General features: G+C 34.2%; 3 protein-coding genes and 1 long non-coding RNA gene across 4 annotated transcripts; 1 reads left to right on the forward strand and 3 right to left on the reverse strand.

The window, feature by feature from the left end:
* Positions 1-13,119: 13,119 nt before the first annotated feature.
* Positions 13,120-17,368, reverse strand: LOC129312818 (uncharacterized). Its single transcript, XM_054955590.1, has 4 exons — positions 16,663-17,368; positions 15,951-16,022; positions 14,102-14,345; positions 13,120-13,627 (listed from the first exon to the last, which is right to left on the reverse strand). Exons 1-4 carry the CDS (start codon positions 17,366-17,368, stop codon positions 13,120-13,122), a joined length of 1,530 nt encoding a protein of 509 aa, XP_054811565.1.
* Positions 17,369-29,969: 12,601 nt separating this feature from the next.
* LOC129313420 (uncharacterized) lies at positions 29,970-35,916 on the forward strand. Its single transcript, XR_008594017.1, has 4 exons — positions 29,970-30,479; positions 31,198-33,577; positions 33,860-33,982; positions 35,768-35,916. It is a non-coding gene; the product is annotated as an uncharacterized LOC129313420 (long non-coding RNA).
* An 18,906-nt stretch (positions 35,917-54,822) lies between these two features.
* Positions 54,823-58,097, reverse strand: LOC129310933 (putative disease resistance RPP13-like protein 1). Its single transcript, XM_054952832.1, has 2 exons — positions 56,025-58,097; positions 54,823-55,294 (listed from the first exon to the last, which is right to left on the reverse strand). The coding sequence occupies exon 1, from the start codon at positions 58,088-58,090 to the stop codon at positions 56,120-56,122; it is 1,971 nt and encodes a 656-aa protein (XP_054808807.1). The 5' UTR covers positions 58,091-58,097; the 3' UTR covers positions 54,823-55,294; positions 56,025-56,119.
* A 7-nt stretch (positions 58,098-58,104) lies between these two features.
* LOC129312886 (putative disease resistance protein RGA3) lies at positions 58,105-59,025 on the reverse strand. The gene has a single exon (XM_054955698.1). The coding sequence runs from the start codon at positions 59,023-59,025 to the stop codon at positions 58,105-58,107; it is 921 nt and encodes a 306-aa protein (XP_054811673.1).
* Positions 59,026-69,570: the final 10,545 nt, after the last annotated feature.

The following is a 69,570-nucleotide window of genomic DNA, read 5'->3' on the forward strand; positions in this document are numbered from 1 at the left end:
TTTTTTTTTTTTTTGGTTAACATATGAATATGTTAATATGTGTTTCATGAATATGTTTATGTGGCTGGAGGCATGGTTGAGATGAATATGTCATTATATGTGGGAGAAAGAAATAGGAAGAATATAATTCTAAATATGAATAGTGGGTTTAAGGACAAATAAGGATTGAGGACTTTAAATATGTTCTAGATTACATATTGGGTTCACGAAATGTCAGTTAGAAACATATGAAATGGAGTTTTTATGAAGAAAGTTATTTATTCTTCTGGTCTAGGTAATAGCATAGCCAAAGGAAAATGGGGAGATATTTAAAAAGTACATATTATTAATTTAGGAGTTATCAGGTAAGTGGATAACGTCCCAGTCAATTTATATATTGAAAAATTTCTTTATCAAGATATTGTTGTAACCCATTTATAGTTATTACATATTTGTCTTGCCATTAGCTCCTTTGTTAATTTGCTTTACCTCTTAGAGTCATGACTTATACTTTTTAAATTGACAGAAATGCTTTTACAAATTTCAGTAGTCTATCATTTAGTAAAGCCAACTATGAAAATTAGTGAACAATTTATAAAATATTAATTATGAATTTTCATATTTAGAAGGATTGATGTTTTACATGTTTCATGCGAGTTTGATACTGAGAAGAGATATTATGTTTTGCAAGTAATAATTTTCTCGCATGTTTGAAAGTGGATTTAAAAGAAACTTTATACAGAACATTGGTTGCTAACGGCAATTCCATTAGCCCTTAACGTGTCATAGTATATTTAACTAGCAGGGTGCTTATAGGAGGTTCTAGCCCCGTGCGATAGCTAACGCACGTGCAACAGAGGGATGGTTATTTGTGAGCATCGTACTCACATTTGTTTTGTGGCTTCAAGCTGCGTTTGGTTAAATTATCCTCATGGACTGTGTGTCTATGTTTATTTCGTGGCTTTGGCTGCGTTGGTTACTTACCCTCGTGGACTGTGTGTTCATGTTTGTCTTTGTGGTATAAGCCTCATTTGATTATTTACTCTCATGGACTGTATGTCCACGTTTGTTAATTGTTCTGATGAGTTCCTATAATTATAAATTAGATTATTTGGTGATTTTACATCTCATTATTATTATTATTATTATCATTTAGTAATTTACTTATGATTATTTATTTTGTTTATTTGCTTTCTTGAAATCAAATGACAATAATATTTAATTTAATAATTTAATAGTTCAAAATTTTATTTAAAGTTATATATAGCTATTTTATTTTGAAGTTTACTAAATTTTTATGAAAATCATGGTTTCTTTAAACTTACATAATTGTTTCAAACTTTCCTTTTATTTATATTCAATTATTTATTATTAGGACGTTATTCACTAGAAATATTTTTGGTCTCAGATAATATAACCGATGATCTACCTTTTGCTAATCTATAAGGAACTCCTTGTTGAATTGAGAAGAAGACCTTTCAAGTATATCTTTCTTGTGCTGTAAATGGTTAATTAGTTGTTATATTTGAAATTGTAATTAGGTATGCTCCACACTAATTATAGATAAGATTATGAATTGTAGTATATTTGTCTATCTATTGCGAAGGAGCAAAGCTCCACATTTCTGATTTGGACATATGTTGTTGTTGTAGAGACTTCAGGAAGTCCTATTTAGAGTGGAGATTGGTGAAATTTTTTCAAAAGTTTACTAATCTTTTGTTTACATAAAAGTGTCACAATTATCTTCCATCATATTTCAAATAAATTAAAATACTAGATTAAAGTTCCTTTGATTAAGGCTTAAGGAATATATATTTGTGTATATATTCCGTGCCGGTCACGTCTAACTTTTAAGGGCATGGCAACATCTCAATAGATAAATCTCAATCTGTAATACTCGTTTGATTGGTTGGTTATCCATTTTTATTATTGTTCTTATTATGCATTAATTAAATATTAATCTCTTTTTCAATTATTTGCCTTTCTGAAATAACAAAGTTAACTATTTTCCTTTAGGTTTCACTCTAGAAATACTCCAAGAATTATTACTATATCAATCTTGTATACTTACAAGAGCAATCACTTAGAATATTCCAAGATTTTATTACTATATCAATTATGTGCATTTATAGGAGAGTAAACTTCCATGAAAAAATGACAGTTAAGGACCTTATAAGGACATTAATCCTAATTAGGGACCTGAAAAATAAAAATCGCAATTAAGTATCGTTGGGATAAAAAAATAATCAGAATTGTCAAAAATGCCCCTAAGCTCAAAACAAAGGTACCCACGCATGAGAGAGCTTTATTCGTGCTCTGTTTCGGCGTCTTCATCAGTTGCTTCTTCTCCTCGTGGCTCGGCCGTCTCCTTTGTCATTGATTGAGTTCTCCATATCAGCTCAAGGAGTGTGCAATTGTTGGTGAGAGGTCCTCTATTGTTGCTCCTTTTTTTGGTTTGGTGTGTATGCTCTGTGGTCGGTGCCCCATCTTTTCTTCTTCCAGGGTTGGTGCCTCCCTCCCTCCCTCCCTCCCTTCGTCTGTTCTTCGATGGGGGCAAGATTGATTCTGTGTTTTTTATTGATTGTACATTTTTTTCCTAGTGTCATTCCAATAAGGCATTTGCAATAGTGTTCGAACTGCAATAGTGTTCATTTATGATCCCAAAATGGCTCTATATTTCTTTATATTTTTGTGATATTCAAACCTGATTGTTGCTATATTCTATGATTTTTCCATGAATTTGAGAAAAAAGAGTGAGAAGCCTTTTGTTCATCAAGGCATCATGGTTTTTTTATATTTTAAAATGAATTTATTTTCCTCTGTTCTTTTGCTGGCCGAGCACATATGCTGGCAATGAACTAGAGATTTGTAACATTAGTTTACTTGGTTCTTCTTAGTTGCTCTTTTGTTGGTCGAGCTAGTATCTTGGTTCCTCTTATTTGTGCTCTATGTCCGTCTTATTGCATCACTTGGTTCCTCTTGTTTTGCTGTAAATTTTTTAATAATGTTTTGAGCTCAGATACTGCATGTTGAGCTCAAATATTCTGTTTATGCAATAGAAGTTGTAACTCTTTGTTGATGAAGTATGATGAGCTAGGATTTACAATTACCTACTTATGATATTTGTTTATGCAACTCTTTACCAAGCTTAAACATTCTTTTGATCCTTGAGTTGCTCTGACCTGAATTAATTTATTTTTACAACAATTATTGATGTTGAATTGATGGATGATATAATTAAGATTCATATATTTCAGCCAGTCCTTTTGGGATCCCATTTGAAATAAATGTTGTTTTGGTGATGTCAACTAAGCTATGGTTTATTTAAATTCTTTGTACTATTTATGGAGGTAGAGGTTAGGGAGGCTGTGACTATGACTTTCCCTGACCCTCCCCTATTCTATAGAGAAAATTTAGATTTCATGTTTGGTAAATTCAATAGTGTTATTATGTGTATTCATTAGTGACGTTAGATACATTCAACAGTAGTTTGTTTTTTACCCTCATTGTTTGTGTGCAGGATAATGGCTAAAACAAAAGGAAATCCTTTAAGGCAAAAAAGTTGTTTTGGCTTACGTAAGTTTAAAGAGGCATATCATGGCAAGTATACAACCCAGGGAAATGATTTGAAAAAACTCAACGTAGAAGTATCTGCAGTATAGAAAAGGTTGTCATCAGAAGAACAAGATCACTATAAGCATCTGGCTAAGGAGGAAAATGCTGGTGTAAAAGCTTACGAGGTACATTGTTTTTAACCTCAAGCATGAAAAATGTGATGAATACAAGTAATGGTGCTAACTTGTTTTTCTTGGACAGATTCCATTTGAGACAAGGTGTTCTTCAACAAAGATGAAGGAAGTTTTTGATTATATCAAAAAGCAAAAATCTTTGAGAGATAGGGTTAATAGAATAGGATTTGGTAAGATTTTAAATATTAAATGTCACAAGTTGCCTAGAGATTTATACGACGAAGTGATGAAGCCATTTGATCCTCCTACATCATCCTTTTTCATTAGAGGTCAAAGGGAAGTCATCAATGGCAAAGCGGTTCATGCCTTACTTAGCTTGCCTAATGATAGGGAGATGGTTGATATGAATAGGGATAAGAATAAATTAAAGTCCTTAAATAAGGACTTTAAAAAAGGTATCCTATAATGTAATAAAGGACATGATACTCTCGGGGAAAGAAAATGATAAATTTGAGTTTCTCTTCATTCTCTATTGGTTAGGAAATTTTCTTTTTCCAAGTTTGAGTTCCAAAATAAGTGATAAACTATCGAAGGTCATGTCCAGATTAAATTTGGGGACGTTATGATTAGTCATCCTTTATACTATCTAAGCTTGGAAAGGAGGTAGTTGAATATAAAGCATGAGAGAAGAAGGATGGGCACAAAAAAACTGTTGGAGGATGCTTATTTCTTCTTGCAGTATGTAGATGAATTAAGATATAATTTGTTATAAGTTAATTATTTTGCAAAATTCTGTGGGTTATATGATATAGATGTAAATATGCAAATTTTTTACTTTCAAATGTTTCCATTGGAGCCAATTAAGGTGTCATCGCAAGAAGATGCTCTGGAACATTGGACAGAGGAGAGAGTAACAGCACGAGTTCAACTTGAAAAGGCAAGTGATCATGGCATTTTGTATCACCCTTTTCAAGGACATGACAGCTTCTCAATAGAGCTTCCAGAAATGAATTTTATGATTCAGTAAGGGAAAAATGGTGGTTGTTAATTAGCAAAGTTATTTTTATGTAATTTAAACATATGATATTTTATATGGTGCAGGACATAAAAGAGGTATATAGAGATGTTGTGACCTTTACACGTGGAATTGCATAAAGACTCCTCAAGCTCCAAGGTAAAAGAAGAGGAGAGGAAGTTGTTCAAAAGCATGATGGTAAAGAGGAAGAGGAGGAAGAGTTAGAACATGACGACAAAGAAGAGGAAGGAGAAGAGACAAGAGATGAAAAATGAAGAGGAGGGAGAATCTGGAGAAGATGAGAAGGAGGAAGAGGAAGGACAAGCAGAAAGAGATGAAACTGAAGAGGAAGGGCGACCTAGAGAAGATGAAAAAAAGAAGAGGAAGGACAAGCAGAAGGAGATAAAAAGAAAAGGAGGGAGAATTGGGTGCACAAGAAGAAGAAGTAGAAAAGCCAATTAGAGAACAAGATTCTAAGGGTGAAATGACACTAAGAAGATCACAACGACAAATAGTTAGTACTATTCGTTCACCCTTTTTAGATGATAGAGGGAAGGGAAAAAAGAGGACGTGAAAAAAGAGGACAATGTACAGAGAAAGAAGTTTACCAATACTGTACAAAGTCTATTCCACCCAATAAGGGACATGAGTATGATATTCAACCTTACTAGTTGATATGTTCATAATCGATTGGTTGATATAATTTTGTTTTCTCTAATAGAAAAATTGTGGAGATTGAGCAGTATTATTTAACAAGATATAAATGCAAGTGTCTAGGTCCTAGACAATGGATCCATAGTTCGGTGAGCAAGTGTGCTAGTTAAAATAGATCAAGTTATAGTAAAATTTTAATGTAACTATTATTTTTTATATAGGTTGTTACATTAATTGGAAGACTTTTGGTCAATGAGCAAAAGGAAAAGGATCAAGTTGTGCGACGACACATTTTTGATCTAGATTTTACAGTTTGTCTTACAGTTTAATTCTTTTATTTTATTAGGTGCTTACAAGTTGTAAGTGTTATATTTTTCATTTCAGGGAACCATAATTCACTAATAAAAAAGATAGGACTTGGATAGCCATTTGAAGGATTTTATGCTAACTAACATCGGGTATAATATAAGAGATTGCGATTTCATTTGTTCCCTATAGTGTTTGCATTGCACTGGTTTTACTATATTGTGGAGCCAAAAACAGCCACAATGTACATGTTGGACTAGATGTTACCATCTGATAAAGAATCAAAGAAGAAAAAGAAGAATATAAAGAAAGCGAAGGAAGCTCTGTTACCCAAAGAGAAGGAAAAAATGACATATTTTATGATATGCCTTTTCCCATATAATGATATATAAAATTTATTGGTGAAAGCTTCTCATTCACCTTGTTATTATTCTTAAAAAAATAGGTTTGTAGAAATATTAATGAAATTGAAACCTGAACTTCTTGATGACAATTATGACCTAAAGTTGAAAGTGGTGCCTATGGAATAGCAACCGACGACATAAGTAAAAAAGCTAAAATTGTGTACATGTAATTAAGTGTATATTTCCCAACTACGTGCTAACAAATTTTATATTTTTTGTAGATCTGATTATGGAATGTATGTCATCTTTTTCCTCAGACAGTGAAATAATAGGGCACGAGAGGAATGGGGCAGCCTTACTATGCCTTCTTTAATAATTATAGGAACAAATGTTAAAGTTAAGATATAATTTCTCTATGTGACAATTTTGTGTCTTGTGAGTTGACTTTATCTGATTGTGTAGGAATAATTGAGTGAAATGAGGAGTGAGGTATTGTATTGGCTGGTAACTCATCCATATAACAAAGTGGGCTCTCAAGTCATGACGTCCATTTCGAATACTGGGTATGCAGGATCCAAAAGATTGAAAGCATAGTGTAGACATTTGTGATATGTAAATTACACCTTTATGTAATTAAGTATTTTTCTGTGGCTTCTTGTATATGATACAGCAATTAATTTAAAAAACCTTTAGCTACATGTACAAGAAATTTGACAAATTGTTCTTGATTTTTATTGACTCACGTTACTTTCAAAATCGACGTTTGGTTTTTTCACAACATATGTTTTAGAATTTCCAAGTGAGGTTGGTGGAACACAAATTGTGCCTAGTGGCTTATCCTTACACAATGAATTCCCAATTCACGTTAGGCTCTTTCAAAACATACATTCAGCTTTTTCCTAAGTTAGGTTAGGATATTCATAAGAGACTTTGCTGGAACCTAGCTTATGCCACGTTAGTTTTCATCAAATAATAAATTCTCAAGTCACATTAGAAACTTTGACAATATATGTTACTCACTTTCCCAACTTATGTTACCAAATTCTCAAGTGAGGTTGTTGGAACAAAACTTGTGCCAAATGGCTTATCCTTATGCAGTGAATTCCTAAGTCATGTTAGGCTCTTTCAAAACATACGTACACCTTTTTCCCAAGTTAGGTTAGGACATTCCTAAGTGACATTGTTAGAAACCCAACTTGTGGCAAGACTTATCCTTAAACAATGAATTCCTAAGTCACTTTAGGCACGTTTACAACATATGTTAGTTAGTTTCCAAGGTAGGTTAGGGAATTCCCAAATGAGATTTTTAGACCCTAATCTGTGGCAAGACTTACCCTTAAAAAAAGAGTTCCCAAGTCATATTAGGATATTTCACATTATACGTTAGCTACTTTTCTAACTTAGGTTAGAGAATTCTCAGGTAAGGTTACCAGATCCCGATTTCTGATAGGTATCTTTTAATAAACAATGATACCCAAGTGGGGTTATTCATTTCACAACATATGGTAGGGATTTCTCTTGCTTTGGATATGAAATTCTCAACTAATGTTATTGGATCCCATTATCTAACAACTCTCTTAAATATCTGAAATACTATGAAAAAAATTTAATCCCAAGTGAGGTTCTATGTTGTCAGTAGTTACATTAGCAATATCCCTATGCCACATTGGTGAATTTAGCAGTCTTATGTCATGACAGCATTTTCACTTGCATAAATTTAGACTTGAAATTTTTGTCAGCATTATATTACACTGATTTTAATACATGTACACCATATTTACATCCTTTTTACACAAAAAAATCTCATCTACTTAAATAGTACCTATGCAATTTGCTTACCAAAAAACAATGTAGACTGCAATTCTATTTACATAACCTGTCACCTCCATAAGTACAAAAAACATATGAGGTTGGTGTCTGTACAAAAGGTCATTCAATAGCAAAATCCACAAAATAAATAAAAATCATATGCATTTTAATTTCAAACTAACTAATATGCATATGGTTTTCACCCCCTTTCAATCCCTACATTGGGATTCTTAATCTATTCTTGGTATGTCCAGCTTGATTACATCTTAAGCAATGATACACTTTTATTTTGAAACTCTGACTCTTTTCACTTGGTAGGTGGTCACCTTGGGGGATGTGTAGTCAGTGGTGGTTCCAAAAAGGTATTCATTTCATAATTTTCATAATGTAGCTCGATCAACTGAGGCATGTCAATGGTTTCCACTGAAATCATTGTGGAGCTGTAAATTTTTTCTTGTGCATGGATAGTGTAGCATTCTTCAACATATGAATACACATTACCATGAACTAATTTTATTACTGCACATGCATATGCATAAGGAATTCCTATCATTTGCCATTCTTGACAGGAACATTCTCGTAATGTTAGATTCACTCTCAAGTCATTGTTTCCTACCTTCACTAGTATCATATTCACACTATAATGTTTAGCCACCATAATTTCAACTCTCAATACATTCTCCTTCAACTTCACTTCAACACGTGGTTTAACTCTGTTTGACCAATTCGCCATTTCTATCTTGCTATTGTATAGCTTCCTCACTAATTTTGCTCAATGCTCATTTATCAATGCACATATATGATGTTTTCTCTCTTTTACTAGCCAAGTATTGAAAGATTCAACATGGCTTGTTGTTATGTTGTCCCATCTTTTGTATGAAAATCTTTCTAAGGGCCAACGATCTATATCTCTATTTGTTTCTAAACGTCTTGCCAACTGTAGGGAGAAAACCATCAAATGACCCATAACAACATGAAATTCTATTTCCAACCTTGCATATGCAATATTATCTAACAACTTAAGTGTGTCTTCCTTGCTTATCCTATCAATCCTTCATATGCCTCTATTAATTTTTGTAAATTCAAAACTGTAATTTTCTTTGACATGATGATAACAAAAAGCATGTCGATTGCCATCAAATATTGCACGCATTACACCAATAATAGCATTATGCCTGTTTGACACTATAGTCAATTGAACTTGGTGTGTGATCTCTCTCACGTTTTCAAAAAACCAAGCCTAATTATCATATATTTCTCCACCCACTATTGCATAAGCCAAAGTAAATAAGTCATTATTTGCATCAATTGTAAAAGTTTATCAAATTTTAGTCGCCTTGGGTTATCAAATTTTACTAGAGTGTAGAAGTGAGCATTCTAGGTCATTTCCCTAGAGAGCAAAGCATACAAATCATTATTCAAATGCCACAAATTAATCTGAATTTTTGAAGTGACTAAACTAACTCTATAATGCAATAATAAATGTTTGTAAAATTTTGTTTTGGTTGTAATGAAATGAATGATGATTATGGTGAGCCCAAGTCAGATTTTCTAACATTAATCATTGATTTCCAGAATTATAACATCATAAACCTTCTTGATTAACCTAAAATGAGACACTTAGAAACCTCTAAGTGTGGTGCACCATTAGACTCAATGGACACTAATGAATCTAGGTCAAGTGAACTTAGAAATTAACACTATATTCAGCCTTGCTCTACACAAGTTTCAGACTAAAACTAGTGGAAGAAAAATAGCTTAAGTCAAATTCATATAACCAATATGGATCTAACTCAAGTCTACATAAGAACTTGAACAAGAATCAGCAAGAACTTATGAAATAACCTTAGAACATCAAGGTAAATCATAAATTCCAGAACTGAAAATAGCATAAAAATCTAAATTCAACATTCATATTCTCATCAAATCTGAATTAAAATCACAAATTCCTTAACTAAATATAGGTTTAGAATCGAATCTTTAAAGAATCAAAATAAGAACATGAAATCAAGAAAATAAACACAACAATTACAAATCTGGAAATCTCATAATGTCAAGTCATCTTTCTTGGAGCTCTAAATGATCAGCCTCTCATGCTCTTCCTCTTCACTTGAATCAGACCTTGAGAAGCCTCCATGAATGTATGAAGATGAAGATGAAATCTGGAGATAAATGTGTGTTGGAGGAAATTTGGAGGAGAAGAAGAAAATGGATGAAAATTTGAAGGAGAATGAAGGCAGAATTCAATGTGAATGAAGGAAAAAGGAGAAGAAATGATTTGGACAGTGAGAGGATGAGAAAATGGTGTGATCTGGACAAGAAGATGAGAGAACTGAATCTGGAAGATTGGAGAGTGAATATGAACGAAAATTGAGAGAGAATATGGCTGAAGTGAGAGAGTGGGATCTGAATTATGAAGCTCTAATCTGAAAATTTAGCTTATGTATGTGTGAATAATGTGAAGATGATGAAACCAAAGTGAGTAATGATAAAAACAAGGAAAATCCAGATCTGAAGTTGGTTAATTTCCAGCTAGAAAATGGAATTAATTGGCTAAAATTCAAATTGAAACTGGTGCCTCATAACTGAATGAATGAGTATGGGAAATGTGACTTGATGCATAGATAAAAATATAATTCCCCTTAGCTTGCTTCAGTTCCCCGTGAGTTTCATGCATTTCAGACTAAATCATGCCTAAATTGCTCTTTGATTGCCTCATGATGATGTCAGCTATTGCTTCCCATTTCTCATGATGATGTCATGCAATGAATTCTTGGATCAGGTCTATACCTCACGCACATGTGCTCATGACTTGCCCATTATTTATTTAATTTCCTCAATGAATTTCTAAAATTAGGATTGCCAACTCAACATTAATTAAATATGAAAATTGACACCATTCAGCCTTTCATGTGCTTTTGACCTCTCCAAAATTGTTGACCAAGTCTTTGCTTCTTGATTCCAAGATTGCCCTCACACAAATCTGAAAATAAAAACATAATACTACATAAATTCTAAAAAGAAAAATTAAAAAGGAAGAAAATGATAATTTAGGCCCAAAAATCCAATCAAGCATCTTAAAGTCTCAACCCATACACCAAATAGTATTATTAGGGTCTATGTAGTCAATGTGTGAAACATAGCTAAAAACCAGGAAACAAACCCTAATATGCACTATTTGGTGCCAAAAACTAAGTGTATAACATGTAAAATATGAAGTAGATCAATTCCCCCACACTTGAATTTTGCTCTCCAGGTAAAACTCTCTCAAAACCTAGACAAGTAAACAACACAAAAATACAAGCTCTTAAGAGTAAATCCAATTTTCAAAGTCAATGCACTATCTCAAGAACTAAATCAATGTTGCAATCTTTAGAGAAAAACCTTAATACATCACAAGTAAACCATCTACAAAAAAGTAATCTCAAAGAGAAAACCTCACCGGATTAGTGTTTCACTCAAGCACTCGGTGTATAAAGGTACAAATATCACTCAAGTTCTTTGGCAAGTCATCCTACCATAGGCTTGTGATCCCTCTATCTCTCCATTACTAAGATACAAGGGTTCTCAAGAATCATATGGACTTTCAAAGGATGTAATGTGCTCAATGAATGGTACACTTAGACTTACATGTGAAAGGGGTAGGGTTTGGCTCAAGAAACTTGTCTTGGCCACAATGTAGGTATGCTCAATATACAAGACTACTCAAACCAAACCAAATAGATAACATAATAAGGATCATGGATGGAATGAATAATGGGCCAAGAATGAGATGAAATGAGAATCTACAAATAGAAACAAGTGAATCAAATAGCAAATCCAAGGAAACTTGCTTATTCAAACTCTTTCTTTTGCTTTTCTTTGATCCACTTTGGATCTCTTTTTCTCAAATATATTTCTTTCTATAATCTTTTTCTTCTTTCTTTTCTATCACTTCTTTCTTTCTTTTGTTTTTTTTCTCTTGCTGTTCTTCTTAATTTCATTTTTTTTTATTTCTCTTTTTTTTTCCAAGTATAGCTTCCAACATTTGGGGACAACTCAAAAATGTTCCTTAATCATAAGAATGGAATGGTATGGCCAATGTGAATGAATGAAATAGATCCCAATAGATGTATCTACTAGTTAAACTAAAAATAGTCAATGCACATTGAAACATACTAAATGAGAATACATGCAATCTATCTAAAATAGGGTCAAGTGTTTAACAATGACAAAACAAAAGAAGGCTCTATTTAGCTAAGCGAGAGATAATCAAGTAATCAAGGGTTAGCTAAAAGGCCTTGGGCACTTTAATGATGGCCATAATCACTTTCCCTACAACCAATGCACAAGTGTAGCCTTAAGTAAGAGAGAAAACAAGTTCTAGAGGATTAACAAAACCAAAGAACATAGAACTCTCAATGGTTGAAGGTCCCTTCCATATGGTTTATTCTTGCCTCTCTAAATCAATTACACTTAACCAAATGGTTTATTGCTTCAAAATAGATTTAAACTAAAGAAAACAACATCTCAAGAGTTCAAACTCAAATGCAAAAACTAAGATCATCTTCAAAACTCAAGATTGCTCACAAAACAAATTTTTTTCAAAAAACACACTTCCCCCCACACTTAAACAATGCATTATCCCTAATGCATGCAAAACACATAATGGGAAGAATTAAATCAAATTTGTACAGCATGTAAAAGTGTTGGAAAAAGTTCATTTCATTATTTTTTTTTCGAAAACCCTAAACTAAACAGCAAAGGGAAATAAAGGAAAACAAAGAAACAACAAAAACTAACATAACAATGGAAAAGGAATTTCATTTTTTTTCTAAACTTAATGAATCAGGTTGCATCTCCCCTCACACTTGAAATCAAAATGATATTCACAAACACAAACACAAGCAAAGAATGGTGTACCATATGTGTGCATATGTGACAGCAAGCATATCCCAATTAGAGCTTCACTTGTGTGCTTTGTGAATCAATCAAATCAATCAAAAAGAAATAAGAAGGAGAGATACAACCTTTGAAGACTCATGGAGGATCTTTGAATCTCATTTCAGCAAGTAATGTGGAAGATTCACCCTCATGAAATTTCTTGCATAAGTGGCCATTTGCCTTGAATGTTAAGCTACTTTGAGGATCTTTGAGGGTGATAGTGCCATAGTCAAAAATTTCCTCCACAATGTAAGGGCCCTCCTATTTGGATTAAAGTTTGCCACCAATGAGCTTGAGCCTTATCTTGAACTTAAGCACTTTATCTCCCACTTGAAAATGCTTCCTCAAAATACATTTATCATGAATGAATTTTGCTCTTTCCATGTACAATTTACAGCTCTCATACGCTTCCAATCTCAAACTCCTTCAATTCTTGAAGTTGGAGCTTCCTTGAGGCAGCTACACCCTCCTCACCAAATACACAAGCCTTCACAGCCCAATAGGCTTTGTGCTCAATCTCCACCAGGAGGTGACATTGCTTACCATAGACTAACCTAAATAGAGACATCCTAATGGGTGTCTTGAAGGTGGTCCGGTATACCCAAAGAGCCTCCTCAAGTCTTGAGCTCCAATCCTTCCTATTTGGTCTCACAATCTTTTGAAGGATATACTTGATCTCCTTGTTCGAACACTCGGCTAACCCATTTGTTTGAGGATGATATGGGGTTGCCACCTTGTGTAGAACACCATATTTTTGAAGTAAAGAGGAGATAGTCTTGTTGCAAAAGTATGTCCCTTGGTCTGTGATGATTGCTCTTGGGATGCCAAACCTGTAAAATACATGAGACAAAAGAAACTTTGCCACAACTTTAGCATCATTAGTTCTAGTGGGGATAGCCTCAACCCACCTAGAAATAAAATTAACACAGAATAATATATATTCACAACCATTGGAAGAGGGAAAAGGACCCATGAAATCCATACCCCAAACATCAAAGATCTCACAAAATATAATGGGCACCTGTGGCATTTCATGTCTCTTTCCCAAACTCCTAAAATGTTGACATGCATGACATGCTTTGCAAAATTGATGTGCATCTTTAAAAAGATATGGCCAATATAAACCACAATCTCAGACCTTCTGCCCGGTCCTCCTAACCCCAAAATGATCACCACATGCATAAGTATGACACATCCTCAACACATCATCAATCTCAACATCAGGAACACATCTCCTAATGACACCATCACCATACAATCTCTAAAGAGTAGGTGAATCCCAAACATAATATCTACTTTCCTTAGCAAGCTTCTCCCTAGCATGTCTAGTAATCCCATTTGGAAACACATTATGCACTAATAAATTGACAAAATCAGAATACCAAACAACATTATGGGAAGAAATAGCACATAATGATTTATCTCTAAACTCATCACAAGGGAAATCAAAAGAGGAATTCACCATAATGGAGTCATAAGGCAATTGACTCAAGTGATCCGCCACATGATTTGCTGCTCCACTCCTATCAATGATCTCCAAATTGAACTCTTGAAGTAGAAGCATCCATCTAAGCAAACATGACTTGGTGTCCTTCTTCTTTAAAAGGTACTTCAAGGCCACATGATCTGTAAAACAACAACCTTGGAATGCAATAAGTAAGATCAAAACTTGTCAAGAGCAAATACTAATGCATACAATTCTTTTTTGGTTGTAGTGTAATTGCATTGTGCTTTGTCTAAAGTCCTAGATGCATATGCAATAACATAAGGTAGCTTGTTTTCCCTTTGTCCCAACATAGCCCTAACAGCAAAATTAGAGGCATCACATGAAATCTCAAATGGAATCAACCAATTAGGACTCCTCAAAATAGGAGAGGAAACAAGCTTAGCCTTCAAAGCATTAAATGCATCTCTACAACTTGGAGAGAACTCAAATTTGACATCTTTTTGAAGTAATTGAGACAAGGGATGTGCAATCTTTGAAAAATCTTTAATAAATCTTCTATAAAAAACCCACATGGCCAGGGAAAGATCTCAAGTCCTTGACATTAGTTGGATAGGGCAGAGATGAAATCACTTCAATTTTGGCCCTATCCACCTCAATGCCACGGCTTGAAACTAAGTGGCCCAAGACAATCCCTTACTCAACTATAAAATGGCACTTTTCAAAGTTCAAAATCAAGTTCTTCTCCACACATCTAGCAAGGACTTTATCAAGATTTCTCAAGCAAAGAAGAATAAGAATTCCCATAAATTGTGAAATCATCCATGAACACTTCTATGCAATTTTCAATAAAATCACTAAAAATACCAAACATGTATCTTTGGAAGGTCCCTGGAGCATTACATAATCCAAAAGGCATTCTTCTATATGCAAAGGTACCAAATGGGCAAGTGAAAGTGGTTTTGTGTTGATCAACCGGATCAATGCAAATCTGAAAATAACCATTATATCTATCAAGAAAGTAATAATGAGATTTCCCCTTTAATCTTTCTAACATTTGATCAATAAATAGGAGAGGGAATGGTCTTTCTTGGTTGCCTCATTCAACCTCCTATAATCAATACATACCCTCTAACTATTTTGTATCCTAATAGGAATCAATTCATCATGTTCATTCTTTACCACAGTAATTCCACTCTTCTTGGGCACAACTTGCACTGGAGACACCCATTCACTATCACTAATAGGATAGATTATACCTACACTCAAGAGTTTGGTAACCTCCTTCTTTACCACATCAAGTATGAGAGGATTCAACCTCCTTTATGGTTGCCTTATTGCCTTGGAATTTTCCTCCAACATGATCCTATGTGTGCAAGTTTGAGGGCTAATTCCAGGAATGTCTCCAAGTGTCCACCCAATAGCTTCAATGTTCTTCCTCACTACATCACACAACAAAGACTCTTCTATAGGGGTCAGTGAAGAAGAAACAATAATAGGAAGTTGATTACCATTTCTTAAGTAAAAATACTTAAGATGTGAAGGAAGTGGCTTCAACTCCAGATTGGGTAGCTCAATGATGCTTGGAGGGATCTTTTGCACTTAAATTTGCCTTACTAGATCCATCTCTTTAAGTGGCACATCCAAGCTTCTCACAGCTGCTGTATGTAAAATTTTGTCCAGATTGACTTGCTTGGTTCCAACTTTGTGCCTAACATCCACATCTGATTGGCTTGCTCAAGAATTAATTCCAGGTTTGGCTAGATCTAATTCTAGACTTTCAGTACCAATTTGCATGCCCCTTGGATCATTAACAGCCCTAAAATCACTTTGTTCATGCTTTTCAAGTGTCCTTAAACCTGAAATATCACAAGTAAAACACTCCTCCAACCTTAGAGAATGATTAGGCATAAAAGGATCAAAGCTGTCAAAAATTCCAGAATTAAATTCACTAGAAGAAATCAAATGATGTGATGAAATATGACATGTGGAAGATGAACTAGGGCTATTATTAGATACAATTTTACTCTCATCACTTGATTTAATTACTAAATTAATAGAATTTCCAGAATTGATACTCAAATCATCAAACTCATCTAATGTAAGCAAATCACTCAAGGAAGCATATGTTTAGTCATGTGAGGAACTAGCCAACACAAGTGCTTCAAATGGAGTGCAAGTAGATGAGTGAGGCATATCAAGTATGCTGCCATTCAAATGCTCATGCTTAAGTGAATGCAATTCATCTTGATTTTTCAAATTAAACAAAATTAACACTATGTTATTTCAATTCACACAAATAGAGTCATAAGTGCATGAACAAGTAAAACTAGGCAAAGAGGCAACATCATCCAAGCTAGGAGGCATAGAAACCTCATCAATGATTCCATCAAGTGTATCATCAATGCAATCCACAAAAATAATCAACATAAGAGTTTTTCAAGCTATCAAATATGTTAAATTCAATCTTGCTGTCTAAAAACTCCATGGTAAGTTTACCTTCCTTCATGTTCAATATAGTACTTGATGTCATCATAAAAGGTCTCCCAAGGATGAGTGTGCCTTGGCCTCCTTCTTGCATATCCAACACATAAAAATCTACTGGAAAAACCAAATCCTTGACCTTTACTAAGATGTCTTCCAAGAATCCCTTAGGCTTCCTTGTGCTCTGGTCGGCTAGTTGCAAGATGACACTACAATCTTGAAGACCACTAAGATTAAGGGAAGAATAAATGTGAGTGGGCATCACATTGAGGGCTGCCCCTAGGTCAATCAAGGCTTCTTGAACAAACATATTCCCTATTTGACAAGGAATGGTACATGCCCCCGGATCTCTATACTTTAGAGGGAGTTGTGGCTTGAAGACAGAATTAATATTAAGACTCATTTGAACTGCAACTAATGGTTTGAATCCCTTTTTATTATTGCACAACTCCTTCAAAAACTTTGCACACTTAGGCATGCTTTTTATCATCTCAAGAAATGGTATGTTCACTTCCACCTTCTTTAACATATCAAACACATCATGCCTATCTTCTTCTTGCCCTTTCTTAGCAAATCTAGTCAAGGCCTTAGGGAATGGCATATCCCTTGAAATAGGGTTCCCAATTTGATATTCTTTTGGAGGCTCTCTTCTTCCCAACACCTCTTTCTCCTTAGGCTTGCTTGAATCATTCTCATTTGCCTTAGAATATAGATGAACCATGGCTGTTCCAGCACTGTCTTAGCCTTGATTTGAGATCAATTTCACTTCTTTTCTTAAGCATTCAGGGCTGATCTTGCCCCATTTACATCCTCAACTACAATCTCTTCAATAGAGTCATCCTCATCATCAATTACTTGAGGACTTAGAGAAGTAGGAGGCGTGTTCTTGAGGCTATGTAAGGTACTTAGATGCATATTTAGCTTGCTGTCATAGCAAGTAAAATCACGTGGATCAGCAAGAGAAAGTGGTCTTCCTTCACAAATTTGAGAATTCCTTAAAATAACCTCACTAGGCTTGCTGCCACTATGGTTTGAGGCACTTGGAATGGCTTCAAGAACTCTTCCACTCTTCAACTCAATTATACTAAGGCTCTTTGGATTGATGACAGGTTGAGTTGGGAGCTTTCCACTTCCTTGAGCTTGGCTAATGCTATTTGAATTCCCAAATTGTTGTATCACTAAATCAGTGCTTTATTATTTTGATTCAAGATTATCTAGCCTTTTAAGCATCATGTCCATTTTCAATTCTATCCTAGACACATAAGAATCAAACTTTTGGCCCATAGAAAACATAGCATCATCTATCCTCTCAAGGTAGGAATACATTTGTTTATCACCTCCACCATCTTGAATAGGGATCACTTGAGAATTCTTTGCTTGCACAACCTCTTGATTACCTTTGTAGCTGAAGTTAGGGTACTGCCTCCAACTTGGGTTATATGTGCTCCCATAGTTAGCCTCAAAATTGTTCCTTGCCCCTTAATTATGTTGATAATTGTAGGGCCTTTGTTGTTAAGACACAGCCCCAATATCTTGAGCATGCATGTAATTAGAGGTCATATGCATTGTGGAATTACATATACCACAAATAGGAGCCATTAGAGCATTGTACATAGAAGCAATCTGAGCTTGTGGAGGATTAGAGATAGACATCTTGAAAAAATCCAATTGAGAGTAGATATCCTCCAATTGGGAATTAGCAATAGAAGATTGGCCCACTTAGTGAATACCCCTTGCATCTCTTGAGCTATATTGTTGGTTATTATTTGCAAGCTTTTCCAACAAGGTCCATGTATCATCCGGTGAAAGATCTAATAGAGAGCCATTTGCAGCAGCATCTATAGTCTCTCTATCATGAATTTGCAAACCCGCATGGAAATAATCAATGAGGAACTCCTTGCCCACATTTAGGTATGGACACTTTGCAAGCAACTAAAGAAACCTCATCCAATGCTCATAAAGAGATTCTTGAAGGTGTTGTTAAATCCCCATGATTTGCTTCCTTAGTTGAGAATACTTGGTTGCTGGAAAATATTTTTCAAGGAAGCAATTTCACATCTCCACCCAAGAATTGATGGTCCTTGTGGCAAGAGTATTAAACCATGTGATTGCTTTGTCCTCAAGAGTAAAATAGAAGACCTTGAGCATCAAATTCTCTAAGTTTACTGTGGGAGGTTTCATGGTTGAACAAACCCTCTTAAGTATTTGAAGATGCCTATTAGGATCCTCACCTGCAAGGCCATGGAATTTTGGCAAAGCATTAATCAATGAAGGTTTGATTTCATACTCATTTTGTTCTTGTAAATTTAAAAACAAGCCACTAGGTCTAAATGTGTCAGTGGGTGCTACCATCTCTCTAATACTCCTCCTAGTAGGTATTTCATGTTCATTACCATGCAATCTATTAGCCATACTGTCCAAAATCACAGAATTATCAACTATGGTGTTTGGAAGAGAAGAAGATGCTAAGAACTCTAAGTATTGATCTTTAAATTCAATATAATTTTTACTAAGTTCTTTGCAAGTCCTACAAGACATATAAAGCTCAGAACACCACAAAAATAGCACTAGACCAAAGAAAAATCAAAAATTTGAAAATAGGCAAAAATTCTAAAAACTGGCAGAATTGAAACACACTGAGGCAATATTATTGTAAAAATTTTTTGAACGTGCAAAAAACAAAATTAGCAAAAACTCAAAACTAAAAATTTAAAGCTAAAACACTGAATTAAATGCAAGAATTTTTATAAACAAAATTTCCAAATAGGGAAAGAGATATGCTCATCCAAAGTTAGCCCTGTCTGCCTGGAGTGTCACTGGGAGTCAGCAGTGGACCCTATGTGCTTGTTCAGTGCACAACTCTCTGGTCCCGAATCAAATTGAGCTGAAATTTTTACCTGAAACTTTTAACACACAGAAGGTTATACAGTCTAATTTTCAAGAAAACATTCGTAGTCAATTCTTCCCAGTATTTTTTTGAATTAGGGTCTGCAGCACTGGAATTTCTAGTGAACCTTGTTTCAGTCAAGCAAAAATTCAACCAACTTAATGGCCAAATTAGCAATCATGTTCAACATAAAAAAATGTTTCTAAGATAACCAGGAACACAATGAAAAAGAATCAGCTTAAAAAGATATGTCTAGCAAAAATTATACTTGTCCAAATTTCGTGCAAAATTTCTGGACAGAGCAAATTCTCACAGCTTGCTGGCACTTGAGCTAACCTTGATAGATTTAGCTTGCACGTCTAGAATCAATACTATGGTGACTATATCCAGTAGCAAACAGACCAACAAGTGATCAAATGCTCAGAAAACACAAATCAGCCACCACAACACAAATTCCAGAATTAAGTCAAAATGTAAAACAAATTTAAATAGCAATTGAAACCATAATTTGTATGGCTAGTTGCTCCCCAGCAACTGCGCCAATTAATGAACCCTTTAGTCACCTTGGGTTATCAAATTTTACTAGAATGTAGAAGTGAGCATTCTAGGTTATTTTCCTGGAGAGCAAAGCATACAAATCATTGTTCAAATGCCACAAATTAATATGAATTTTTCAAGTAACTAAACTAACTCTATAATGCAACAATAAATGTTTGTAAAATTTTGTTTTGGTTGTTATGAAATGAATGATGATTATGGTGAGCCCAAGTCAGATTTCCTAACATTAATCATTGATTTCCAGAATTATAACATCATAAACCTTCTTGATTAACCTAAAATGAGACACTTAGAAACCTCTAAGTGTGATGCACCATTTGACTCAATGGACACTAATGAATCTAGGTCAAGTAAACTTAGAAATTAACACTATATTCAGCCTTGTTCTACACAAGTTTCAGACCAAAACTAGTGGAAGAAAAATAGCTTAAGTCAAATTCATATAACTAATATGAATCTAACTCAAGTCTACATAAGAACTTGAACAAGAATCAGCAAGAACTTATGAAATAACCTTAGAACATCAAGGTAAATCATAAATTCCAGAACTGAAAATAGCATAAAAATCTAAATTCAACAATCATATTCTTATCAAATCTGAATTAGAATCACAAATTCCTTAACTAAACATAGGTTTAGAATCGAATCTTCAAAGAATCAAAATAAGAACATGAAATCAAGAAAATAAACACAACAATTACAAATCTGGAAATCTCATAATGTCAAGTCATCTTTCTTGGAGCTCTAAATGATCAGCCTCTCATGCTCTTCCTCTTCACTTGAATCAGACCTTGAGAAGCTCTATGAATGTATGAAGATGAAGATGAAATCTGGAGATAAATGTGTGTTGGATGAAATCTGGAGGAGAAGAAGAAAATGGACAAAAATTTGGAGGAGAATGAAGGCAGAATTCAATGTGAATGAAGGAAAAAGGAGAAGAAATGATTTGGACAGTGAGAGGATGAGAAAATGACGTGATCTGGACAAGAAGATGTGAGAACTGAATCTGGAAGATTGGAGAGTGAATATGAACGAAAATTGAGAGAGAATATGGCTAAAGTGAGAGAGTGGGATTTGAATTATGAAGCTCCAGTCTAAAAATTTAGCTTATGTATGTGTGAATAATGTGAAGATGATGAAACCAAAGTGAGTAGTGATAAAAACAAGGAAAATCCAGATCTAAAGTTGGTTAATTTCCAACTGGAAAATGGAATTAATTGGCTAAAATTCAAACTGAAACTAGTGCCTCATAACTGAATGAATGAGTATGGGAAATGTGACTTGATGCATGGATAAAAATTTAATTCCCCTTAGCTTGCTTCAGTTCCACGTGAGTTTCATGCATTTCAGACTAAATCATGCCTAAATTGCTCTTTGATTGCCTCATGATGATGTCAGCTATTGCTTCCCATTTCTCATGATGATGTCATGCAATGAATTCTTGGATCAGGTCTCACGCACATGTGCTCATGACTTGCCCATTATTTATTTAATTTCCTCAATAAATTTATGAAATTAGGCTTGCCAACTCAACATTAATTAAATCTGAAGATGACACCATTCAGCCCTTCATATGCTCTTGACCTCTCTAAAATTGTTGACCAAGTCTTTGCTCCTTGATTTCAAGATTGCCCTCACATAAATCTGAAAATAAAAACACAATACTACATAAATTCTAAAAAGAAAAATTAAAAAGGAAGAAAATGAGAATTTAGGCCCAAAAATCCAATCAAGCGTCTTAAAGTCTCAAACCATCCACCAAATAACATTATTAGGGTCTATATAGTCAATGTGTGAAACATAGCTAAAATTCGAGAAACAAACCCTAATATGCACTATTTGGTGTCAAAAACCAAGTGTATAACATGTAAAATATGAAGTAGATCAGTTGTCTTCCCAAGAGCATAAGCTGATATCTTCCATTTACAACCATTAACATTGTATTTGATAATCATCTTCTTAGGGCTTTTTGTTACAAATATGTAACCAAACCTATGAGTGAGGCTGTATTTATATAGTACTTTTCTAAATACAATTGCATCATCAAATGCCTGGCCAATACCCATAAATAAATCCTTCCATTTTACCGAATTAACCTCAGGCAGTGGTGCAAGAGCATTTTATGTTGAACATGGCAAAGAGGGTAATATACTTTCAAGCTCTTGCCTACAGGGAGATCCTGACAGTGACCATGGTAACAAATCCTCCATCCTACATTCATAATTACTCACAAGTCAATATAAATGGTGATTAAATTAATTAAACACACAAATAACTAAGAACAACAACTTACTCCATCGAATTATCCATTACTCTATGTATTTCATTATCATTTGTCTCAACATATACATGTGTTGAGTTATCGTTATACTTTATTAAATGTTGTACTCCCTCATCGTCTAATAGATCTATGTATGTGTTTTCACTAAACTTCACTATAAATTTCAAGTCAGTTGCACTACTTTCAACTCCTATCACTGATAACACCATCCTCAACAGCCCTTCATGATTTATGCCTTTTCTAATCAATTTAAAAATTAATCTCCTACCTTCATAGGTCATCTTTCTTTATGAATTTTTTACAAAATATCCATCAACATGAAGATAATAAAATACTTCTTTTGCTGAAGTACTTGCCATATGGGAAATAAACCTGGAACAACTACAAGTAACATACAAATTTAGTACTTCACAACTATCCATTCCATAATCTCAACCTTAACTACATAAATTCAGCATTCATGTTACGTTTTTCAACATTCACGCACTTTTCAACATAGATTAGAAAAATTCAGCATCCATGTTACATCTTTCTTGGTTTTCACTCCTCAACTTTTTCAACTGTGTCATTCTCGAAAATCATTTCTTGCACATGTCTATATATATAGTCTATTAATCATTAAGAAGATTACTTTTTTCTCTAGGTATAAAACAAAGAGAAATGGTGCAAGATAGCATTTGTAAAGACTAAAACATTCTTTGTGTGCATGCATGACAGAGGACGTGTGTAAAAGAAGAAAACAAAGCAATGGAAGAGAAATGGAAGAAGATGTAGATTTCTCTTGCGTGCATGGCAGAGGACAAAACATAAAAGAAGCAATGCATATAATTACCTATTAGAAGATGATTATGCACTCCACTATTTTTTCCCTAACATTTTCAATGAACGAGAGCACATCCCATCAGAATTTTTCCTGTTGAAAAACAAGAAAACAGAGCACACAAGATGAGCTTCTTTCCTATTGCCTTTCAGTGTTTAGTGAGGGGGCAGTTTTGTAAACTTAGGTTTGTTTTTTATCCCATGGTCTTTAATTGGGATTTCTATTTTTCAAGGTTCGTAATTGAAATTAATGTCCTTAGGGGGTCCTTAATTGTCATTCTCCCAACTTCCATTGCCGAATAATGATTGATAAATTAGGATTTTGCAAATAACCAGCTAGAATAAAGGTGTATATGTGTATCTATGTAAGTGAAGATCAGTTTAGGATTAGGATTGCCTCTTTTAAGGATTAAATATACAATGTTTCTGATTATATTCAATGTACACAATCTTTTTCCTTTTCATATGTTGAGTGCTAGTGGATGCCTTAAGAATTATGAGTAATTATGGAATAAAATAATTAAGAAGATTTATTTACAAAAAAATATGTTTTGGCCAAAAATATATGTAAATATTTTATTAAGATCCTGTATTTAAGAGAGGAAAACCATTATTAAAAAATTATTTCAGCGATAAAGTAATGAAATCAGAAAGAAAATAATTAGATAACAAGAAATTCTAAAAATGGAAATATAAGCAAAGCAATAGCAGAAAGGGTACATTTTATAGAGGAGTAACTATAGTGGTTTTCTAATTCACTTTCATTTATATACGTGTAAAAGACTTTGAGATTGTTCGCCAATCATAAAGATTAACACATCCTTATCCAGAAAAAAAAAAAAAAAAGACTAACGCATGGATTTACATTGTATCTATACAAACATAATGATATTCATTAACCAAAGTCAAGGATTCATCGATGCATGTCATTCGGTATACACAAATAATTTGTAGTTAGAGTTTTTTTTTTTTGCAATGTATATAAATTAATAGTATTTATTAATTAATAATATTTATTAAGTTTGTGTATTGAATGCTTTAGATGTAAAAGAATGGAGTGAGACAATAATAATAGGATATAAATGAATATTATTGCTCTTGTTTGTGTATATTTTAGAGAACAAAGGAGCATGTAAATAATACAACTCTAATGTGCAAGATTTAAATTTCTACCTTTTAAAAATCCATTTTATTTTTTAAATTTTTTGGTTAAATCTCTTTCAATATATGCCATTCCCAAACTACTCATAATTCCGCATACATTGGCATTTGCATACACTCATCAACACAAGGAAAGGGTGAATTAGATACATTATATATTTGAAAATTTAAATGCTATTCTATAATTAATAATTAATCATTAGAAAAGACCTATACCTCAACTTATTCTCTCTCTCTCTCTCTCTCTCTCTCTCTCTCGCCCACACAAAAAGACATACAATCACCCATTCACACACTTGCACGTGCAGAGGCACACATTTCTTGTACAAGTTTATTTACATGTTATTGATAAAATTCTATGGAGAAAAAGATAGTATTAAATCAATTGTATGTGCGGCAAAGGGCCGGGTCCCCTTTTATTTCTCTCTTATTGTAAGAGAGAGCTTGTTGTTTGTCTTGCGTGTTGTGTCGGTGGATCTAGGTTACTCTCCGCTATGCTCTCAGCATGAGAGGGTTTGAGGTAGGCGCGTGCGTTTTCCAGCAATTGAGAGTGTTTGGATGGTGATGGATCATCTCTTCGATTTGCAATCTAATGGTGAATCACTCAGATCTGGCTTCCCTGAGTTGCGGTGGAGGTATATTTTACTTGAACTCATCAAACATTGTAATTTTATTTAGATCTAGCATGAAAGTATTCGTGGTTGATGAGTTCAAGGTGTGGATTTTGCAAGCTCGTGATTCGATCTCTATGGTGACGATGGTTGTGATCTAAGTTTCCTCTTTGAAATTTTGTTGGTTTGCTCTAAGTTACTTTGGGTGATGATCGGTTTTTGGCATTAGGTTTTATCGATTGGCTTACAACAATTGACTAGAAACCAGCATTTAGGGGCCAAAAAAAGAAAAATTTTCACCGGTGTGGTGGGCTAAATTAATTTCAACAATCTTTATAAACAAAATAAGAATTTTTTTTTTCCTTAAAGAAGTTAGTTTTTTGCTTAAAGTTTTTCTGATTTTGTTAGCAATGGTTTTGTCTTGTTTGTCCACTAATCTTCTTGTTTGCTTAGTGTTTTATCTTCATTTATGGTTGGCTTGATTTAAGAAAAAAACCTATTGACTGTGTTGGTATTTGTTTTCACACTCATTGTTAACCATGAAGTCTGACAAAGCATACAAAGAAGACGAAGATAAAGAGGATAAAAATACCATTCAGCATCATGGCGTGTGTTGATCTATGCCTATCAAATCAACGATATACCAAAGGTACATTTATGTGTATTTTAATTTAATTTTATATATATATATATATATATGTGATCTTATAAATGATTCAACCTTTATAACATCTCTTGATGCTAATTTGCAAATAATTCTGGATGATATGATATTTCATTGATCATGTAAGCTAATTAGATAAATCATTTCCATGCTACAAGCACTTACAACGAATATTGTGGTTATATTAATCTGACTATTCTTTAACAAAATAAATTTATAAAATTAGATAAACATCCCTTTTGTGGAAGACCAAAGCGGCAATGGACTAAGACAAGCAAAAGAGGTTCAAGCAAACAATCCAATTAATTTCCTCTCTTTGTCAATTTCATGATATTATTTAATAAACAATAATGGTCTTTTTAATTTAATAGAAATAAATTGGGCCTTGTAAGTTCTAAGTGGAATGACTAATTTTGTAGGCGGAACCAAAACTTGGAGAAGTCTATGCTTGCTTTGCTCGATCTGTCAAGTTAATGGGTTATAAGAAACTATATGTTAGCATTTTACATTAATCATATACTAAGACTCTTCACTTACACTAAAATAACTTAAGCTGGTTGGGAAGGACTCACTACACACTTATATACAACAACAACAACAACAACAACAAGCCTTTATCCCACTAGGTGGGGTCGGCTACATGGATTGCAAGACGCCATTGTGCTCTATCATTTATTAAGCTTTTAGAAATATTATTAATTAAGAGATCACGTTCAACAACTTCCAAGAGTGTTCTCTTAGGCCTTCTTCTACCTCTCTTAATCGGACTCAAAGTTATATGTTCCACTCTTCTCACTGGTGCCTCCCTTGGTCTTCTTTGTACATGTCCAAACCATCTCAACCGATTTTCTACCATTTTTTCCTCAATAGGTGCCACCCTCACTTTTTCACGTACGTGCTCATTTCGAATTTTATCTTTACGTGTATGTCCGCACATCCATCGTAACATTCTCATCTCTGCTACTCCAACTTTATGCTCTTGCTGTCCCATTAGAGCCCAGCATTCACTACTATATAACATTACCAGTCTGATAGCAGTACGATAAAACTTTCCTTTAAGTTTATTAGGCACCTTACGGTCACAAATAACTCCTTTAGCTTTTCTCCAATTAAACCACCCAGCTTGAATTCTATGTGAAATATCTCCACTGATTTCGCCATCATTTTGAATAATGGCTCCCAAATATCTAAACTTTTCCACTTGAGGTATAATTTGATCTCCCAATTTCACTTCCAAATTATTTTCGAATAGTCCTTTACCAAATTTACAATATAAATATTCTGTCTTACTTCTACTCAGACGAAAACCTTTCGACTCCAATGTCCTCCTCCATAACTCAAGTTTACAATTAACCTCTTCTCTTGTCTCTGCTATAAGAACTATATCATCCGCGAAGAGCATCACTACACACTTATATAGTTGTAATTAATTATCTTATTACTCAATGATCACACATCTAATACTTTAGACTTTCGAGTTAGTCATACTTCTCAAATATGTTCTTATCACTAAAATGTGTGTTTTGTAGGTTTATTCAATCTTATCCAAGGGTTCCTGATGCAGCCTAACCCAAAACATTAAATCACCTCTATTACTAGCAAACATGGAGTTCTGACGAGGTAACAAAATCATGTCCATTCATATACGATTTCAAGCCAGAACATGCATCCACGGGTGCTTTTGATGGCTAGTCATGCAGTCATGACTAGCACCATGTTTCTAGTCTATTACAAACCTGCAAGTCTACGGTTTTGACGTTTGTGACAATGTAAGCTAATTGCTGAGATCGTGATGCCTAATATAATTTATGTTGGCGTTGAGGATGGAGATAATTTAGATGTTGTCATGAGCACAAAATCAAAGAAAAAAGCCTATTCTAAAATACTAGCTTGTTGGGTTAAAGAGCCCCTCATATTAATCCCACTCCACTTTTGAGACTCGTCAATATAAGACTCATGGTAAATTTTTTATTCAATTCTCATAATCGCTTGTTAATCCTTTCTTACCAAATCAACGACATACCAAAGGTATATCAATGGTTATTTGACATCATATATTCATTTTCAATTTTATACATGTGTGTGTGTTCTTCAAATTGTAATATGTTCACACGCATGCAATGCCTTTTTTCATTAGTCTTTACATATTTGTTCAAGTATAGCGTTAAGTAATATTGTTAAGTAATTTTTGTTTCTTTGAACTTTTTCTAATGGTTAAAATGTCTACTACTACTGCTGCTACTGCTAATACTAATACTAATACTAATACTAATATTAATACTAATACTATTACTATTACTATTATTATTATTATTATTATTATTATTATTATTATTATTAGATGTTCAGTGACGAGAGGTGGAGACGAATTTGAAATGCGTTAATGTAATTAAGTTATTTTACATTTTGATTCTCATATGTCTCACTGACTTCTCTACAAAATAATCATGTGTAAATCCATTTGTATTTCCATCTCACATGGGATTATCAAGTTTTGTTCCTCAAAGTTATGCATGGTTTTCGAAAATGGCATATCATTTAAACAAGAAGTACAAATAGGTTTTTTGTGAGATTATTTTCTTTCTTTTTAAATCATAATAATGACACCATCATATTGGTATGTTGATTATTTAGTAGATTGACGTAAATGATCAGCATAGAAAGGCATTTTTATGCAAGTTATCGTAAATAATATACTATAACGATTAAAAGACTATATTATTTTATCAGTAGAGACGTGAAGATAATCCAATAATGAGCTCAATGAAGGAGCCATAAAAAATCTAAATGACCAAAATATCTATAGAAGAATGATAACAAAGTGTGTTGTTGAAAATCAAGACTTTTGCATCTTGTGATTATATTTTAGTGACAAGCTCCCACAAAAGCTTGTATTTGTAATAAAAAATCTGAAGTATGTGATTTTAAAAATTGGAGGTAGGTCAAGTAGTAGACTAAACCAAGATAAATGAATGTGTCCACTCTTTTTACTCAAACTTATTTCTTACTCACAAATTTGTGCATAAATTGTTCTACACTTTGCTTCCTCTTTTTAGTTGGAAACAGATTTTGAGAAAATTTTAATAACACCTAATTCCCCCTCTCTTAGATGCCAGTTTGATTCTATAGATTTTTCTAAAAAAAAAATCTTTTTCACTATATGTCATTCCATAACTACTCTTAATTCCTTATATAATTGTGTCAGCAAACACTCAGCTTAAGGAAATGGGAAATTAGATACCGGGTTAGGTTTGTATACATGTATCTTTGTACATGGAGATTAGTTTACGGTTATGTGTGCCTGTTCCAAGGAAGAAAAACTGATTTATTTTTCCAATATACAATGTATCTGTTTATATACAATGTATATCTGAAAATTTAAACTATCTGCTACTATAATTAATAATCATTATCAAAAGTCATAAACCTAAACTTATTCTCTCTGTCGTTGGATCTCGATTACTCTCTCCCCTATGTTATCCACGTTAGATGTGAGCAAACTCAAACTCAAACTGAAAATCAAATTGAATTTTGTTATTTGACTTTATCTATTTGGTTTTTTGTTTTGATTCATTGTTTTTTTTTAAAACATATGTCAGTTGATCGATTCAATTTAATTAGTAAGATTTAAAATTGAATTGACCAAACCATCCAAATTATCATGTATATATAATTTATTAATTTATAAATAATATTTAGTTTATTAATTACTTTATTTTATTTCATTCTTTTAATTTTATACTTAAATAAAATTAAATAAATATAATTTGATAAGTTGAAACCAAACCCCTCATTAAAATCTACTATCACTTTGCATACCCAATTTTATATATAAGCTTTGTCTATTTTAGTAGAAAAAATAACAAAATTAGCACAAGTCCAAGCAACCCAACATGAAGCCCAAAATCGAATTAACCGACTGTGAATTGTTAAATTTTAATTTACTCTTTGTTCGGTTCAATTTGGTTCGTATTTTTAGCATTGTTTGATTGATCGATTTTATATATTTTGGCACCAAACCAAAGCAACCAATGTGTAGTGACCCAAAATTTAATTGATATTAAAGTTTATAATAAGATATTTCAAATGTATTTTTATTAATTTTGTAACAAATATAATAAGGAAGATGGTGCTCTTGTTTGGTGGCTACCTTTAGTTTTGGGTTCGAATCCTCAAGGAAGAGTTGTGTTTTATTTTGTCTTAACTTATGAGAAATTACAAAAATGCCCTCCACTTGACCATCAGATATTTTCTTCCCTCTTCTTTTCCAATTAGTCTCGCATTTTATCCAAGGGAGAGGCAGAGAATATATTTCAAGAAGCTTCAAGTCTGGTTCACCATCTTCCTCTGTTTGCTGTCATCAATATCGAAGTGGGTGTGCCGGTGGTTGCTGTTTGTTCCCTCTGTCCAACATCGATCCTCATCTTCCCTCTGTCCACCGCGTCTCCCCATCTATTGTTCGTCTGCTATGATAGTTGCTGTCAGATCTCCTTCGAGCAGCAACGTTGCCCTGTTCCTGGGTGGTCTGGAGACGTCACCGTTTTGGTGGCCATGGGATGCTCTACTCTTTCCTTTTCTTCTCATGCTTCGTGCGATTTCTTCTCCTTCTTGCTCGCTCTCCACCTCTGTCTGTCTTCCTCGGTACCTGCTCTAACTTCAGCGTTCATGTTCGGGTTACGGATGGGTGAGAAACACAGTTGCCGGAGCCATTGGCAGTGCTGTCTCGAGCTTCGACTGGTGCTGTTGATCCGGTTTCTTTCCTTTATTGTGAGCTGCATTCAGTTTTGCCTCTCCCCTGCTCAACCATCTTAATCATCTCCTTCTCATTGCTCTGTGCCATGGAGATCTAAGGTCAATAACTTCAAATCTTTCTCATTTCTTTTTCTTTTTCTTGTGCTGAATCTCTATTCATGTTAGTAGTGACAATAGTTTTTGATTCCCTTTTCTTGTTCAGTTGTTGGCTGTACCGTTGAAGATGATTTGAGTTTATTTTCTTGAGTTAAATTCATTTCTTTATATTAGAGGAATGGAGATTGGGAGATTGATTGATTAAAATTACTTATTGTAAAATTTTGGAGGTTGGAAAGGAAGAAGGAGTAGTTTGGTTGAGTTTAAAAAAATTTACGCATAGAAAGTGCTTGACAAAATGATTGTTAGGAAAGTGAAATTGAAGAGGATGAGATTAGTATTAGTTATATAATTAATGCCCATAAGTGTTGGATGAAATGCCTACTAGGAGGACTTTGCTGATTCCTATTTTTGAAATTTCATTGATCCTGAATTTTAATAGGGATGTTGTCATCATGAAATTAATTGTGATTATTTGAATTCTTGAAAATGGAGAGTTTGTTGAAAAAAAATATTTAATTGGATGCTAGAGGTTTTATGAATGGATTGGAAATGATGTATACTTGGTGACTTGATAAAATGTTAATGATGAAAAAAAAATGTGTAAGGCTTCAGTTCTAAAGTTTCAAATTTAGTAGAGTTTAATTTTGTTAAGGATGATGTTAAAAAGGAACTATTGTATTGTTTGAAGGTTTAATAAAAGTCTTAATATGATATATAGGGTATTTGAAAAATGAGTTTGATTGAAGTTGCAAGAGGTGAAATTTGATCTCTTGAGAATTTCAGGTAAGTAGATATCATCCCAACTAATTTATCAATTAATTTTTCTTATTAAAATTTATTTTGTTACTTTGATTATTTTAATAATAATTATGTTGATTAGTGCATACTTGGTTAATTAAATTTTCTCATTTTTAAGTTTTAAGACGGTGGTGAAAAATGATTCATCATAGCATATGAATGTTTTACCTTTTATGAGATATCTTTTCAGGATTAATGAAATTCCTTTTCATTAGCATTGGCAATTTGTGATTATTTAATAAATGCAAGCATGAACATTGGATATGAAATTTAATTCTGGCAAGTTTTAATGGTTAAAAGTATTTATGCGAGTTTGATTTTGAGAATGAAAATTGTATTTTAAAAGTGATGATTTTCTCGCATATTTGAAAATGATTTAAAAAAAATTTTATACAAAACACTGGTTGCTAACGGCAGTTCCGTTAGCCCTTGGTGCGCCATGGTACACCTAGCTAGCAGGGTGTTTATAGGAAGTGCTAGCCCCGTGCGATGGCTAACGCACGTGGAATGGAGGGATGATTATTCGTGAGCATTGTACTCACATTTGTTTCATGGCTTCAAGTTGCGTTTGGTTAGCATTACCCTTATGGATTGTGTATTCACGTTTGTTTTGTGGCTTCAAGCTACGTTTGGTTACACACTTTCGTGGACTGTGTGTCCACGTTTGCTTTCGTGGCACAAGCCATGTTTGGTTAGTTTTCTTCGTGGACTTTGTGTCTACGTTTGTTAATTATTCTAATAAGTCCCTATAATTATGAATCCAATCATTTGATGATTTCATGTTCTATTGGTTTTTATTTAGTAGTTTATTTATAAATATTTATTTCATTTATGTGCTTTCTTGAAATCAAGTGATATTATCATTTACTATGATAGTTCAATAATTTGAGATTTTATTTGAAATTTATAGAGCTATTTTATTATGAAGTTTATTAAATTTTTATGAAAATTTTGTCTATTTAACTTACATAACTATTTCAAACTTTTTATTTTATTTATGTTCTATTGTTTATTGTTGGGACGTTATTCACTGAAAAATTATTTGTGTCTCATATGCCTTAGTTGACGTTGATCTTGCTACCGACCTTGAGTACTTATAGACAGGTGGAGGGTTGATTGAAATTTTCTTTTGATGTAATTATTACTGTTTATGTATCTTATTTTTATTTTATTTTTTGAAAAGTACAGTTAGGTGCTCCACATAAGCTATAATTAGGACTTTTATTTATTTTATATATATGCTGTCTGTCGACTGGAAGGAGCTAAGCTCCTGATTTATTTGACTTTTTGACTGCATCAATGTATTGTATAAATTTGGGAGATCACATTTACAAGAAGAGGTTTTGTTAAAATTTCTACGAACATGTTGAAAATTGGTTATAATTATTAGTGTCAAAGGTGTTATAATTTCAAAATAAATCTGATTTCATTTTAGAAATAGAATGAACTTACGATTTAAGGCTTACGGGGAGGTGTGAAACGATTCACCTCTTGTGCCGGTCACTCTCCAAATTTGGAGCATAACACGATGCTCACCCCTACTCCACATGGTTGTCGTTTGAGGAAGGCGTGTGTGTTGTTGGGTCAATGTGTGTGTGGATGGTGATGGATCATCTCTTCGATTGGCAACTGAAGGAGAATCACTCATATCTGGAATTCCTGAGTTATGATGGAGGTGCATTTTGCTCAAACTCATCAAATATTGCAATTTTATCTAGATCTGGTATGAAATGCTTCTGGTTGATCAATTATGCAAGCTTGTGATTTGATCTCTATGGTAAGGATGGTTGGGATCTCAAAAGCCTCGTCATTGACATTTTGGTGGTGTCATTTTGCTCTCTATGTTAAGTCATTTTGTGTTATGATTGGTTTTTGGCATACGTTTTCCTGATTTGGCTTACAAGGATGGATCTAAGAGCTAGCCTTTAGGGGCGAACAAATGAAAATTTTCCTCAAAATATGGGCTAAAATTAATTTTAACAATGTTTACAAACAAAATAAGAATGTTTTTCTCTTAGAGTTGTTGGTTATTTGCTTAGTGTTTTTCTAATTTGGTTAGGAAAGGTTTTGCCTTGTTTGTGCATGATTGTTTGTGTTTGTTTAGTATGTTCTCTTCAATTATTGTTGGCTTGATTTAAAGAGAAATTAATAGACTGTTTGGGTATTTGTTTTCTGTCATTATTATTAACCATGAAGTCTGGCAAAGCATACCATGATGATGGGGAGAGAAAGAAAATAAAAATTCATTCAATGTCATGGCCCGGGTTTATCTATGCCTATCGAATCAATCATATACCAAGGTATACTTTACTGAGTATTTCAATTCGATATATATATATTTATATATTTAATCACATGGTCAAACCTTTATAACATCTTGATTCTTATATGCAAAGAATTATGGTTGATATAACATATATTTCTTTGAAACATTATCATGTAAGTTTATTAGATAAATCATCTCTATGCAACCACATACCCCAAATCAAGATCATTTGATATTATTTTGTGGTCACATTAATCTGATTATTCTTTAACAAATAAGTTTATAAAATCTGATAAATTTACCTCTTGTATTGAAGACCAAATTAAAGATGCAATATGTTGAGAGAAGAACAAAAGGTTCAAGCTAATTAATCATCCAATTGATTTCAAGCTTTGTAAAGTTCATGCTCCTGCCTCATGTGTCTCAATGACACTATACGGTAAGATCCTTGAGTACCAAGCATTGACATTGTTTTAGAGCATTTTTTTATCAAGTTCAAGAAATAAAAATACTTACAAACATATATTTTTTATAAATTTAAACAAAGGGTCTTCCATATATAACCATTTTCACATCAACCACTATAACTATTTTATAATCTTTCTAACTTTGAACTCTATCCTTTGAATTAGTTCTCTTTTGTTGATTGATTATGATCATATAAAATTTTCTTTTTAAGCTGTGAAATCATGTCAAAAGAAAGTTGACATTACAATTGTGATTGATTATAACCAATGGTCAATACCATAGTTCAAGCAGAAATATTTTGAATTGAATAAAAATGTGGCAATTGTATTTATGGAATTTAACATTTCTCCATGACCATTATGTGGATTAATTGTTTCTTGTGTCTTGTAAAAGCTCATATTGTATGTTCTTTGACTTTTAAAATCCATAACCCTTCAGCTTTTGACCTTCATTTTGACATGTAATTGAGTCAATGTTGTAGAATTGTGCAAGCTAATTAAGAGGCAAAGTTAATGTTTCTTTAATGTTATGAAGAATAAGTTCAAACACTTCAACATTATGCTTTGCAACTGCAGAAATTATTGCTTGAACTGAAAATGAAGAAAGTGAAGTATACATGGGAACTATGAGAGTAAACTTGATTTTAGATGATGATCCTCTAAGAGAAAGTTCTCTTTCAAAGAAATTCATGAAATTCATTGTTTCTAAATCTCCTTGAAAAAAGTTAAGCTTGTGAGTGATTGTCAATATGTGTTCCCATTTTTTGGACAATGTTCGTATCATGGGAAGAAATGAAACAATATGCGAAAGGACATTATCATATGTGTCATTCAAGCTTATACGCCTACCATCAATGCCTTTCTTATTATTTTATAGGTAAGAATTTTTTAGCTCTAAGTAGGAGTACTTGTCACTTCATCTCATGCAATTGCCACCATATTTTTGTGTTTTACAAGCCTAGTTTTTGCTTTAAACATCATCCATTATTATGTATTTATTTTTATTGGAATACATGTTAGTGTAACTTATAATAGGAGCAATCTTAAAGGAGTAACTGTGGAAATACATGTCACTTGTCATGAAACATAAAGGCCTGAGAAAGATAGAAATAGCTTGTCATTCATGTTTGCTATATATATTCTTGTAGTTATGACTATTCCACATTATACGGTCGTTTTCTGTGAACCACACGTTTTGGTCTCCATCTTATCAAAAGCTAATATTATTTAAACTTTATGAATGGACAGAGGAGCATAAATTAGAATATTTTGAGGCTCATGACAATGTTTGCTAAGATCATGAAACCTAATAAAGTTAATGTTGAAGTTGAGGATGGGAGACAAAAAAGTTATTATATAAGCACAAATTCAAAAGAAAAGCATATTTTAAAAGACTAGCCCATTAGTTGGAAGATTTTCTTATACTTATAAACTCTATTACAATTGTGAAGATCCCCGATATAAAACTTGTGACAAATGCTTTATTGAATCTTCATTATTGCCTGTTAATTTTTGCTCACCAAAGTTAATGATATACAATGGTTATTTGACATAATATATCCATTTTCTTGTGTGCATGTGTACATACATACATACATATATATTCAAATCGTGTAATATCTTCAAACGAATGCAATGGCCTTTTTATTAGACTTTACATATAAATTCAAGCAAAGGATTGAGCAATATAGGTTTAATGTTAAGTACTTTTTGTTTCTTTAGACTTTTCTAATGGTTAAAATGTCTATTATTGCCAGATGTTCCATGAGGTAGGAAGGTGGAGATGAATTCAAGAGCGTTAATGTAATTAAATTCTTTTACGTTTGAATTCTCATATGTCTAACTTTGACTTCCGTACAAAATAATCTGTAAATTTATGTATATCTCCATCTCATATGGAATTGTCAAGTTTTGTCCCTCAAAGTTGTGCATAAGTTTCGAAAAATAGAATATTATTAAAAACAAAAGGTATAAATATAAATAGGTGTGTTGTGAGATTATTTTCTTTCCTTTTAAATAATAATAATGACATCATTCAATTGGTTAGGTTGTTAATTATTTAGTGCATTGACAATGTGACATAAATAATCCACATAGAAAGAAATTTTCATGTCATGGTAACTATATAAATAGCATGCAAACAATTAAACGATTATATTATATTAACTGTAATGGTGTGAAGATAATCCATTAATGAGCTCAATGAAGGAGCCATAAAAAATCACTCGTGACCAAAATATCTATGTAATCTATTTTGTCAAGTTGTGTTTAAACATTGAGAAATTATAGTTTGATATTAACAATTTGTCATCTATTTTGGAGTTTTAGAAGTAAATTGTAGTTTAAATTTTGAAAAGTTGTTATTTAAATATTAAAAAGTTGTAATTCAAAATTTGACAAGTGGTTCTTTCACTAGTATTTTAACATTGACTACTTATTATATGACCGGGCAATTTCTTGATGTTTATTTTTTTATAAGTTGAGACCAATCTGATTTAATTTAATAGAAATAAATAAAAAATATTTTGTCTATGAGAATTTTTGTTATATTTATATTTGTCTCACTTGTCTTTTTTGCCTTATTATACATGTGGCTGTTATATAATATGTCTGTGGGTTGTTCGATGAACTAATAGATAAAGAACTAATTTAGACTTAGAGAGATAGATGCAAATAACCAACTTAGAGATAATTTTGGATATGTGATGACTTAAATTGTAGCTTAATGAATTATTTAAGGCCTCAATAAGTTTTGAGGAGCTAATTCAACCTTAGATAAATACACTCTCATGTACTAAAAAAATGATAATTAAGATACTTTAGAAATAGTTGTCACTATAAGTAAGGGAGAATAACATAATTAATTTAGAGTAAGCCATCCCAATAAGTGAATCTCAATCTCTAAAACTCATTTGATTGGTTGGTTATCCATTTTTATTATTGTTCTTTGTCATGTGTTAATTAAATATTAATCTCTTTTTCAATTATTTGCTTTTCTAAAATAGCAAAGTTAACTATTTTCCTTTGGGTTTGACTCTAGAATACTCTAAGAATTATTACTATATCGATCTTGTATACACACAGGAGCAATCACTTAGAATACTCCAGGATCTTATTACTGCATTGATCATGTGCATTTACGGTAGAGATCACTTCCATTGCCGAATAATGATTCATAAATTAGGATTTTGCAAATAACCAGCAAGAATAAAGGTGTATATATGTATCTTTGTAAGTGAAGATCAGTTTTGCATTAGGATTGCCTCTTTTAAGGATGATTTTTAATCATAGAAAAACAAATTTAATGTTTAAATATACAATGTTTCTGATTATATTCAATGGAGTGCAAGCGGATGCCTTAAGAATTATGAGTCATGACGGAATAAAATAAGTAAGAAGATTTATTTGCAAAAAAATATGTTTTGGCCCCAAATATATGAAAATCTTTCATTAAGATTCTGTATTTAAGAGAGGAAAACCTTTATTAAAAAATATTTTAGTGATAAAGTAATGAAATGAGAAAGAAAATAATTAGATAACAAGAAATTCTAAGACTAATGGAAATATAAGCAAAGCAATAGCAGAATGGGTAAATTTTAGAGAGGAGTAACAAAGTACGCTAGAGTGGCTTTCTAATTCACTTTCATTCATATAGGTGTAAAAGACTTTGATATTGTTCGTCAATCATAAATGATTAACACATCCTTATCCAAAAAAAAAAAAAAGGACTAAGACATGGATTTACACTATATCCATACAAACATAATGATATTCATTAAGCAAAATCAAGGATTCATCCATGCATTTGGTATACACAAATAAGTTTTAGTTAGAGTTTTGTTTTATTGCAATGTATATAAATTAATAATATTTATTAAGTTTGTATATTGAATGCCTTAGATGTAAAAGAATGGAGCGAGACAATAATAATAGGATAGAAATGAATATTATTGTTCTTGTTTGTGTATATTTAGAGAACAAAGGATCATATAAATAATACAATTCTAATGTGTGCAAGATTTAAATTTATTTACCTTTTAAAAATCCATTTTATTTTTAAATATTTTGGTTAAATCTTTTGCATGATGTGCCATTCCTAACTACTCATAATTCCGCATACATTGGCAATAGCAGACGCTCATCAACATAAGGAAAGGGGGAATTAGATACATTATATATTTGAAAATTTAAATGCTACTCCATAATTAATAATTAATCAGTAGAAAAAGACCTATACCTAAACTTATTCTCTCCCCCTCTCTCACACCCACAGACAAAGACATACAATCACTCATTCACACACTCGCACGTGCAGGGGCACACATTTCTCGTAGCACTTTATTTACATGTTATTAATAAAATTCTCTTGAGAAAAAGATTGTAATCAATTGTATGTGTGGCAAAGGGCCGGTCCCCTTTTATTTCTCTCTTATTGTAAGAGAGAGCTTGTTGTTCGTCGTGCATTTTTTGTCGATGGATCTAGGTTACTCTCTGCCCTATGCTCTCAGCGTGAGAGGATTTGAGGTAGGCGCATGTGTTTTCCAGCTAATGAGAGTGTTGGGATAGTGATGGATCATCTCTTCGATTTGCAATCTAATGGTGAATCAGTCAGATCTGGCTTCCTTGAGTTGCGGTGGAGGTATGTTTCACTTAAACTCATCAAACATTGTAATTTTATTTAGATCTAGCATGAAACTATTCGTTGTTGGTGAGTTGAAGGCGTGGATTTTGCATGCTCGTGATTCGATCTCTATGGCGACTATGGTTGTGATCTAAGTTTATTCTTTGAAATTTTGGGGGTGTGCTTTTGCTCTTTTCTTTAATTTACTTTGGGTGATGATCGGTTTTTGGCATTAGGTTTTACCGATTGGCTTACAACAATTGACTAGAAATCAGCATTTAGGGGCCAAAAAATGAAAGATTTTCACCAGTGTGGTGGGCTAAATTAATTTCAACAATCTTTATAAACAAAATAAGAATTTTTTTTCCCCTTCAAGTTGTTAGTTTTTTTGCTTAAAGTTTTTCTGATTTTGTTAGCAGTGGTTTTTGTCTTGTTTGTGCATTAATCTTCTTGTTTGCTTAGTGTTTTATCTTCATTTATGTTTGGCTTGATTTAAGAAAAAAACCTATTGACTGTGTTGGTATTTGTTTTCACACTCATTGTTAACCATGAAGTCTGACAAAGCATACAATGAAGATGAAGATAAAGAGGATAAAAATATCATTCAGCATCATGGCGTGTGTTGATCTATGCCTATCAAATCAACGATATACCAAAGGTACATTTATGTGTATTTTAATTTAATTATATATATATATATATATATATGATCATATGTATATGGTTCAACCTTTATAATATCTCTTGATGCTAATTTGCAAATAATTCTGGATGATATGATATTTCATTGATCATGTACGCTAATTAGATAAATCATTTCCATGCTACAAGCACTTACAACAAATATTGTGGCTATATTAATCTGACTATTCTTTAACAAAATAAATTTATAAAATTAGATAAACATCTCTTTTGTGGAAGACCAAAGCGGCAATGGACTAAGACAAGCAAAAGAGGTTCAAGCAAACAATCCAATTAATTTCCTAGCTTTGTCAAGTTCATGATATTATTTAATAAACAGTAATGGTTTTTTTTAATTTAATAGAAATAAGTTGGACCTTGTAAGTTCTAAGTGGAATGACTAATTTTTGTTGGCGGAACCAAAACTTGGTGAAGCCTACTGTCACGGGGCTAGTCTTTCGACCCATGCGGCACTTAGACAACCTTCACTGGAAGTTGCTAAGTAAGCCTAACTCGTATGAAAGGAGGATGCTTGGCTAAGAAGAGGAAAGGGAAAGCTTGAAGGCAAAGGAGAGTAGAGAGAATTTGGAGCATGTGAGAGTTCTATAGCTTTGAGAACTCAAGGATGATTTACAAATGAGGAGGGGTGAGGTATTTATAGGCCTCCCCTTAGATCTAGAATGTTCCCACCTCCTTAATGGACGGTGGAGATTAAATCTATCCTACGGATACAATTGATTCTCTAGAATTCTCTTAAGAAATATCTAGATATTTAAATGGAAGAATCTAGAGACAATATTAAAATATTGAGGCTAGAGTTGTGTAGGCTTTTCTAGAATGTTCTTGCACTCTCTACCACTCTTAAGGTTAGCTGGGAGCCTTCTGGAGGGTTCTGGAGCATTCCGGACCTTGTGAAAAATGGCGAAATGTGACATTCTCCCCCACTTGATTTCGCGACGCCCTCGTCGCGCCTTCCTCCTTGTAGCGTTGGATTTGGTCCGTGAACTGCCACAAGAGGTCTTCATGTTCCCAACTAACTTCAAAGTCTGGTTGACCCTTCCACTTGATTAAGTACTCAGTGTAGTTGGGAACTCCTCTCTTCCTGATCACCCTGTCTGTAAGGATTTCTTCTATCTCCTTGTCATACTCGGTGACGACCGTTATTGGTGCTCTCTTAGAGATACCTCGAGATGGATCTTCTTTATCTCTATAATATTTCTTCAAGAGACTAACATGGACGACAGGATGAATCTTAAGCTTGGGAGGGACTTGTACCTGGTACGCAACCTTTCCCACACGTTTGATGATAGGGAAAGGGCCTTTATATCTCCTGGCCAAGCCTTTGTGGACTTTGTGTAGTGACTTGAATTGATTCGGCAATAACTTAACCATGACCAAGTCACCTACTTGAAATTCAATGAGGTGCCGCTTCTTGTCGGCCCACTTCTTCATTTTTCGGGAAGCTTTATCAAGGCATGCACGAGTAATGTCGGCTTCTTCTTGCCATTCCTTGGTAAACTTATAGGCAGCTGGATTGTCTCCCTTGTATGGTGTGGCAAGTGCGTTGGGGGTTAGAGGTTGTTGTTCGGTAACTATCTCAAAAGGGCTCTTACCTGTCAACTCACTTCGCTGCAAGTTGTAAGAGAATTGGGCCACATCGAGCAACTTAGCCCAATCTCGTTGATGAGCGCTCACATAGTGTCGAAGGTAGAGCTCTAACAAAGCATTGATTCGCTCTGTTTGTCCATCGCTCTGAGGATGAAAGCTTGTTGAGAAATTCAAATCTGTCCCCAAGAGCTTGAAAAGTTCTCTCCAGAATTTCCTGGTGAATCGGGGGTCTCGATCACTGATGATGTTGTGAGGGATCCCCCATAGCTTCACGACATGCTTGAAAAACAAGCGTGCCGCTTCATCAACCTTGCAATCTGCTGAGGCTAGAATAAAGGTGGCATATTTGCTGAATCTATCAACCACCACCATGATACTCCCACATCCTTCAGACTTAGGGAGAGAAACTATGAAGTCCATGGAGACACTCTCCCATGGTCTCTCAGCCACCGGTAAAGGTTCAAGTAGACCAGCAGGATGTTGTTGTTCAACCTTATCTTGCTGGCACACTAAGCAAGTTCTCACATATGCTTCGATATCGTCTTGCATGTGTGGCCAATAGAAATGATTTTGTATGAGAGCAAGTATTCTGGTCATACCTGGATGTCCGGCCCACATGGAATCATGACACTCTTTTAGGACATCCCTTCGAAGGTTGCCCCATTTTGGCACATAGACTCGGTTCCCAATGGTGTACAGTATTCCATCATTCACCTAAAATCTTCGAGTCTTGCCTTCGATAGCAAGCTTTACTAAGTCAGTTGCGGATGAGTCTTGAGACATACCTTCCTTGATTCATTCAAGGAAGTCATTTTGGGGCATGCTTGCTGAGAGAGTGGCTAACTCGGCTTTCCTGCTTAAGGCATCCGCCACCACATTTGCTTTGCCTAGCTTGTACTCCAACTGATAATCAAACTCAGCAAGAAAATCTTGCCAGCGAGCTTGCTTCGGGCTGAGCTTCTTTTGTGTTTGGAAGTAGCTCGTAGCAACATTGTCTGTCATAATAGTGAACTTGCTCCCAAGTAAGTAATGACGCCAGGTTCGTAGACAATGGATGATGGCAGACATCTCTTTCTCTTGCACCGTGTTGTGCTTCTTCGTGTCATTGAGCTTGCGGCTCTCGTACACAATAGGGTGTCTTTCTTGCATTAACATGCCCCCTATTGCAAAGTCTGAGGCATCGGTATGTACCTCAAATGGCTTGGAGTAGTCGGGCAAGGACATAACAGGCTCTTGCGCGACCATCTGCTTCAGCTTGTTGAAGGCATCCTGGCAATCTTGTGACCAATGCCAAGATTTGTTCTTCTTGAGTAAATCTGTTAATGGAGCAGTGATAGTTGAATACTCCTTGATGAACCGCCGATAGTAGTTCACCAGACCAAGGAATGATCTTAACTCTGGGACCTTGGTAGGAGGTTGCCATTCTTGGATGGCTCGAACCTTAGTTGGGTCCATTATGAGCTTTCCATCCTTGATCTTGTGCCCCAAGAAGTCCACCTCTTGTTTGGCAAAAGAACATTTTTCCAGCTTAATGTAAAGTTCATGATCAAAGAGTACCTGGAAGACTTTCTTCAAGTGTTGAGCATGCTCTTCAAGAGTGTTGCTATATACTACGATGTCATCCAAGTATATTACCACGAACTGGTCCAAGTAAGGGTGGAACAACTTGTTCATGAGCGTGCAGAACGTTGCCGGGGCGTTCGTCAATCCAAAGGGCATGACAAGAAACTCGAATGCTCTATATCTCATCACGCAGGTTGTCTTCGGCTCATCACCTGCGGCGATACGTACTTGATAGTACCCAGATCGAAGATCAAGCTTAGAGAAGTACCAGACCTTTCCAAGTTGATCAAACAAGTCAACAATTAAAGGTATCGGGTACTTATTCTTGATAGTAATCTTGTTCAAGGCCCTGTAGTCGATGCACATTCGTAACGATCCATCCTTCTTCTTCTGAAAGAGGACTGGAGCACCATATAGGGCCTTAGATGGTTGAATATATCCTGAATCAAGGAGATCTTGCAGTTGTCTCCTTAACTCTTCAAGTTCTGGAGGTGACATGCGGTAAGGTGCCAAGGCAAGTGGTTTGGCACCAGGCTCCAACTCGATCTGATGGTCTACCTCTCTTCTAGGGGGTAGTTTATTAGGCAACTCGTCAGGCATGACGTGCTTGTACTCCTGTAGCACCTCTTGGATGCAAGGTGGCAAGGTTTCCCGTGGCTTGGTTGGGCCATCTTCTTCCTCAGCCAATGAACGTATAGTGGCAATATACCCTTCTGAGTTCTTGAGACCCCTCTTGAATTGCAAGGCAGAAATCATGGGGTTGGGTTTCTCTAAGCGTTTTAAGGGGATTACCTGGATCATGTTAGAGTCAATGACCACCATAGACTTGGCTTCGGGAATAGGGAAGGCATGTGCTTTGCAAAAGAAAGCAAGTCCCAATACAACTTTGAAATCATCCATAGGGACAACAGTAAAGTCTAACGTACCTTGCCAGTCCCCGATCTTCACCTTCACATCTTTGGCAATCCCAAGGACTTGTTTGGCTGGGGAATTCACCGCCTTTATGGTGCCTTCACCTTTGTTGAGTTGGATACCCAATCTCTTAGCTTCTTCAGCCTCCATGAAGTTGTGGGATGCTCCTGTGTCGAGCATGGCAGAGGCGAACTTGCCCTGAATGGCAAGATCAGCATAAAGTAGACCCTTCTCTTCCTTCTTAGATGGGGAAAAGAGTCCAGTCAAGGAATTCAAGTGTTGGAGGGAACCAAGGTCGATCTGTTGCTCCTTGTCCCGGCTTTCTTTCATCTCAGCAACCAAGGCATTCATAGCCTTGCGGTTGGGGCAGTCACGAGTCCAGTGTGGACCATTGCACATGAAGCATGGCTTCGGTGGCTTTGAGGCATCACGCTTGATTGAGGGTGGTTTATCCTGTCTAGAACTCCCACCAAAGAATCTACCACCATCCTTACGATCGAAATTCTTCTTTTGTCCTCCTTTGTCTCCTCCACTGTTACCAGGATTAGGCTTTTTGGACTTGGTGGAGTAGTCGATTATGCACTCAGTAGCAGCAATTGCCTCATCTAGAGTTTGCACTTTGCGTCTATCGAGTTCTACTCTCGCCCAGTCTTTAAGTCCGTCCATGAAGTAGAAAAGAGCCTCCTTGTCGGACAGGTCCTCGATCTCGAGCATGATGGTAGTAAACTCTTTAATGTCACGTTTTGCCATTTTTCACAAGGTCCGGAATGCTCTAAAACCCTCCAGAAGGCTCCCAGCTAACCTTAAGAGTGCTAGAGAGTGCAAGAACATTCTAGAGAAGCTTACACAACTCTAGCCTCAATATTTTAATATTGTCTCTAGATTCTTCCATTTAAATATCTAGATATTTGTTAAGAGAATTCTAGAGAATCAATTGTAACCGTAGGATAGATTTAATCTCCACCGTCCATTAAGTAGGTGGGAACATTCTAGATCCAAGGGGAAGCCTATAAATACCTTACCCCTCCTCATTTATAAATCATCCTTGAGTTCTCAAAGCTATAGAACTCTCACATTCTCTAAACTCTCTCTACTCTCCTTTGCCTTCAAGCTTTCCCTTTTCTCTTCTTAGCCAAGCATCCTCCTTTCATACGAGTTAGGCTTACTTAGCAACTTCCATTGAAGGTTGTCTAAGTACCGCACGGGTCGAAAGACTAGCCTCGTGATAGAGTGGTATCAGAGCAAGACGTACTTTACTGCCGTGTGCTTGTGGGGTCCCACGTTGGGACTGGTCGACCTCGGCACCACTCCAGAAAGGCCTCCGAGCAGGTGGGTCCAAAAGTGGGGACTCGGGCGGGAAGGTTGGCCGTTGTTGACTCCACTCCTGTTGGCTCGCGGGTGCAAGTGGGTTCGAAGAGTGCAAGACTCAGGTGGCCACTCAGCAGTAAGCTGATGTGTTTGTGGCAGTACTGTACGTACGATCCTTGGGCGGAGTCGTTCTCCCCTAGCACGAGGGCATGCTAGATTGGGTGTGGGAGAATGTCACGGATGATATCTCCGTGACCGTGTAAAGACCAATGTAATGAACGATCCGCTGGTTAGCCTCGCACAATATGGGTAAAGGGGGCGACATTAGCGTTGGGGGTGTTCTACCTCAGTCTTTGGACTGAGTGCACAACTGGTCAGGGGCTAGTGCTGCCTCCCTGATGAGCCCATGGTAGGGCGAAACCAGTGTGATCCGTATGTGGTAAGGCTTGTCCTGAGGATTATGGGGTCCTCCAGGACGCCGCACGGGCGCCGTGTGCTGTGCCAGACTCTCAGCCCGTGACACTACACTTGCTTTGCTCGATCTGTTATGCTAATGGGTTATAAGAAACTATATGTTAGCATTTTATGTTAATCACATACTAAGATTCTTCACTTACACGAAAATAACTCAAGCTGCTGTGGAAGGACTCACTACACACTTATATAGTTGTAGTTAATTATCTTATTACTCAATGTGGGACTATCACACATCTAATACTATAGACTTTCAAGTTACTCATACTTTTCAAATATGTTCTTATCACTAAAATATGTTTTGTAGGTTTATTCAATGCTATCCATGGTTTCCTGATGCAACCTAACCTAAAACATTAACAACCTCTATTACTAGCAAACATGGAGTTTTGACGAGGCAACAAAATCCTGTCCATTCATATATGATTTCATGCCAGAACATGCATCTACGGGTGCTTCCGATGGCTAGTCATGACTAGTCTATTACAAACCTGCAAGTCTACGATTTTGACGTTTGTGACAATGTAAGCTAATTGCCGAGATCACGAAGCCTAATATAATTTATGTTGGTGTTGAGGATGGAGAAAACCTAAATGCTGTCATGAGAACAAATTTAAAGAGAAAACTTATTCCAGAAGACTAGCTTGTTGAGTTAAAGAGCCCTTCACACTAACACCACTCCACTTGTGAGACTTGCCTATGTAGGACTCATAGTGGATTTTTTATTGAATTCTCATAATTGCTTGTTAATTTTTTTCTTACCAAAATCAACGACATACCAAAGGTATATCAATGGTTATTTGACATCATATATTCATATTCAATTTTATACATATGTGCGTGTGTTCTTCAAATTGTAATATGTTGACACGCATGCAATGCCTTTTTTCATTAGTCTTTACATATTTACTCAAGCATAGGGTTGAGTAATATAGGCTTATTGTTAAGCAATTTTTGTTTCTTTGAACTTTTTCTGATGTTTAAAATGTCTATTATTATTATTAGATGTTTGATGAGGAGAGGTTGAGAATATGAATTTGAAGAGCATTAATGTAACTAAGTCATTTTACATTTTGATTCTCATATGTCTGACTTTGACTTCTCGACGTCGACAGGTGTGTGGGTTCTGTCCGTGCTGCTGTGTGGATGCTTCAAGGTCTTCTTCCTCTATTTCTTCGTTGCAGATTTGTTCGAACCTTGATCTGTAGTCTCGTGAGCTGCCTCCTGCTTCGCTGTTGCAGCTGTTAATGCTGCCATAAGTGAGCTCAAAAGCTTCGTTTCCCATGTTTAAAGACTGAAGTTGGTATGGGAGTTAGTGTGTTGCGATAAGGGGTTTGAATGGTGGCTCTCTCTCATCCCCTATACCACCATTGCCATTCTTTTGCTTCTGTCTGATGCAAGATGTTTGGAAAAAAGCAAACTCGATTGAGGTTGAAAGTAGTAAATTTTTTTTGGAGTATTACAGGTAAGTGGATAATGTCCCAATTAATTTATATATATTTAAAAATTTTCTTTTATCAACTATTATTTTCAATGATTTACAATCATTAATATATGCCATTCTAGTATTGATTAATGTTGTTGATTAAATTCCTTTATCTCTTAAAGTTATCATGATTTATACTTATAAAATTGGTAGAAATACTTTTATAAGTTCTAATACTCTTTTATTCAATAAAGACAATCATGGAAATGCATGAAGTTTATGGAACGTTAGTTGTGAATTTTTATATTTTAAAGGATTGATATTTTAAATAGTTCATGCGAGTTTGATATTGAGAAGAAAAAAGTTTATTTTGAAAGTGATGATTTTCTCGCATGTTTGAAAATGAATTTTAAAGGGACTTTATATAGAACACTGGTTGTTAACGGCAGTTCCGTTAGCCCTTGGTGCTCCATGGTTCACCTAGCTAGCAAGGTGTGTATGGGAGGTGCTAGCCCCGTGCAATGGCCAACGCACGTGGAACGGAGGGATGGTTATTCGTGAGTATCGTACTCATGTTTGTTTCGTGGCTTCAGTTGCATTTGGTGACGTACCCTCGTGGATTGTATATCCACGTTTGTTTCATAGCTTTGGCTACATTTGGTTACTTACTCTCGTGGACTGTGTGTCCACGTTTGTTTTCGTGGCATGAGTCGCGTTTGGTTATTTACCCTCGTGGACTGTGTGTCCACGTTTGTGAATTATTCTAATAAATCCCCAGGGATATAAATTTTTAATCAATTGGTGATTTCACATTTAATGGTTTTCAATTAGTAATGATTGTTATCCTTATCTATTATATAATCATCTTAATTTGTCAAGATCAACTGTTAAAGCTACTTTGTCTTTATAAATTTCAATGTTCTTATTATTGAAGTTATATAAAATTTTTATTTCAAGTTTACAAATTTATTTATATAGAATTGCTTTCTCATCTAATTTATATAACTATTGTACTTTATTCCTTTTGATTCTACAAAATGTTATGGTTGGGATGTTATTCACTGGAAAGTTATTTTGGTTTCAGATAGCGTAGTTGATGCTGTATGTCTTGCTTACCAATGATGGATGTTTTGCTGAGCTGGGTGGAGATTTGTTCTGTAAATATTTTTTTATTTTTATTGATGTAAATATGAAATTTATGTATTATGTCATGAAAAATGTGATTAGATGCTCCATATAAATTATAGTTAGGGTCCTTATTTTGTTATATACTTTGTCTATTGGCTGGAAGAAGCAAAGCTCCTGGTTATTGTGTTTTTTTTTATTGAATGTTTTGTTGTAAAATTATCGAGATAGTCCTATTTATAGGGAAGTTTTGCCAAAATTTTTACAAAAATAGAAAAGTTTCTATGAAAATGATCACGCATGTTATAATATAATATAAACATAATTATGTTTTAGTAATAGGAAGATTTCTTTTTAGAGCTTAAGGGATGTGTGATATGGTTCACATTCCGTGCCAGTCACTCTCATTTTTTGGGACGTGACAATGTATGTTATTTATTTACTTATGAAATATTCGTTTTACTATTTCACTTGTTAATGGCCCTTAGAATAAAATTAAGTAAAAGTACGACTATAAACAAGTAAAATAGGGAAATGAACAATAATATGTAAGTAAATGACTAATATATAGTATGAGAATGAACAAGCTAAGTCGAGAGAAAGTTTGTCATTTCCATCACAAATTTAATTTCAATTTAGTATTGAGCCCTTTAGTGAAATTTCAGAAATTCGAGGATTTTCTTTTTTATTATTGTTTGGTCAAGGGTCCCTCGCTAAAATTTTTCCTATTACAAATAGTCTCAAGTGTAGTTTTTATATTTTTCAACTGAGCATTCACATTTTTTTAATTACAAGTAAGGGCTATAATTTTTTATTAAAATTTTAATAATTTAAAATTTATAATTATCATTAATATTCTTATAAAGTCCCTAATTATATTCCCCTATTTTAATTTTTCAAATTTTTTAAAATTTAATTATTTTATAGTGTTATTTTACTTAATTTTTTATGCATTATATTATTTTTTATGTTCATCATCGATATTTTTTGTGATTTCAATTTTTATAATTTTTTTAATATGTGAAATTAATTATTTAACTTTATATGATGTAAAAATAATTAATATTAATTATATACGATTTAAAAAATTATTACTTTAAGTTCTAACATTAATTTTATAAAAAAAGTCCATTTTAAATAATTATCACTATATTTTTTGTTGGTTAATAAAATCATTTTCATACTTTTAAATTAGTTTTAAAAATAATTTTTGGGCATCAGGCCAAACCCAAGCCGAACCTTCAGCCAGCCTAATGCATACTTGGGGCTTGTCAGTCACATATTGGGCCCACCTGGCCCATAAATGGCCCAATGTTAATGTCTCCAGAAAATTGAGAGGTGGGTCCTCGTCAGATGATAATTTTGAGAATGCCACTAATTTTCCCAATTTCCATATATTCAATTTGATGAGGTCATAGCTAATTAGCTAAACTGTGATCAGAATGGTGTGGCATAAATATATTATACAATTGAGTCATTTGAGAAATTTAAGGGAATAACGTTACTTCTTTTTCTTAAAAAAAAAAGTCAAATGAATATATTAGTTAAAAACGTAAAAAATAGTTCTACAACTCAAAAGAAAACATCAAAGGTCAATTATAAAATAAATATCGATCAACAGGCTACTGCAACTATTGCCTATGATCAAAACAGAATCAAAATAACTAAGTAGCTGAAGTTGAGAACAAAATTGCTTATTTCTGGATCGAAGACCAAATCAAAATATTTAGGAGACAAGAACGGCTAATTGCACGCTTCAAGCATTAACTACAAAGTTAAAAAGGTAAGCTAGATAATGGGCCGGTTTGTTTTACTTATTTCATAAAAAAATTACTTATTTTTTTAAAAAATTTATTTCATGAGTTTTTATTATGTTTGTTTAAAATTTTAAAAATAATTAGAATCTGAATAAAAAAAGCAGATTTATGATTATTTTAATAAGCTACTTTGAGTAGTTTCTAAAATTAATCTAATACTAAAATGAAAAAGAGTGTTTTAAAGAGGTGAAATATGCAAAGATATTATAAAATTTAAAATAATATAATAATAAATTATTTTTATAAAAAAATTAAGAAAGATATTATAAAATTTAAAAATAAATAATTAATAATTATTTTTTATTATTGTAACCAAACATAAAATGTTTACTTTTTATAAAATCTCTACAAAATAAATCTCTCTTTATAAAATTTAAACTACCTAAAAATTACTTTTTTTTTTAATCTTTGTTGTAAGGTTTGTAGTAAACTTTGTCTTCTCCCTTTTTAAAGAATTTTAAATAATTAAGTATATCCATATTCAAAGAAATATTTTGCAAGAAGTATTAAAAGTAATAAACTATGAGAGTTAATAGAGTTTAAAAGTAAAATAAATATAAATTATAATAGGATTAATATATAATTTAGACCTTGGAATATATATCCAAAAGCAATTTAAACTCTAAACTCATATTTAATACATTTTGTATCATAAACAATTAAATTTACCACTAAATCAAAATAAATGTTAATGTTCAAGAAACTTATTCATAAACTTAAACTATAATAAGCCTCACTCAAGAAACAAGAAGTTCACATTCTCATATTAATAAAAATCCATTCCATATTAAATATTGTCAGTGAATAAGTTTTTTGAGTGGTACTTGAACGTGATTAAAAATGCAACTAATTCTCCCAATTTATTTTTTTTTATAGAACTAATTTTCCCAAGTTCGATATATTCAGTTTGGTGAGGTCATATATAATTATATAATTAGCTAAAGTGTTTATGAGAGTGTAGTGGAATAAATATATCATACAACGGAGTCATTTGAGAAATATAAGAGAATAAAGTTGCTTTCTGAATCAGAGGGCAATCAAAATATTTAGGAGACAAGAAATACCAAATGCACACTTCAAACCTTCACTACTAAGTGAAAAAGCTATGCTAGATAATAATAGTCTGTAAGAAAATAGAAAATAAATAATCATTAACAGAGACGTGAAGCTCAAGGATGGCAAAGAAGATAACGTTTTGGAGTCGATAACAAAATTAGGAGAAAAAAAAAAAGTTGAATACTATCATATATATATATATATATATATCATTTGAGTAAATTACTGCACATTTCACAACTTGGAATCATTAACACTTCATTTTTGGCATCGATCCATATTATTCATGACTGTAAATAAAAATGCTCCTGCTAGCTTTTACATATACATATTCAACATGTTTGTTATACACCAAAAAGTCCTTTTGACTTCCGTTTGTGATAAACTTTTTCAAGTTCTTGGCAAACTCAAACAGATTCCCAAACATGCTGATGATTATTCCTAAATGACAGTAATAGGATATACAAAAACATCCATGTAGTTATAGAAACACAAGATATGCTGATTTATATAGCACTATTCAGAAATTTGTCATATTTCTACTAAAAAGAGAGTTGCACATGAACAAGGTTAGGCCAAGCATCTCTCCTGTCCTGTGCCAAGATTTGACCTAATTGATTGAAAATATTTTTTTAAGTAATTTTGGAAAAATATAAAACAAATTCTTTGAAAAAAGTATTATCATTATCTTTGAAAATATATTTTCATAAAATCAATATTAGAATCAAAAATAATTTTTTAAAAAGTTCAAATGTTAATTATTTTTACATAATAATAAGTTAAAAACAAATTTTAAATTTTGAAAGAGATTTAAAAAATTGCAATGATAAAAAAATATCTAAAAGATCATAAAAATAATATAATTAAATAATATCATAAACTAAATATTATTCACAAAAAATAAAAAAATAGGCACATGTTTGAGTAGGGCAAAGTTTAACCTCAACCCAGTGCCAAGCCTAAAGCTTAGCCAAATGTGCTTGAATATCTTGAGTGAGGTCAGGCTAACTAGGCATTCAAGCATAATGCATAGCTAGGACTGTACAGAAGTCCTCTAATCTTGTTTGACCTAGTTTAACCTGATAAGATCATTTGTCCTATTAAAAAATGGTCCTTTAGGACTGAAAAAATTAAAAAAAAAACAAAATTGTTTCTTTGGGTTGAATTACACAGGAGACTGGACATTTGGACCACTAGGTCCAATCTAGTCTTATTAAATTTATTTAATATAATTATAATTAATTTACTAATTATTTATAATAATAAATTAAGACTATTAATTATTTAATAAGTCTGATTCCTCACACGGTCACACACTCAGACTAATAATTTAATAATGTGGCCCACTTGGATTGTAACTAAAATATTTTTTTTCTTCTTGTTGAAAATTATTATAGATTTATTATGATCATAAGTGTTCTTATTATCTTAATTGATATTATTAGGTTGAAATGAATTGTCACCTCCTATATAGGAGAAAAAAATGTTAAGTAAACACTGAACTAGCAGGACCAATCTCTCAATCTTATAGACCAAATCTGGTCCTATTAATTTTTAGGTTATCACTGGATTAGACCAGACTATTGATTGCCTAAGTCAGTCCTTTTCATGAAAAAAATGAAGCTTCAAGTTACATCGAAGGCCAATCTCATCCAATCCTTTGAGCAATGATCACACTTTGAAAATAAGGCGTGACCAGCAAAGAATATAAAAATAATATCCCATATCCCAAAAGCTTTAATTCAATAAAACTCTAATATCTAATATTCAAATAATTATATTTGTATTGAATTTAGAACATTCTTAAAGTTTTTCCCTCAACAAATGCCTTAATATTTTGTGAAAATTTCAACAAAACCTCCCTTATAAATAAAACCTCTTGAAAATTTTACATCAAAATCTTTAAATAAAAAATTACAATAACTAAGAGTTCTGCTCCTTGTAGCCAACAAACAAAGTATATAACAAAATAAAGACCCTAACTACAATCTATATAGAGCATATAATTATATTTTTTCATAACATAATACATACGTTCATATTACATCAATAGGAGATATTTACCAAACAAATCTCCAACCAACTTAACAAAAAAATCCCTCATTAGTAAAACATATATAATTTATGTCTTAATTATGTCTTAATTTATAATTTTGTCTTAATTCCTCCAATCTCTACTAAACTTAATATATATCTTCTTCTATTTAACACTTTGTTTCTATTTAACTCTTCTCAAGTGTGTGTGTGTATATATAACTAAACTTGCATGTAAATATATACTACTCTTAATCACGTTGATGTTTCAAAGTTCTTCTATCACTCATCTTATCAAGCACCTTAGGTGCATCTCCAAAATGAAGTTTAAAAACAATATTACCATTTATATTCATCGACCATGCAATTTCCAAAATCCAATTTGTCTCACAATCAAAATTCTTTACAAAACTCAAGTTAAACCCATAAATAATCAACACTTAAACCAATTATGTCCTCATAAAAGTTAATGAAATTTCTAGAAGATCATAACCAAACAAAACTCATTCTAACAGACACTGTATCGAATATCTTGTAAGCCCTATTGCTTAAACCATAACAAGAAGTTCATTTCTCTTTCAATCTCCTTAATATGCACTAAAATTTTATTCAGCTTCCTACAATTCCACAATATTCAATAGACATTCTGAAAATCAATACATAAATAGCAATTTAGTACCTGAATTATCAATGAAAACATTCTCTTCAAAATTCCTATTTCTAATTCCAACTTCCTTTCAAGCATTTTATCAAACATCTCATGTGCATCCAAATTCAACAAATATCAAGCCTCTTTTTCCTTAATATCCTTTTCAAAATTTCTCGAATACCAATTTTTAGATTTAATCTAGAGCAAAATCAGTTAGAACCAAATCCACGTTCATCTCCATTGACAATAACCCAAAAGGACCCTATAAAAATTACTCAACGGAAATATTCACTTAACCTTTAAATTTTACTTTACTCAAATCCTACTCCAAACAAAGTCACAGATGGCAGCAACATTAGTAAGAGAGATCACAGTTATAGCTTTCTAAATACACTCACAAAATCAGCATGAAAGAGAACTCAAAAATCCTCACCTCAGGTTATCAATATCAGAAACAAGAGGAGTTGCTTGAGCGAAAAATGGAGGAGGAAGAAGAACGTCCGACCCCACACCACAAAAAGCACAATGATGGAAGAGGTGAATGCCGGCGATGAGAAATATAACCAAGAAAGGACTGGTGGAAGTGCAGGGAAACACAGCCTCACGAATCAAACCTCAACAGCGATGAACTCACGGCAAACACTGACCGGCAACGGACTGGCAGCAGAGGAAGAAAGCAAGACTGACGGTGCCGAAACAGGGGAGGAATAAAAAGAGATCAACACCCCACAGAACAACCAAAACGGCAGACGAATGGCACACCCGCATAGTTGCCGACGATTGAGGAACGAAAAGGAGAAAGGAGAACGTTGGTGGACGAAGCTTCTATAACTAACTCTAGCTATATCGATTTCTGCTAAGGCGAAAAAAATGAAAGGGGAAGGAAATACTCGGATCTTATGTGCGTGCGTATCATTCCTTTCTTTGTTTTTTGTTTTTTGTTTTAAATTCCGAGAGGGATAATGGTCATTTAATCAAAGACCAAAATGAAAATAAAACTCCTCTCATACATCTGCATGATTCGAACCAAGGACTTAATGGATTAATTGTCAACACAATTTCCACCATACAACGATCCCTTCTTATTGTATTTTCCCCAAAAAATTAATAAAAACTCAATTAGATATCATAAATTTTAATTTTTAATTTAAACTCCTAGGTCATTACAGCAGCCGTATGCACAGCCCTACTAAAAACTAGAGAAGATTGTTAATCTTTGGTTCACCTCTTCAGTCCTCTTCAACTACTCATAGTTATCAGCAATTAGAGACAGGAATGAAATAAGACATGGGATAAGACGGGAGAAATTGTCAAGAGCATGACATGTCAGAGTATCCATTAGTCGGACTTAAATTGGTCCTAGTGGAAGGGCCTATGATCACTTAAGCACGAGGCCTCATGTTCGAGTCTGTGTGGATATAGAAAACATATTTAGAATAACTATCCCTAATTGAGCTCGATGATACTTAAATCTGTCCCAGTCAGATAGCAAAATCAAAATGAGGAAATCTGTGATGGACTTTTCACCAAACAAATTTTGCAACCTATCATGAAATGCATTAAAAAAAAAAATATGACACCCTTATTTTCTATGAAAAAAATCCATTGCAGGATCATTTACAAAGGATTTTTCTTGAAATTTGTTGCAAATTTCTGTTGGCACACGCACACTTATCCCCCCGCCCAAAACTCACAAGCACACCTATGCATGCATGCAATCACAGCCTATTGGGGAACTTGGAATCAACAAGGAAAATTCCAAGAGGAGACAATAATAGGAAATACAAAACATCCATGCAGCTATATATTCTAGTTCTATATAAATTATCATATTGCTCTAGGAACTACAAGGGATTATTAATCTCTGGTTTAGCTTTCCTCTGCAGATTCTCACATGCACCTGCTATCAGGGATGACAATGGGATGGGACACGATGAATATTTCAGAGTTGGACAGGTCACGTACCAGCAAATTGTACTTGAATTTTCATCTTTTTCTGCCATATAAATACTGTAAAGAGAAAATAGAAATTGTTGTGTGCTTCAAAGTTCCAACATGAAACTCTTCAATCATGTTATTGATTGCAAGTAAATGGGATCATCGTAACACACTGTATGTTAGAGTTCATAACTATCTCAGATCAAAGTTTAAATCTTAATTTCAAGGATAAACTACACTAAGAACACAGCACAAACTAAGTACACAAAGAAATACTAGGAGAAACAAGAAAAATAAGAGAAACACGTTTATTTGCTAATCCAAAAGCAACAGAATAGCAGTCTACCTAAGCATGTAGAGAAACATACTTAAAGCTCCAAAACTTCTATTCTTGTATTTGTTAAGGCCATTCTTCCATGAAAACTTAACAGTGGTTTTAAATTTCAGCAACAGATTTGGCCCCATTCAACAATCATTCCTAACCTTTCAAGAGAACTTGACACAGAACAATAATGAAGATGTCCTAGAAAGCATGTTCAAGCACGTGTTATTGAAATGGAGGATATATTTTTAACATGATAATAGTATTCAATTACAGTCTATTGATCTATTTGGAATACTACTACTACTACTACAACAACAGCAACAACAAGACATATCCCACTAGGTGGGGTCGAATTGATCTATTTGGAATAAAAAAGAAAAATTCTTAAGAAAACAGTAAATAGGATATACAGAATATTCATGTAGTTATGCATGGAGAAACAAGTTATGGTAATGTATTCTATTCGGGAAAGGTCACCTCTTCCTTCAAACTTCTAATAGAAATCTTCCATCTCATCAAGACTATTAAGGCCAAAGAGAAATCGTTTTGTGCATGAAAATCCAATCAAGAAATTATGCCACTGCCATTTCGAGGGGCTCATAATCAATCTCAACCCTTTGTATTCTCCAAATTTGATCATAATTTTCTCTGCATTGTTCTCTTAGAATGTCACATTGTACAATGATAAGAGATTCCAATGAAGTTGGCAGTCCGCCATTCGGCAATGATTGGAGCTGAGGACAATGCATAATCTCTAAATTTTCAAGGCAAGAAAGATGATGAAGTTGAGGAAGAGAGCGTAGATTTTGACAATCTACTATAACAAGTTGGTGTAGCTTAGGCATGGCACCTTCATCCCAATCAAATTGCTGCAGATTTTGCATGTCTTGCAATGTAAGTGATTGCAAATGTAGAAAACCACGAAAAATGTGGAGTGATAGCAAATCATGAATCTCATTAATGTACAAAGATCTCAAAGATGGAAGCCCTTCAAGTTGAGGAAGATGCCGACAATGGTGACATTTTTGCAAATAAATACTCTCAAGCTTGTTAAATGATGGATCGCCCAACCAACTTGGAAACATAAAGCCACCGTAACCTGATATAGTTAGCTCTTTGATCATAGAGTGGGGTCTAAGTCCTGCTAAAACTTGTTCAGTTGAGTCAACTTTAAACTCATTCCATTGCAACTCTAATTTGTCTATGTATTGCTTTTTGTCTAACCTGGCCATGACAGCTTCTTTGACGCTTGACACATTTTCAAGGTTAGTGATGCACAAGGATCCATGCAGGAAATTCATATTTTTCAGCTCCTCAATCCCTTGCCCTTTCTCCTTGCCTACAATAAAGGCAGATAGTGTTTGAAGATTTGTCAAGTTTCCAAGGTTTGGTGGCATAAATGTTATTTGACGCTTTACATCCAATTCAAGTTGTCGCAAGTTTGTTAGATTCTTCATGTGCATGGGAAGCTGAAGAAAGTTGAAACAATTTTTCAGCTTAAGTGTTTCCAACCCATGTAGATTTGTCACCGACTCTGGCAACTTTTCAATATTTGTGTTTGAAACATCAAGGTAGCGGAGGTGTTTCAAAGCACCAATAGAATCAGGAAGTTCACTGATATTGGTGTAGTTCAAATTCAACACTCTGATACGATGAAGACTAAGAAAGAGTTCATAAGAGATATCATTAACATGGCTTTGACTTTCTGATGAAAAAAACAGCAACGTTCTTAGGCGATTGCACTTACGAAACAACTCCAAAGACTGCTGGTTATTGCCATCAGAAACAAAAGATAAGTGTCGAACACTTGTGAAATTAGGCCATAGATGTGACGTGTCAATATTATCATCCATTCTAAAGCATAGTTCCCCAGAAACAAATTGAGCAAGCTCATGAATGAGATTATGCATTTTATACACTTGTTGATTGTTATGGTCACGGTGTGAAAATTGGAGAAATGACCTTTGCAACAGAATGTCAAAGTAGTCTCTACCAATATCTTCAATTCTTCTCCTTGGTTGGGGTTGGATGAACCCTTCTGCCACCCATAGTTGAGCTAAATCATCTTGAATAAACTCAAAATTTTGAGGAAATATTGAGCAATAAGCAAAGCAACGTTTCAAACAATGAGGCAAAAGATGATAACCTAGTGTCAATGCTGGAAGAATTTCATTCCCAATTTCAGGTAATTCCCAAAATTTGCTATTTAATATTGCCTCCCATTCATTTCTATCCGATTTACAATGCAAAACACTCCCAATGATTCTTGCAGCTAATGGTAACCCTTGGCACTTTTCTGCTATCTTTATGCCAATTTCCACCAAATCGTTGCGCTCATCCAGCTCAATGCTTGGGAAGGCTCTTTTCTTAATCAAAGCCCAACAATCTTCATCCAATAAAGTGTCTACATGATAAGGTGGAGTAGTAGCAACAATGTTGGAGACTCTCATGCTTTGTGTAGTCACCAAGATTTTACTTCCTTTTGCTGTAACTCTAAATGGCAACCGCAAGACATCCCAGTGACTTGTATTTTCATTCCACATGTCGTCTAGAACAATCAACACCTTCCTGCTCGCCAACAATTTTCCAATTCTATTTGAATATGATTCAGATCTGAAACTTTCAACATCTTCCCAGTAGCACTCTCAAAAATTGATTTTGAGATTCTCTCTACACTATGCTCCACAGAAATGGTCACCCAAATGAGCAAGTCGAATGTGTACCTGACAATCTCATCATTATAAACAAGCTTTGCAAGTGTTGTTTTGCCGATCCCTGCCATGCCCACAACTGCAATTACAGAAGTTGATTCTCTGTCCGTTCCGTTCGACAATAACATATTCACAACTTCAATTTTATCATATTCCCTTCCTACCACATATGACTCGTCCACTAATGAACTAGAACTGTGCAGTTTCCAATTACATTCAATAGTTTGCGTCGCCTTCAGCAATATCTCACTAGCAAACATTCCGTCCATCTCTTTCACTAGGTCTTCTAGTTTACGTTGCATATTCACTACTTGAGAAGGAAGGCTAAAATGAAATCTGGAGAGAATCAATGTTCGTACCTGTTCTGTGTCGGTTGGTCTATTAGAAGTAAATTTTGAAATTTCCAAGGCAATCTCATGCAACAGGTCGTCAGCATCGTGAAGCACGTCTTGGAGGTGCCGAAGCCAGAGCTTTAACGCCAGAGGAGTAGAAGGCCACTGAAGCTGGTTGCTAAGAGAATCGATAAAAGCCTGAACCTTCAATACTGTCCTTTCTAGCTTCTTAACCTCATCGTCAACGCCTAAAACTATGCCGAGTTCTCTTTGGGCGAATGTTGTGAATCGATCAAGGATAACCTGAAGAGAGCCTGATACAATACCAGATTGGAGAATGAAAGATCCCATTTCAAGCGTTTTTCTCTGGCTAGGAGGATTTAGAATTTCATCAAATGAAGTGAGGCTTGTTATTCCTTCCCAACCCGAGTCCATCTTATATTGACTGCCTGTAATATTTACCGTCAACGACTCAACGACTCAACTTTACCGTCAAACAAATAAATAGATCGAAAATTATGTTTTTGATCTTCAGTTTATATCTGATAAAGTGATAAGAATGTATTTAAAGGATTCAATTATTTATTAAATTTGATAAAAATATATTTTAGATATACTTTAAATGTACTTTTGACAGTTATTTAAATAAATATTAGGTAAATGTCAATTTATAAATGCAAACATGTGCTTGGTAGCTATAAATCTTTTAGTGTGTCATGAGATCTTGGGTTTAAACCCCTTTAGCTACACCTCAGAAATTTTTTTGCTATGACCGTAGATTTGAATTACATTTATGTGCCTTAATTTACCAAGCAAATTCAAATTTATTTAGTCTTTTCCTGTAATAAATATCTTCCAAAGATTTTTAGATATAATTTTCCCTTAAATTTTGGTGGTACTGCTTCTTTTGACTTTGTTTACCAACATTATGTGTCGGTGGGATACCCATATCTTCACATTAAATCAATAAATGAGGCTGCTTTAATTTCATTGGGCATTCAAGATCAATTAATCTGAACTTCTGTATTCTTGTGATCCTATCTTTATCACTTTTTAGTACAGTTAGTCAAGGGGTCCTCTTATTAAATTTTGGTGGGACTACTTTTTTGACTTACGTTTCTCAACATTGGGTGGTTTATTAATGTCTTCATAAAGTCAAATATAACTATCAAAATTATAGGAAGCTATTCAATTTACCAATTGTAAACAATTTGGTTTATTTTGGATTTTGTATAAATGCACGACACCCGGTCTAACTATATATGAGTTTTGCATAAAATTGATGCCTTATTTTTATCTCTGTCACTCATTTTTAGCAAAATATATTTTATTTGTTCTGTTTTTTATATAGAGAATTTATATTAAGTTTAAAACTATTATTTTGGTCTCTCATTACTCATTCAACTTAATTATTCTTCGAGGGACTAGATAGTAGCTCATTTTTTACCATATTTATAGAGAGACAAATAGATGTAATCATATTATGACTCACTGGACATCTCATTGAAATTTTAATATTACAATGTTTGTCAATTTTTTTTTTTGATTGTAGAAACTATATGGTTTTTCTGTGCGGTTTAATTTATGGTCTTGCATTCAAAAATACTTAATCACTTTTCAATATTAGTCACATGATAAAGGCTCTACCTTCATTTTTGATTTAACGTTTAGTCTTTCTCTTTTACCCATTGTCAGGATTCATGTTGAATGAATTTTTTTTTATATAAAAAGGCAATATATTTTGGGGAGGAGCTGGAATTTAAAAATAAGGGAGTCAAAATTAAAAAAATATATATACTATAAAGTTTTTATAAAATTTAAAGGGTTGGAAGTATGTGTTGGGGGGGGTGCAGCCCCTACTGGTCCCCCCTCCCTCCTTACTGATGGACCCCATGGCACGGGTGACATAGCATTAATGGCAACGAAGCCTGAGGATGGTAATCATGAGCATGGTGACATAGAAGGAGCCCAATACTTCCAATCCAATGTACCTAAAGACCCATTGCAACATATTGGAGGTCCAATGACAAGAGCCCGAACCAAAGCCATGAAGCAAGCCTTGTTTAGTCTTGTGCAAGAAGTTCAAGAGCTTGGAGAGCATTGGGGCACTCCCCTCAAGTCCAAAGGAGAGCATCTATACGTGTATAATGTATTTAAGATCCAAACTCATGAAGAGTCAAGCCCAAGAGATGCAGACCTTAGCCCAATGCAAGGAAGACTGCAAGTTGAGCCTCTTGCATGCAAGGAGGCATGAAACCCTAGTAAAGAAGTCAAGGGTGGCGTGATTTCAAATCCTTTATCATCCCTTGATTGTCTCCTAAATTATTTCCTATTTTAATGGTCCTTTGATTTGATTTTCTATTTTGAGTCTAGTCAAAGGTTAGAATTAATTATAATATTAATTTCTAAATTTTGTAATCCCATAATTTTAGGATCACATCTCCTAAATTATGTGGCTGAATATTTTATCATTATTTCTCCTTTTAGTATTAGGAAATTAGGGTTTTAATTTTAGGAAATATTTTTCTATGAGCCTATATAAATTAGGCATGCTCCCTATTGTAAACAACACAGAAGTTGAATGAAATTATTCATTTTAGAGTTTATAACTCTTGTGAGCCTTAGTGCTTTGTGGTGGTATCCTGTGTGAGAAACTGACGTGATCAAGAGCGTGATCAACTCTTGTGGTGTCTTCGAAGGTTGAGGTTCCTAGAGGCAGGTGCTCTAGAGGATCTTCTCCTTGATCATTATCCTATTGTTTACTTTATACCTTTCTTTATTTCCGTCATAAATTTCGTCCCTTTCTTTTTGTTCTTGTGTTTTTGTTGTTTCAAGGTTCTGTCCCTAAACTAGCACGATTCTGCTTCCGCGTCCCTATCAGATTGGCATCAGAGCTTTGGTTGCTAGTTTTGGTTTAAATTCTTGTCCTTCCTTCTTCTTTTTCATCTTGAGTTATTTCTTTTTGTGATCATCTCTTATCTACCCCATCTACTTTATCTTTTGGTTTTTCTCTTCTTCATCTTTGTGACTTTTTATCTTATGTGAGTTTTCATTTTATTAGCCTTCTCAAAAAAAAATACCTAGAAATTCGTGCAAAAAAAAGGCAAAAAAAAAAGTGTTAGTGTGTTGAGAAAAAAAAAGAGAAAAAAAAATCCGAAAATTCAAAAAAAAAATTTACAAAAAAAAATATATTGCTGTGAGTTATGACTGTAGAAAAAGGCTATTCTTGAACTCCAAGTCACCAAGAGGTTGCTTAAAGAGAAAAGTCAACTTGGGTGATAAGAAAGTCTTTTACGTTGATCACTTTCTTATTTTTTATTTTTGGTAGCACTTTTCAAATTCTCTACTCTCTTATTTGCTATTTGTGCTACTCTCTTATTTTATTTATTTTTTTTATTTGTGTCTTTGAGTATTTGACTCTTTGACTTTTACTTCTTTTTTTTCTTATTTTTTGTTGTCACGTGTGGTTTTTCCTTTAATAAGCTTAATTTTATTTGAAAATTTTGCTTTCCTATTTGTTTCAAAATTGCAAAAAAAAAAAAAATCCTCTTTTCACCTTGTGCTTGTTTTCTAGTTTCCTTAATTTAGAAGATATTCACTTGATTGTTCCTTAGTTTCTTGATTTGTGGGTTTCACCATTGGATTCTACCCACAAGCTTAGTGAGTGGTAAAAGGCAAGTGTGTTTTTCATCATTAAAAAAAAAAAGCCATTACTTTTTTTTTTGTGTGAAACACGAGTGACTTTATCTTGAGAGTAAACACGTGAGTTTGTGTGTGTGAGGACCTATTTTTATCTTATATGGTTTCTAGTGCTTCTGTGAACATGAGTAACAAGGATGAATCCCCTAGTATTGATATGAACTCTGTTTTAGAACTTATCAAAACACAGTTGCAGCAGTTTCGCTTGGAACTTGATCATAGATTCCATAAAGAGGATAAAGATGAGCCGGAGACTTCCTCTTCTAAAGGAAAGAAGCATAAGATCCCCAGCGATGATGAGGAGTATGAAGAACCCCCTTCTCCTAAGGGAAAGAAATCCTTAAAGCGTGGTGTTGACTTACCGGACCAAAAAGTAAAGTATCCTTCATTCAAGGGAAGCAACAATCCAGAAAAATACCTTGATTGGGAAATGAAGATGGACCAAATCTTCATGACTCTTGATTTGTCTGAGTCAAGGAAGGTAAAAACTGCTTCTTTGAATTTCACTGACTATGCTGTTTATTGGTGGCAAGATTTACAGTACAAAAGAAGCCAACTTGGGAAAAAGCCCATTAAAACGTGGGAGAAGCTTAAAAGGTACTTGAGAAAGGCTTATGTCCCCAGCTACTACTATACAAAGCTGAATAGAAAATTGAGAATGTTTTCTCAAGGATCTATGACAGTGGAGGAGTATGTGCACGAGTTGAATATCTTAAAGTTTCGTGCAAACATTCAAGAAAATGAACGTGAAGCAATGTCAAGAATTATGGATGGCTTGAGGCCAGAGTTGAGAGATAAGCTTGACTTGTACACTTTTGTGGACAAGGAAGAGCTCATACACAAGGCTATAAAGTTGGAGCAGAGAAATAAGAACAAACGTTCCAAGTCCTCTTGGAAAGACTCCAAGACAACTTCCAAATGGAAGGATTCCAAAGCCAAAGATACATCCCAAGCCAAGGAAGAAATAAAGACCAAGTATGAGGGTAAAACTTCTAACCCTAAACCTTCTTCTTATTCATCTAACACTTCTCCTATTAAGTGTTTCAAATGTCATGGTGTGGGCCACATGGCGAGAGATTGTAGCAATAAAAGGGTTATGATCTTGAGAGATGATGGTGGCTATGATAGTGTGCATGAAAGTGATAAAGATGATGCTGATAATGTTGATGATGATTCTACCTCCCATGAATCAAATGATGAGCTTGAATGCAATGGTGTAGTTGACTCTATCTTGGTGGCAAGAAGAGCTCTCAATATTCAACCAAAGGAGGATGATGAACATGAGCAACGCGAGCATATTTTTCACACTAGATGCTTCATCAAAGAGAAAGTGTGTAGCATGGTAATTGATGGTGGTAGTTGCACTAACGTCGCTAGCACTTTACTTGTAGATAAATTATCTTTACCTTTAATCCCACACCCTAAGCCCTACAAATTGCAATGGTTGAATGATTCTGCTGAAATTAGGGTTTCTAAGCAAGTGTTGATTACTTTCTCTGTTGGAGTTTATACTTGTGATGTATTATGTGATGTAGCCCCTATGCTTGCTGGACACTTGTTATTAGGTAGGCCTTGGCAGTTTGATAGTAAGGCTACTCATGATGGTTTTAGAAATTGTTACAAGGTGCCTTTTAAAGGCAAGACTGTTGTATTAAATCCTCTTAGGCCCATCCAAGCCTATGAAGATCAACTAAAGATTACTCAAGATTACAAGCAAAGGAGAGATCTCCTTGATTGTGGCATGAGTGAGAGAGAAAAGAAAAGAGTATTACTTTACTTGAAAATCAATCAAAAGAGAGGAAAAAGAGTGGTGAGAAGGTGAGAAAAGAAAAAAATAGAATGGTGGGAGTGAAGGAAAATAGTGAAAAAAAATATTATTGTGTGGGAAAAGTAAGATTCAAGAGGCTTTAATGAGTGAGCAAGCTCTTATTGTAATTCCCAAGAATATTTATTTTTCTACTAATACTTTTGACCCCACTTTGCCTTCTAGTGCTGTCTCTTTGTTGTAGGATTATAGAGATCTATTCCCTGATGAAATTCCTGATGGACTTCCTCCCTTAAGAGGAATTGAGCATAGGATAGATTTCTTGCCTGGAGCTGCTATTCCAAACAAGCCTGCTTATAGGGCTAACCCTGAAGAGACTAAGGAGATCCAGCGCCAAGTAGAGGAATTGATGATGAAAGGCTTTGTGCGTGAGAGCCTTAGCCCTTGTGCTGTCCCTGTTATCTTGGTGCCAAAAAAAGACGGATCTTGGAGGATGTGTGTTGATTGTAGAGCAATCAACAAAATCACTGTAAAGTATCGTTACCCTATCCCTAGACTTGATGATATGCTTGATGAATTACATGGTGCTTCTATCTTTTCTAAAATTGATCTTAGAAGTGGTTATCATCAAATTCGTATGAAAGAGGGTGATGAATGGAAAACTGCCTTTAAAACTAAATTTGGATTATACGAATGGTTAGTTATGCCTTTTGGTTTGACTAATGCTCCTAGCACTTTTATGGCATTAATGAATCATGTTTTTAGAAAGTTTATAGGCAAGTTTGTTGTGGTTTACTTTGATGATATTTTGATTTTAGTAAATCTTTGACTGATCATATGAATCATCTTAAAAATGTGTTTGACATCTTGAGGGAATATAAATTATATGCTAATTTTCAAAAGTGTTTCTTTTGCATGGACTCTGTTATCTTTTTGGGATTTGTTGTTGGATCACAGGGAATTCGTGTAGATGAGGAGAAAGTTAAGGCTATTCGTGAATGGCCAACCCCTAAGAATGCAAGTGAAGTGAGAAGCTTCCATGGCTTAGCAAGCTTCTATAGGAGATTTGTTAGGGATTTCTCTAGCATTGCTGCCCCTCTTAATGAACTTGTTAAGAAAAATGCGACCTTTAAATGGGATAAAACACAAGAAAGGGCCTTCCAAACTCTAAAGGATAAATTGACTAATGCCCCTTTACTTGTTTTGCCTAATTTCTCTAAAGCATTTGAAATTCAATGTGATGCTTCTGGTATTGGTATAGGTGCTGTTTTAATGCAGGATTCTAAGCCCATAGCTTACTTCAGTGAAAAGCTTCACGGCACAGCTTTGAATTATTCCACCTATGACAAAGAGCTTTATGCTCTAAAGAGGGCCTTAGAAACATGGCAACATTATTTGTGGCCCAAGGAATTCATCATTCATTCTGATCATGAAAGTTTAAAGTTTCTCAAGTCTCAAGGTAAGTTAAACAAGAGACATGCTCGCTGGATGGAATTTATTGAAACCTTTCCTTATGTGATTAAGCATAAGCAAGGTAAAGAAAATATCGTTGCTGATGCCTTATCTCGAAGGTATACATTACTTTCCTATTTGCATGCTCAATTACTTGGTTTTGAGATTCTAAAAGATCTTTATAAAACTGATCCTGATTTTGAAAATATTTGGAAATCTTGTGAAAATCATGGATCTGGTGATTTCTTTAAATTTGATGGATTTCTTTTTAAGAAAAATAAATTATGCATTCCTATTTGTTCTATGCGTGAGTTGCTTACTAAGGAAGCACATAGTGGTGGTTTGATGGGACACTTTGGTGTAGATAAAACTTTGGCTATTTTGTCTGATCATTTCTTTTGGCCTCACATGCGGAAAGATGTCATATCTGTTTGTGATAAATGCATTAAATGTAGACAGGCAAAATCTAAGATCCAACCTCATGGACTTTACTCTCCTTTACCCGTCCCCTCTCACCCTTGGGAACATATCTCTATGGATTTTGTAATTGGATTGCCTAAATCTTCTGCAGGCAAAGATTCCATATTTGTTGTTGTTGATAGGTTCTCTAAGATGGCACACTTTATTGCTTGTGCTAAGACTAATGATGCTGTTAACATTGCTGACTTATTCTTTAAAGAGATTGTTCGTTTGCATGGTTTACCTAAGACTATTGTGAGTGACAGAGATGTGAAGTTTCTTAGTCATTTCTGGCGTACCCTATGGCATAAATTAGGGACTAAGTTACTTTTTTCCACTACTGCCCATCCACAAACTGATGGTCAAACTGAGGTAGTTAACAGAACTATGACTACATTATTAAGAGCAATAATTCAGAAGAATTTGAAGAATTGGGTGAATTGTTTACCTCATATTGAATTTGCTTACAACAGGGCTGTTCATTCTTCTACTTCTTATTCTCCATTTGAAATTGTTTATGGTTTCAATCCATTATCTCCTATTGATATTTTACCTTTGCCTTTCTCTGAGCATGCTAACATTGATGGCAAGGAAAAAGCTAAGTTTGTGCAGGACTTACATGCTAAGGTTAAAGCAAATATAGAGCGAAAGAATGAGCAATATGCCAAGCAAGCTAATAAAGGCAGGAGACGTGTGATCTTGAGCCTGGAGATTGGGTTTGGTTACATTTAAGGAAAGAGAGATTTCCTAATCAAAGGAAGTCCAAACTTCAAGCTCGAGGAGATGGACCTTTTCAAGTTTTGGAAAGAATTAATGATAATGCTTACAAGATTGATTTGCCTAGCTCTTATGGCAATGTTAGTGCCACATTTAATGTTTCTGATTTATCTTTATATGATTCTGCAGATTCGAGGACGAATCCTTTCCAACTGGGAGGGAATGATGGACCCCATGGCACGGGTGACATAGCATTAATGGCAACGAAGCCTGAGGATGGTAATCATGAGCATGGTGACATAGAAGGAGCCCAATACTTCCAATCCAACGTACCTAAAGACCCATTGCAACATATTGGAGGTCCAATGACAAGAGCCCGAACTAAAGCCATGAAGCAAGCCTTGTTCAGTCTTGTGCAAGAAGTTCAAGAGCTTGGAGAGCATTGGGGCACTCCCCTCAAGTCCAAAGGAGAGCATCTATACGTGTATAATGTATTTAAGATCCAAACTCATGAAGAGTCAAGCCCAAGAGATGCAGACCTTAGCCCAATGCAAGGAAGACTACAAGTTGAGCCTCTTGCATGCAAGGAGGCATGAAACCCTAGTAAAGAAGTCAAGGGTGGCGTGATTTCAAATCCTTTATGATCCCTTGATTGTCTCCTAAATTATTTCCTATTTTAATGGTCCTTTGATTTGATTTTCTATTTTGAGTCTAGTCAAAGGTTAGAATTAATTATAATATTAATTTCTAAATTTTGTAATCCCATAATTTTAGGATCACATCTCCTAAATTATGTGGCTGAATATTTTATCATTATTTCTCCTTTTAGTATTAGGAAATTAGGGTTTTAATTTTAGGAAATTTTTTTATGAGCCTATATAAATTAGGCATGCTCCCTATTGTAAACAACACAGAAGTTGAATGAAATTATTCATTTTAGAGTTTATAACTCTTGTGAGCCTTAGTGCTTTGTGGTGGTATCCTGTGTGAGAAACCGACGTGATCAAGAGCGTGATCAACTCTTGTGGTGTCTTCGAAGGTTGAGGTTCCTAGAGGCAGGTGCTCTAGAGGATCTTCTCCTTGATCATTATCCTATTGTTTACTTCATACCTTTCTTTATTTCCGTCATAAATTTCGTCCCTTTCTTTCTTTTGTTCTTGTGTTTTTGTTTGTTTCAGGGTTCTGTCCCTAAACTAGCACGATTCTGCTTCCGCGTCCCTATCACTTACTGAATATATTAACAATGTAAAATGTACTCTTACACAGCATCATTAAATAGGCCTCTTTAAATAACTGGAATGAGGTCGGGGCAAGATAAAAAAGTGGGACAACATTTGAGTACCATAAACTGTATAGTCCCATAGAGCTTTTTTCAAATGCTTTGGTCCAACAAAATGTTGTCAATTAAAGCAAAAGCAAATCTCGCAAGATCTTCTAGAATGTTTCAAAGCGAGAGTTAGTTTTTAAATTCAAATTAGGAGGCTATGAACACAAAAGCCGTATTAGGGATGTGCAGAGACAGAAATAGCTTCGGTCTATAAAGTCAATCTCTCATGATTGCAAGATTGAAGATACAGCACAGTAAGCTTTCTTTCTTCTCTTGAAGATAGTATATGAATTTCCTAGCTTGGAAAAATGAAGGAGAAAAAAAAGTGAGGTTCACCAAAAAAAAAAATGGGAAGGGATCTTCTTGTGATCCTATAATTTAAGATTTTCTTGCATTATATCTATTATCCATTTGCAGGCACCTTTTAAAAAGAGATATTGTTCATTAAAATTGCTGGGACTTGTTGTGACTAGAGTTATCTTCCCCGTATGAAAAGCTTATTTCTATTATCTCAAATCAAATGAAGAAGGTAAAGCATTCCCAAAGTCTGAATTTCCTGATTTAAGAACAAAGATTTAGAGATCTATAGAATCTAAGAAACAAAAACCTTGGCTTGAAATGTTGAGGAATAGATGGGAAGTGAGCCAAAACCATCGGCTTTTGAGTAGGGACAATCACAAAAAGTGTGATGTAAAGTCTCTAATGAATCACAACCAAATGCACAATGGACTACTAGAGTGAATAATTAAGATGATGCTTACACAAAACAACCCTAGTGGAGTATCACCTCTTGAACCAAATTTCAAATGAAGAGGAGATTTTTATATGGCAAATGAAGTTTTCAAGGAAAATTCCAAATTTCCTCTCTTGCAAGAGGATTATCTTGAAGGCAGTCTAAAAAAATCCATCTTTAACAGAGTAAGAACCAGAGCCCCAAATTAAACTATCACTCTATTTAGTAAAAGAAATGGGGGTTCTTAAAATCAAGTTAGCCTCCTCTCTACCATAGAGATTATTTACTAGTGACACATTCCATTTGGCAACCATCACTGTTGATGGGTTAGTGATGATTAATCAAAGACTTTGAAAATATTTAAACCAGAGCAAGTCTCTATTATGAACTTCTACCAAGTCTCATGGGACAGTGAAATAAACTCCCTTTCCTTGCATGCCCAATGAGGTGCTTTTTATTCAAAGCAGATGCTTTGAAAATATCTTTCCAAACACCAAAGATTGATTATGAGGTATGTTATAAAGAAGCCTATTAATAATTATGAAACTATTGATTTGGATTTGGGTTGCCCCAAAGAGAATATTCCTTTGCATTTAAACTCTCCAAATCTGCTAGCCAACAAAGCTAAATCATATTTTTTGGAATTCCTCAATCCAAGTCCACCATCTTTTGTAGGAGAGGAAAAGGATATCTTTCTTGCAAGATGGATATTCCTTTTACTGTCATGTAACCCTAAAAAAATCATAAGGTTAGCATCAATAGAGTCAACAACGCTGGAGAAGCTTAACACAAGAAAGAGTGTAGATATTAAAAGCAGATAACACCGAT

This window comes from Prosopis cineraria, unplaced genomic scaffold (assembly GCF_029017545.1).
Source record: "Prosopis cineraria cultivar Desert tree isolate PC_DT_omini unplaced genomic scaffold, ASM2901754v1 PC1, whole genome shotgun sequence".
NCBI classification, from domain to species: Eukaryota; Viridiplantae; Streptophyta; class Magnoliopsida; order Fabales; family Fabaceae; genus Prosopis; species Prosopis cineraria.

What these genes read in the sequence shown, in the direction of transcription:
- LOC129312886 (XM_054955698.1), bottom strand. Translation starts at nt 59,025, where the DNA reads ATGGACTCGGGTTGGGAAGGAATAACAAGCCTCACTTCATTTGATGAA.
- LOC129312818 (XM_054955590.1), bottom strand. Translation starts at nt 17,368, where the DNA reads ATGGTTCATCTATATTCTAAGGCAAATGAGAATGATTCAAGCAAGCCT. An exon ending in TCCAAGGGGCATGCAAATTG is followed by an intron (nt 14,346 to 15,950) that starts GTACTGAAAGTC and finishes GTTGTTTTACAG; the next exon opens with ATCATGTGGCCTTGAAGTAC. An exon ending in TCTTCCCATAATGTTGTTTG is followed by an intron (nt 13,628 to 14,101) that starts GTATTCTGATTT and finishes TTTTATTTCTAG; the next exon opens with GTGGGTTGAGGCTATCCCCA.
- LOC129310933 (XM_054952832.1), bottom strand. Translation starts at nt 58,090, where the DNA reads ATGTGGAATGAAAATACAAGTCACTGGGATGTCTTGCGGTTGCCATTT.